Below are 60,948 nucleotides of genomic sequence, written 5' to 3' on the forward strand. Positions count from 1 at the left end.
TGTGCGTATGCAAGGACCATTTTTGGTCTCAAGACTCTCAACCGAGCCTTCACAAAATTGGTACGAGTAGTTTTTCGACGACATATCGTAAACCAATAAATGTTCAGTATCTCTATCGTGGTTTAGCGACATGAGATTTGGCCTAGGGGCCTTCACCACCCCCTTTCGGCACTCAGCGTCCTCGCTGAGGTTTGCCCCACCATCCCAAACTCACGCAGAGTTGCTATGATACCTAATGTCACAGCTCATCCCACTTGTAAAATTTTCTGCTCTGGCTCGAAGCCTCACGGCTTTAAATCGCGTCTCAAAGGGTTGCTACACGCTCATTTAAATGTTCAGTATCTCTCTCATGGTTTAGCGATTTGGGATTTCGTCTAAGGGCCTTCACCCCTACCCCCGTATTTCAGGACTCAGCGTCCTCGCTGAGGTTTGCCCCACCATCCCAAACTCACGCAGAGTCGCTCTGATACCAAATGTCACGGCCCAGCCTACTTGTAAAATTGTCCGTTTTGGCCCGAGGCTTCACGGCTTCAAAACTCGACACAAATGGTTGCTACACGCTCATTTAACTGTCCAGCATCTCTCCCGTGTTTTAGCGATATGAGATTTTGCCTAAGGGCCTTAACCCCCCCTTTCGAGACTCAGCGTCCTTGCTGAGATTTTCCCCACCATCCCAAACTCACGCAGAGTAGCTCTGATACCAAATGCCACGGCCCAGCCCACTTGTAAAATTGTTCGCTTTGTTCTGAGGCCTCAAGACTTTAAAACGCGTCACAAAGGGTTGCTACACGCTCATTTGAATATCAAGCATCTCTCTCGAAAGAGTGGGGTGAAGGCCTTTAGGCAAAATCTCACATTACTAAACCAACCATGGGAGAGATGCTAGGCATTCAAATGAGCGTGTAACAACCCTTTGTAACGCATTTTAAAGCAGTGAGGCATCGGGTCAAAGTGAACAATATCACAAATGGGCTGAGCCATGACATGATGACTGCAGCAAGGAGTTGATCAACGCTTGGAGACACTAGATGGTATGGTTGGCTTGGTTCTAAGCAGTAAAAATCGTATTTGACTTCATCAATGTCCTCATTTTAACTCCAAGATTCGGCATCACAGTTTACCCACAAAGAATTCACGAATTTTATGAAAAGTTACATACCTAAGAAGTGATTCTGTGTAGATTGCAGATATAACTTCGATTGGACGTAAAATGTTTGTGAATGATTTTAGAGGTAAATTTTGCAGATATAACTTCGATTCGGCATCACAGTCCCTTTTTAGATTTTGGTGTTTGTATGTGAATAAATGAGGTTTAGTCCGTTGGAACCCTTGTTTTAACATCTGGAATTTCGAATCAGCAGACCAAGCGCCATGTCTTAAGCATTGGGGCACCTCGGCTGCTGTCCAACGTTGTCTAATTCCTAATTTTTCAACATTTTGTCCAATACACTTCTACAATTCAATTTTATGCATCATTTTGACACTTTCCATTATAATCAATGTTATGTTATCTAATCTTCTTGTTTGTACTTTAATCTCGTTCCAAAAAAAACTTATCAAAACAATCTTTTCTAGGAATAACGAAGAGTAGGAGAAATTGCATCGCGAAAGAAGGTATGGGATTCAAAAACTTTATTTTTTCGTCAGTGAGCTGTGGTTTTGCAATTCCAATCGTCCCTACAAATGATATATATAGTCTTATTTTATTATGCCACTTAATGATTTTCCTAACTATGATAAGTGAATGGTTTATGTCGTTGTGAACTTGTTTACTATGATATTTGACATGATAGTTAGTAATAGCGATGAATTATAGAGTTTATATATATATATATATATATATATATATATATATATATATATATATATATATATATATATATATATTGTGTTGAATAGTGTTACAGAGTTCAATATTGTTTCATCTCTTACTTATCGGGCTTATACCAAAACATGCCCGAGAGCATAAGCACTTAGAAGAATCTAGATGGTGAGGAAGGGAGCATTAAACGTGAGGGAAAAGAAACGGTTATGCATTCAGTCATTTTCTTCGTCTTGTTCGGTTGGCTTGAGTGTAGAACTACTTTCAGTGGTCGGGATATGCATCAGGTCCTTTACGCAAAAATCTCATTGTGACGTCGAACATTAAGCGTCGTCACGCTAGCCGTCGCCGTTGGCATAATTATAAATATGTTAGCTGAGTTTGGTATGTTTTAGTTAATAACAATATTAGCATCTTTTTTCTTCATTCTATTTTCATAAAGCCAAATTTCATTTTTCTCAACATATTAATCAGTTTTAATCTAAATGTTATCGTCCTTCAAAAATATCATATAAAAGAATTTGTTATATTTTAAAATCTTTAAATTTCTCACCTACAATTTATTTTTCTCACAATATGATTCTCACGAAACTTATTTGCTCAACATAAACCAATGTAACAAATTCAGATATATGTACACATATTGTGCAATAGCATGTGGTTGTGAAATCATATTATAATACAAAATACCACGATATATTCAGAATATACTGTATCATCATCTGCAGGATGAGGCAAGAATTATGACTGTTGTAGAATCATTACACGAGAAGTTTAAACCAGGGGTACGGGGGTTAACTCATGTAGGGAAGAGTTTTTACATGATCATTGTTGAATGCTAAAGCAAGTGGCCTTGCAAAATGACCGTAGAAAATGAATCCTCGTGTATGATTATGAGAAAAATTATATTTATATATACAACATAAAGACCAATTAATATGTGTACTATTTTATGGTGCAACATTTTCAAGAATATGCCAATGAATTGAGTTCGAATTCAAATTCTTGTTCCCTGTTAATGTAGGGGAACTATATTTCGAAGAGCATAAGCATTGTAATGCTATATAGTTGGCCATTTTTAGCAATCTTGGGTTAATCTTAGAGATTTTAAATAATAAGGTAGAAATCATAAATAATTTTATAGACCTGCAAAATAATTATTGGCATGTCTCTGTAGTTTTAGCTAGCAAACAGAGCCTCAATATTTATTTAGGTTTTGAAAGTCAAAATAAGAATTGATAAAAATTATTGAAAAGAACCGACGAAGTATTTATATTTTCATTACTAAAAAATCATACAAAATGCTAGTGTTCCCCCCCAAAAATTCACCCCCATCAAAAAAAATTATCAAGCAAACTTGGTAAATTTTTGCACAAGTTTCGCGTGTTTTAAAATCCTAAAATTAACCGTTTTAAAAAATAATCCTAGAATTTAATAGATGAGTGAGTCTCATGTGAGACCGTCTCACGGATCATAATCTGTGAGACGGGTCAACCCTGCCTATATTCAGTATAAAAAGTAATACTCTTAGCATAAAAAGTGATACTTTTTCATGGGTGACCCAAATAAGAGATCCGTCTCACAAATAATACCCTTGAGACCGTCTCACACAAGTTTTTGCCTTAATAGAAATATGACTAATAAAAAATTGAAAAATCGTTTTCTTATAATAAAATGATTCAATTATTTTCAAATTAAAAGATAATTCATACATGTGAGGATTTTATTATCTTATGATGTCATTTCATTGAAATAGATGAGCCAGGTAAGGAGCTCCAACGGGTCAAATCAATAATTTATAGTGTTTGAGAATTTGAGTGAAGAATGATTGCGACAACACCTGCAAACAAGAAAGGAACTCGTGAATGGGCGTCGGAGGAGTGTCCGCCGTAGCCACTCCGATGTGAAAGTCAGCAGGTTTTCAGATGAACACAAGCAAATATTTGAGAGAAAATATGTCAATGCTTAAGAGTTCAAGGATTTCAGAATCTATAAATGACATTAATACCTACTATTTATAGGAGAAAATAGAGTAGGTACCTTGTTTGTAGCGCCATCTACTAAATATGGTAAGTCGGCTGCCCATATTATAGTTTTCTGATGACTTCTTTAACACTTCAAACCCATGTTGCTCTGACAGGTTAGACAGCTTGTACCAATCACACTCGAGTGTGGTACAATTTTCGAGGTGGCCCAAGTGGTAAGGTGCCCGGGTATGACAGTCTGGGCTCTTGAATGCCCGGGAAGAGAAAAGGTGACCGAGTAATTAGGCAAATACCCGACATATTGGCTCCGATTCAGGCGGTCCAATTAATATCCCGGGTCATTCATGACCCGGCTCCTATGGGGGTATCATCGTACAATAAACATAATTAAATCAAAAAATATAAAAATATATTTGGAATAAAACTAAATTATTTGATGCTAATTAATAACAATTTTAACAGTAAAATTACACTTCATCATTTAATTCTCAATTAAATAAAACTAAAATTTGTACATAATATAATCACTTGAAATTGCTGATCTCTTAATTCCATAGATCTTCTTATCAACACTTTCCAATAAAGTTAGATCGTGTTGTCTAACAAAATACTCAGTATCTACATGAGCATTGAGATCCACATGATCATGATAAACAAATTGTAGGATTTATATGATTGATTCCACAACACACACTTTAACTTGAGGAATGTTGTGAATAACAATCAATATAAATAACTTATGGATGAATGAACATCATAACAATCAATATTTTGAATTTGATTGATTCCACTAATCAAGTCATTCTCAAAAAAATTGTCATTATTTGATTCCACAAACATTAGATTTAAGGACCATATATGCCACTAATTATAGATGTTTTCTAACTAGAGATATTCGATATTTGAAAAATCATAATAATATCTATCCAGTTACGATAAATTAAATATCAAGATAATATTCTTGATTTATTTTTTAAAAAATGGTATTTATCTGAATAAATATGTTGACAGCAAATATAATTGGGATATATATGGTAACTAATTTGTTGTATCGGAACCATAAATATATTTTTTCGTAAGTTTATCCGAGAATTAATCATGTTAATTTAGGAGTCAACTTCTAGTGTCAGAGTTCAAGTAGAAATATGATATAAAATCAATAAATAGAGACCATTGTTGTAGAACAAAGAAGCATTTACTGTTCTTCAGAAATTCCGAAGTTTCGTATATTCTTCGCGATTCGTGTTAAATTTTACATATAACTTTATATTGTCAATAATCTAACATATATGGAGACGACCCATCGTCCATTCGATTTTCAGATGCATTTACCGAAGCCGAAAAATCGCCGATCAACCCAAGGGAGGAGAGAATGTGTCTGGAAAGAAACCGAGTTCCAAAAAGTTCAAGAATGGGAGAGCCGATGAGTATGAAGTGTTGGAAAATATCGGGGAGGGTTCTTTCGGCACGGTTTACGGAGCCCGGGAGAAGAAAACAGGTGAAATCGTGGTGATGAAGAAAGGCTTGAATGGATTTTGTAGATCATCATTGAGAGAAATCAATATTCTACAATTGCTTGCTGGTCTACCGTGGTTTGTTGAGTTTAAACAAGTTGCGCTTGATGAAGATGACGGCGTTGACGTGGTGATGGAGTACGTCGAAAATGACCTAGCTCGGGTCATGGATGGGATGACAAGGGGTTTCACAGATCGGGAAGCCAAGAGCGTGATGTGGCAGCTGTTAGAAGGCGTCGCGTTTCTAGAATGGAAATATAACAAGGTTTTCATAAAATTTTACAAAAAGAACATTATAAACCTCTCGCATCAAAAATAGTTACTCTAACTCCCTAAACTTTGTGGAACTAAAATGACTACCTAGGCCAAAATTTACTTGTAACATAAACAAAACCTCTAAATACACACATATTTTAGTAATCTACACCCACCCCTTTATTTAAAATCGAATAGAACTCGATCTCGAGCTCGACTTTTGTAGAGTGGATCCGGTATCATGGCGCGGATCCATGTATGGATTAGTACATACACCACCGTCACAGATGGTGGCTTTGGATCTTGATCGAGAAGACGTATCACCAGAATCAGTAACAGATTCCTTGGACTTATTCATCCTACGTGATTTCTTCGGGACATCTCGGAGAGTATGTGGGGCCGAATTTGTAGATTCTTTTGCATGTCGATTCGACGACTTGGTGTTGCTGCTGCTGCTATTGCTTTTGTTGTCCAACAGATCCTTGGATCGGTAGTTTCTTCTAGATTGTCTCGACTTGGTTGAGGAATATTTCTTCCTAGGAGAATCATTTGTGTTGTCTGTCGAGGAAATGTGCCTGGAGAATTTTGGCGAGTCAGGGGGATCCCTCGATTCAGAATTTGTGTCCCTTTTGCCGTTCCTTGAATATATTAAACAAATGAAATTGTTTCATACATATCCAATACAAGATTATCAATGTATAGGATATTTTAAATTATGTAACAACTCAAACATTATATCTCGAATAAGATAAATGTTCTGTCAATAATAAGATGACTGCAAGCAAGCACATGAACTCACAATATTTCATGCGAAAACGTTCATAAACAAATCTAGTAATTTGTTGCGTGCGTAAACAATGAATATAAGGATTTAACCTTGAGAAACCCATTTGATTTCAGAGTCCTCTCCTAGATCTTCCGGATGTCCTATGGATATACGGCACGAAATGTCACGACAGAAAAGTACTCACCGAATATCTGAGAAATATATTTGAAACTTTTCAAAAGACCTTTCATTTTCGTTGTCATCTATATATCTACTTTATAGATCAAGAAACATTACTTGAAACCAAAAAAAAAAAAATAACTGTGAAAAATAGGAAAATCGATGCTTATAATCCATCAACTTAAATTCGAAAGAAGAAAATGGATTCTTGAAGTTGAAGAAAGGAGGTTGAAATTAAACGAGATTCAAGAATCCAAAAGCAAGTTATGCAAGAGCAAACATTTAATGGATCCTAATTAATTGATGCATGTAAAATGAAATCTAAAAATAAAAAGACAAGAAGTAGCCCTTAACTAAGACCATCAAAAATTTAGGTTGGATCAACGTATTCCAGGAAAATTTAAAGAATAAAGGATATTTAGTAATGTGACATTAATTTAAGAAACAAAAACACACTTTTCAACAATTATTTTTGTCCATTTTCACGAATCCCCAGAATGGGGGATCGAATATCGGGTAAAATTCATAATACATCCCTCACATTTGAATTCAATTTCAAAATCATCTTGACTTTTCATGTTACTTCAATGCCATTTTGGCTTATTTGAATAATGTAAAAATTGCAATTATTTTTTACGATTCGATAAAAACATGATAATATCGATAAAATTAAATAATTATATAAATAAATTAATATAATAGTAATATTAATAGTATGATAAAATTTTAACTTAAATAATACAAAATCATCCATTACCTTTCAAATCACTTAAAATTCTAAGTTGGAAAAGGGATATTTGGAAGAATAACTTTGATCAAACTTCATTTTTTTTAAAAAATATCATCTCCAAATGTATTCGAGTGTTTTCAAATACATATGAGAATGTCATTTTTTTTTATAAATGTTCGATCAAGATTATTTTGCTAACCACCTCGCTCGAAAATAGGTTATTGCGAAAAAACTCACCACCCCTTGTAATCGAAAAAAACCTCCCACCATTGTGATTGTTTTTCAAACAACTTCCAACGAATTTTAAAAAGATACCAAAAAAATAAATTTCAAACTAATTTTTTTTCCAATTTATGATTATTATAAAAAAAATATGTAATTGCAATTATGTTTTATGGGACGCTATCATAACTAATAAAAAAAAATTATATTTTTAAAATACATAATTTATAATTTTATTGTAATAAAAAAAGTGTTGAGAAATAATTTTTTAGCAGCCATTTATTTATTTCCGTTTGATGAATTATTTTCCAATGGGAAACTTTTGGGCCACATCAGTAAAGGAGCCTTTATAAAAGCTAAAATTAATACCATCAGAAATGCTAGCCCAATACGGCCCAATAACAATCCAGCAATTTGACTTTGGGCCAGGTCAGGCCCACCTACAAAACCCTAGCGCTATAAACCTTCGATCTCAGCAGCTTGTGTCTTCTTCGGCAGCAGCATAATCGCAGCAGAGAATGGTGAGCTCCAGAAAATGTGTTTTGCTCTTTATCTTCTGATGATTTTACAAATTTGTAAGATTTTGTGGTTTCGGGATGATTTGATGTAGATTTTGTTTCATTTGTAGCCGTTCAAGAGGTACGTGCAGTGGAGATTGGAAGGGTGGCGCTTGTCAATTACGGAAAGGACTATGGAAACTGGTTGTCATTGTTGATGTCATCGACCAAAACCGGGTATGTTCGGTTCTGTTGCCTCCGGGACTTTGATTTTATGCCCATTGAGATTGTTCGTTTCCTCCTGGGTATTATGTTTGGTTTGTTAGTTTGTGGATTTCAGTTTTGCTTTATTGGCGTTGTAGAAGATTTTCTTTGTGCGTAATACTATTGGGGATTTTAAATTATATTTTTACTTAATTCGTGGCTTGTTCTTTTGTTCTTATTATGGGTTTATTTGTGTTGGTTGCTATCATTGTCGTTTGTAACTTCTCTGTATACGTGCAATGTTTAGTATTGAAAATAGTTGAAGTAGAAGTTTATTGAATCTGGTGTCTCTTTTCCTTGAATGGAATATTGGGTTTTAAATCTCTCGTTCCTCAGTATTCAGTAAACGCATTGATTAGCTGATATCTTAACAATTCACAGTTGCTAGTTTTGTCGTAATACACAAATTGTTTTATAGGATGTCTCACAGCGTGTGTTTTGGTTCAATGATCAAGGACCTGCAAGTGTTTTGAAATCTGTGATAACAAATCCATAGAAAGCCTAGATAAATACAAATTTAGTTATAATTTCTAATATTTTTGAGATATTGTTTAATCATTATGGACGAGTTTAAATCATGCATCAATCTATAATTGTCCTTTTTTCAACCAAATCTAAATAATTTGCCTAATGTAAGGCTCTTGTTGATGCTCCTGTCGAAGTTATATCTTCAATCTACACAGAATCACTTCCTAGGTATGTAACTTTTCATAAAATTCATGAATCTTTTGTGGGTAAACTGTGATTCCGAATCTTGGAGTTAAAGTGAGGATATTGATCGAGTCTAATACGGTTTTAACAGTTTAGAACCAAACCAAACATACAATCTATTGTCTCCAAGACTTGATCAACTCTTTGCTGATGTAGATAACACATTCATCAAGCTTGATGTTGTAGTAAATTGCGCTGTCATTCTTTCTGAACTCTCCTTTCCTCTTCTCCATCTATCGATACATGTTATTTCAAATCCATCAATTGTGTGTTTTAATATTTTTTCAAATTCAAGAGTTCTCGAATTACCTCACAATTGTTGATCATATCTTTATGGATGTTGAGCACACCATCATTGAGCATTTTCAGCTCTATTTTGATAATTTTTTCCTTACACATACCTTGGGTAAATCTTTAATTAAGTTACACATCTTCTCGTTTATGGTTTTTTTGTAGAAATACTTGATTCTTCAATAGTCTTTTTTGCGTCAACAACCTTTTTGGTAAAAAACAGACCAAACAACAACTTTGCAACATTCATAATAGCGAGAAAATCTTTGGTGGGTTCACGATATGTCGTCGAAGACTTCTTGTACCAAGTTTGTGAAGGCTCGGTCGAGACCAAAAATGGTCCTTGCATATGCATCTCTTTCTTTGTAAGGGGGCTGCAACATTTAGGTAGCATGCGCCTGTGTATAATGATATTATAGCATAAACATATAATTTTTTTAGTAATCGGAAAAAAACTCAGAATATTTAGAAAGCGACCTAACTCAGGTAGCCTGTGAAGACAGTTTGACCATAGGTTTTAAGGGTTGAAAAGATTAAGAGTAATATATCTTAAGAAGAATAACATTGCGAAGAATAAACAAGTGAGAAACCATAAAATATGAAAAAAATTTGAGAATGACAAACATTTGGATACACATAAAAAATCAACTAATGAAATTTAACATTCATCTTTCACCAAAAAAGAGATTTAGCTTGTACGCATCACTTGTGAGGGAAAAGAAACGGTAATGCTACCGAAGCATTGCTGCCTTCTTACAAAGAAAGAGATGCATATGCAAGGACCATTTTTGGTCTCCACTGAGCCTTCACAAACTTGGTACAAAAAGTTTTTGACTACATGTCATGAACCGACCAAAGATTTTCTCGCTACTATGAATGTGCAAAGTTGTTGTTTGGTTTGTTTTTTACCAAAAAAGTTTTTGACACAAAAAAGGCTATTGAAGAATCAAGTATTTTTACAAAAAGCCATAAACGAGAAGATGCATAACTTAATTAATGATTTACCCAATGGATGTGCAAGGATGAAAGAAATCAAAATAGAGCTGAAAAAGCTCAATGATGGCGTGCTCAACATCCATAAAGATATGATCAATAACTGTGACGTAATTGGAGAACTCTTGAATTTGAAAAGAAATTTAAACACACAATCGATGGATTTGAAATAACATGTGCCGATAAATGAAGGAGGGGAAAAAAGAGTTTAGAAAGAATGGCCATGCGGTCTACTGTATCCTCAAGTTTGATGACCGTGTTATCTTTATCAGCAATGAGTTGATTAAGGATTAGAGACACTAGATAGTATGTTTGGCTTAATTCTAAGCTGCAAATATCGTATTAGACTCCATCAATATCCTAATTTTAAAATGTGAGTAAAAAACCACTATATAAATCTTAGAAAATAAAAATATTTGGAAAAAATTAAATAATCCACATAAAACAAAGTATACTCTACTATTTCGTGTACGTTCCAACATGTTTTTTTCCTTCAAAACTCTCTTTATACCTATCATGCAAAATTCTTGAAAAATGATAATTATATACGTTAAGTTTTCAAATTAAATTTATTTTCCAAAGTAATTGAAATAAAATTTGTTTTATAATGCAGTATTTTTTCCCTTGATATAAGAAGACTTAAATTCTGCATTTCATTTTTAAATGTTTTATTTATTTTTAAATTTATTAGTTATTTAAGTAATTTATATAAAACATATAATACTTTCATAAATTTAATATTTATTTGCACAATTTATAATATAAAAAGAGTTTAAGGGTGTATTTGGAATTTAAAGTTATTTTTAAGAACTGACTTAATATAAAAGGGGTATTTTTTTTAAACCTAGTCAACAATTTTTTTTAAAAAATAACCTCATGTAGTACATTTTTCACTACATGGGACTTGGGTTAAATCCCCAAATATCCCCTAAATTTGATATGTTCAGGTCGAAGTAAGGTTTTTTGGAATTATACGCAGCTATAATCGTCTTTCGGGGTTCTCCAACTCTTTCTCCGGTCGCATCCAGTAATAGTCTTATTTTTTGAATCTCTGATTTTTGTGATGTTTTTCAGGGGTATTTTTCGTGGAGTTTTAACTCAGCGGAAACAAGAAGCGATAAAGGAAATTTCCGTGCCCCTCAAGTTCCACGGTAGTTATCTATTTGTGCCTATGACTTTTATAAGTGAAGAAAACGATTTTTCATATTGCGGTTTTCTGGTTGGTAGGTTATGGGTTTATTGATTCCATATCCCGTACTTGGAACACATTCATTTTGATGTCACAAGTGAAATTCCATTCTCTCTTCCTTTTCTTACATACATGGATTCTTATATTCAATTCCAGTTAATCTAGATAGAAGAGATTGGTATATTTAGGTCAGTGTTATGTCGATTTATGCTGAGTTGGTTACATTTTCTTGTACAACTTTTTACACCTAAAACTGGATTTTGTATTGTGAGAAGTTTAATATGAACTATGGTGTACTTGATAAAAGTCCCAGTTTTCACAAAATTTCGATGCTCGATGCCAGAAGTTTCAGAGAACAAAGAATAATGAATTCTAGCTAAATCTCTTTTTGGTGAAAGATGAATGTTAAATTTCCTTAGTTGATTTTTTATGTCTACCCAAATGTTTGTCATTCTCTTAAATTTTTCATATTATTAAGGATTCTCACTTGCTTTATTCTTCGCAATGTTTCTCTTCTTAAGATATGTTACTTTTAATCTTTTCAGCTTTTAAAACCCTTGGACAAACAGTCTTCAGAGGTTACCTTAGGTAGGTTCTTTCTAAATCTTCTGTTTGTTTTTTCCGATTACTAAAAAAAATTATACATTTATGCTATAATATCATGGTATACAGTCGAATGCTATCTAAGTATTTCAGCCCTCTCACAAAGAGAGAGATCCGTATGCAAGGACCATTTTTGGTCTCAACCGAGCCTTCAAAAACTAGGTACGAGAAGTTCGCGATGACATATCGTGAACCGACCAAAGATTTGCTCGCCATCACGAATGTTGTAAAGTTGCTTTTTGTTCTGGTTTTTTCCTTTAAGGCTGTTGAAGCCCAAGATGCTATTGAAGGATGAAGCATCTCTACAAGAGCAATAAACGAGAAGATGGGTAACTTAGTCAAAGAGTTACCCAATGTATACGCCAAGATGGAAAAGAGCACAGTAGAGCTGAAAAAGCTCAATGAGGGTGTGCTCAACATCCATAAAGAAATGATAAAAAACCGTGAGGTAATTCAATAACTCTTGAATTTGAAAAGAAATTAAAACACACAATTGATTGATTTAAAATATCATGTATCGATAGATGGAGGAGGGGAAAAAAAAGCTGAGAAAGAATGACCGACCGGTCTACTTCAAGTTTGATGACTCTGGTATCTACATCAGCAAGGAGTTGATCGAGTCTTTGAGACACTAGATGGTATGTTAGGCACTGGGCACCTCGGCTGCTGTCCAACGTTGTCTAATTCCTAATTTTTTCAACATTTTGTCCAATACACTTCTACAATTCAATTTTATGCATCATTTTAACACTTCCCATTATAATCAATGCTATGTTATCTCATCTTTTCCCGTTTCTTTTCCCTCACGTTTAATGCCCCCTTCCTCACCATCTAGGTTCTCCAAGTTCTCATGCTCTTGGGCATGTTTTGGTATAAGCCTGATATAGTAGGACATGTAACAATATTGGAGTCCGTAACACTATTCAACACAATATATAAACTCTATAACTCATCGCTATTGCTATCATGTCAAATATCATAGTAAACAAGTTCACAACGACATAAACCATTCACTTATCATAACTAGCAAAATCATTAAGTGGCATAATAAACTAAGACTATATATATATCATTTATAGGGACGATTGGCATTGCAAAACCACAACTCAGTGATTAAAAAATAATGTTTTTGAATCCCATACCTTCTTTCGCGATGCAATTTCTCCAACTCTTCGTTATTTCTAGAAAAAGTTGTTTTGATAGGTTTTTTTTTGGAACGAGATTAAAGTAAAATCAAGAAGATGAGATAACATAGCATTGATTATAATGAGAAGTGTTAAATGATGTATAAAATTGAATTGTAGAAGTGTATTGGACAAAATGTTGAAAAAATTAGGAATTAGACAACGTTGAACAGCAGCCGGGGTGCCCCAGTGCCTAACATACCATCTAGTGTCTCAAAGACTCGATCAACTCCTTGCTGATGTAGATACCAGAGTCATCAAGCTTGAAGTAGACCGGTCGGTCATTCTTTCTCAGCTTTTTTTCCCCCTCCTCCATCTATCGATACATGATATTTCAAATCAATCAATTGTGTGTTTTAATTTCTTTTCAAATTCAAGAGTTATCGAATTATTTCACAGTTTTTTATCATTTCTTTATGGATGTTGAGCACACCCTCATTGAGCTTTTTCAGCTCTACTGTGCTCTCTTCCATCTTGGCGTATACATTGGGTAACTCTTTGACTAAGTTACCCATCTTCTCGTTTATTGCTTCTGTAGAGATGCTTGATCCTTCAATAGCATCTTGGGATTCAGCAGCCATAAAGGAAAATACCAGACCAAACAGCAACTTTACAACATTCGTGATGACGAGCAAATCTTTGGTCGGTTCACGATATGTCGTCGCGAACTTCTCGTACCTAGTTTTTGAAGGCTCGGTTGAAACTAAAATTGGTCCTTGCATACGTATCTCTCTTTGTTAGAGGGCTGAAATACTTAGGTAGCATGCGACTGTATACAATGATATTATAGCATAAACGTATAATTTTTTTTAGTAATCGGAAAAAACAAACAGAAGATTTAGAAAGGACTTATCTAAGGTAACCTCTGAAGACAGTTTGTCCAAAGGTTTTAAGAGCTGAAAAGATTAAAAGTAACATATCTTAAGAAGAGAAACATTGCGAAGAATAAAGCAAGTGAGAAACCATAAAATATGAAAAATTTAAGAGAATGACAAACATTTGGGTAGACATAAAAAATCAACTAAGGAAATTTAACATTCATCTTTCACCAAAAAGAGATTTAGCTAGAATTCATCATTCTTTGTTCTCTGAAACTTCAGGCATCGAGCATCGAAATTTTGTGAAAACTGAGACTTTTACCAAGTACACCATAGTTCATATTAAACTTCTCACAATACAAAATCCAGTTTTAGGTGTAAAAGTTGTACAAGAAATGTAACCAACTCAGCATAAATCGACATAACACTGACCTAAATATACCAATCTCTTCTATCTAGATTAACTGGAATTGAATATAAGAATCCATGTATGTAAGAAAAAGAAGAGGGAATGGAATTTCACTTGTGACATCAAAATGAATGTGTTCCAAGTACGGGATATGGAATCAATAAACCCATAACCTACCAACCAGAAAACCGCAATATGAAAAATCGTTTTCTTCACTTATAAAGTCATAGGCACAAATAGATAACTACCGTGGAACTTGAGGGGCACGGAAATTTCCTTTCTCGCTTTTTGTTTCCGCTGAGTTAAAACTCCACGAAAAATACCCTTGAAAAACATCACAAAAATCAGAGATTCAAAAAATAAAACTATTACTGGATGCGACTGGAGAAAGAGTTGGAGAACCCCGAAAGACGATTATAGCTGCGTATACTAAAGATGGATTTTCCAAAAAACCCTACTTCGACCTGAACATATCAAATTTAGGGGATATTTGGGGATTTAACACAAGTCCCATGTAGTGAAAAATGTACTACATGAGGTTATTTTTTAAAAAAATTTGTTGACTAGGGTTAAAAAAATACCCCTTTTATATTAAGTCAGTTCTTAAAAATAACTTTAAATTCCAAATACACCCTTAAACTCTTTTTATATTATAAATTGTGCAAATAAATATTAAATTTATGAAAGTATTATATGTTTTATATAAATTAGGTAAATAACTAATAAATTTGAAAATAAATAAAACATGTAAAAAGGAAATGCAAAATTTATGTCTTCTTATATCAAGGGAAAGAATACTGCATAATTAAACAAATTTTATTTCAATTACTTTGGAAAATAAATTTAATTTGAAAACTTAACGTATATAATTATCATTTTTCAAGAATTTTGCATGATAGGTATAAAGAGAGTTTTGAAGGAAAAAAATATGTTGGAACGTATACGAAATAGTAGAGTATACTTTGTATTATGGCAGAATTATTGCATAAACAAGTTCTTTTCAAGGGGGTTCCGAGGCTGACTAGCTGCGGAGAATAACCGAGATGATCGGCAATCAAAAACGCTTTCTTTGGCCCCCATTGGAAAGGAAATTTGCCAATATTCTTTCTGGAAAGGGAATTGATCTGTTGAAAAAGCTTTTAACTTGCGATCCCAACGAAAGAATAACAGCGGACCAAACTCTCGATCATAAATGGTTCTCAGAAATCTGATTTCTCGAACCCTCAATCTTGATCCAATTGTGTATTTTACTTTTAATTTTTTCAGCTCTTAAAACCTATGGTCTAACTGTCTTCACAGGTTACCTCAGGTAGGTCGCTTTCTAAATCTTCTGTTAGTTTTTTCTGATTACTAAAAAAAATTATATGTTTATGCTATAATATCATTGTACACAGGCGCATGCTACCGAAGCATTGCAGCCCTCTACCAAAGAAAGAGATGCATGTGCAAGGACCATTTTTGGTCTAGACCGAGCTTTCACAAACTTGGTACAAAAATTTTTGGACGACATATCGTGAACCGACCAAGGATTTTCTTGCTCTTATGAATGTTCCAGAGTTGTTTTTTGGTCTGTTTTTTTTTACCAAGAAAGATGTTGACGCAAAAAAGGCTATTGAAAAACCAAATATTTTACAAAAAGCCATAAACGAGAAGACGAGTAACTTAGTTAAAGATTTACCCAATATATATACAAAGATGGAAGAGAGCTAAATAGAGCTGAAAAAGCCTAATGATATTGTGCTCGACATCCATAAAGATATGATCATTAACTGTGAGGCAATTCGAGAACTCTTGAATTCGAAAAAAAATTAAAACACACAATTGATGAATTTGAAATAACATGTATCGAAAAATGGAGGAGTGGAAAAAAGTTTAGAAAGAATGACCATGCGGTCTACTGCGTCCTCAAGTTTGACGACTGTGTTATCTTTATCAGCAATTAGTTGATCAATGTTTGGAGACACTAGATGGTATGTTTGTCTTAATTCTAAGCTGTAAAAATCGTATTAGATTCCATCAATATCCTAATTTTAACTTCAATATTCTGAATCACAGTTTACCTGCAAATGATTCATGAATTTTATAAAAAGTTATATACCTAGAAATTGATTCTGCGTAGATTGGAGAATTATTTTAGAGGTGAAATTTGAAGAACCCCAAGTCTTTTTTTAGATTTTGGTGTGTATGCGTGTATTTAAGTGAGGTTTAGTCGGTTGTATATTCGGGATATCCGGCATTATAATTGATCACGTGTGACTTTAAATGCCGAAACATGGATATTGTGATTTTAAATGGAATGTTTGGTCTTAAAATCACGATACACTCGTATGTGTTGAGGAGTTGAGAAGTGTGAATCTCTGGCAATATGGAGTTTGTACCGGATGAGATTATAACAATTCACTTAGTATTTATCGTATAACAAACATTGAAGCTGATATGAATTCTTGTGTGTGGTGTTGGTTTTGTATAGAACTTGAGAATGTAATGGGAAGTGTTAAAATGATGCATAAAATTGAATTGTAGAAGTGTATTGGACAAAATGTTGAAAAAAAATAGGAATTAGACAACGTTGGACAACAGCCGAAGTGCCCCATTGCCTATACAGGGCGCCCCGGTGCCTAGTCTGCTGATTCGATATTCCAATTGTTAAAACAAGGTTCCAACCGACTAAACCTCATTTATTCACACACATTCACACCAAAATCTAAAAAAGGAATAGGGCTTTTCAAATTTCACCTCAAAAATCATTCACAAACACTTTACGTCTAATCGAAGTTATATCTGCAATCTACACAGAAACACTTCTTAGGTATGTAACTTTTCATAAAATTCATGAATCTTTTGTGGGTAAACCGTGATTCCGAATCTTGGAGTTAAAATGAGGATATTGATCGAGTCTAATAAGATTTACAGCTTATCACTAAACCAAACATACCATCTATTGTCTCTAAGTCTTGATAAACTTCTTGCTGATGTTGATAACACAGTCATCAAGCTTGAGGATGTAGTAGACCGCACGGTCATTCTTTCTCAACTTTCTTTTCCCTCCTCCATGTACCGATACACGTTATTTCAAATGCATCAATTGTGTGTTTTATTTTTTTTTTCAAATTAAAAAGTTCTCGAATTGCCTCACAGTTGTTGATCATATCTTTATAGATGTTGAGCATACCATCATTGAGCTTTTCAGATATATTTTGATTTCTTCCATCGTTGCACATACATTGGGTAAATCTTTAATTAAGTTACCCATCTTCTCGTTTATTTGCGTCAACAACCTTTTTGGTAAAAAAGACAGACCAAACAGCAACTTTGCAATATTCATAATAGGGAGAAAATACTTGGTCGGTTCACGATATGTCGTCGAAACTTCTTGTACCAAGTTTGTGAAGGCTCGGTCGAGAGGGATGCATATGCATCTCTTTCTTTGTAAGAGGGATGCAACGTTTAGGTAGAATGCGCGTGTGTACAATGATATTATAGCATAAACATATTATTTTTTTTAGTAATCAAAAAAACTAACAGAATATTTAGAAAGCGACCTAACTCAGGTAACCTGTGAAGACAGTTTGGCCATAGATTTTAAGAGCTGAAAATATTAAAAGTAATATATTTTAAGAAGAGTAACGTTGCGAAGAATAAAGCAAGTGATAAACTATAAAATATGAAAAATTTAAGAGAATGACAAACTAAAGAAATTTTGCTTTCATCTTTCACCAAGAAGAGATTTAGCTTGAACGCATCACTTGTGAGGGAAAAGAAACGGTTATGTTTCAGTCATTGTCTTCATCTTTTTTGGCGAGAGCAATTTTTTTGCTTGTTCAGAGAATGATGACACTTTCAGTTTATTTCTATCAATATTATTTTTAGTTTCTTTGTTGTTTTGTCGTTCAATACCCAGCTACGTTACTGTAACTTTGTGGCCAAGGAATCAGCACTCTTAACAATTAGTACATGAGAATGACGGGATATTCAGCTCTCTAATCGTATACACTATACACCATTTCCTTTTTATTTTTAAATGTAGAATCTGTAACAAATTTTCTTGTGTATCACGGTTTCTTGCTGGGAAGGAATTATTGTTTTGACGTGTGGATGAATGAACTTCAGGTTTTATTTGTTGAATTGGGTTTTGTGTACAGTCCCTTGGAGGATTTAGCTGTTAGACATTGGTGTGATGGTGGCTATCTCGAAATGGTGTGTGAAATTGATACACTTCCAGTAATTATCAGGTGCTTACATATGGTTTTGTTGATAAGAAGTTTCATTATTTTTATTTAAAACAAGAAAACTGCTTTGGGAAATCAGATATTTTGTGTTCGAGGTCCTCTCATGTTTGAGATAATTAATGGGAGTGCCCAGCTGCTGTTGACTCTATTTTTCATGTGTATTCAAATGCTTTTTCTATTTTAATTGTCTGAAGAAAATAAGCCACATGCTAAAAATCGAAATATGTGAAGTGATTCTGTTTTATTCTGCTCAAAGTTCATTTCACTGAAGCATGCTAACAGTTTTGTTTGTGTTCTTTTTTAGACTGGAGATAGTATCGTTTGTTTAGCTTACCATCAGTCTACCGTGCTTTCAATATTCGAAGAATCGCCTTGTTCTTTGTGAGCTTGATCAGTTTTGGGAATCTCAAGTTCTTGTTAACTGATTTTGCTGTGATGAAACAGTTCAATTCAATAATTTATTATTTTGAATTTGGTGTAGAATTGTGGGAATTTCCATTTGTGAAATAACGGACAGTTAATATATCTTTATTCACTAGTGATCTAATTGAAACTAAAGAAATGAAATTCTGGATGAGATTTTTTCTTTAATCGGTAGTGTAGCATCATAATTTAACTTTCAAAGAAAACTAAGCACTAAAGGATTGCATTTGACAGTGTTGAAGAGGTTGGCTTCAGCTTCAATGGAGGAAAGGATTCTACTGCAAGTTGTTTTACACTCTTGTGCCATTTCTGCCGATCTGATTGTTAAATCCTTCTGCTTACTTAATACTAGTAATAAACACATCATATTTATGTTTGTAGGTTTTTTGCACCTTCTAAGGGGAGGCTATTTATTGCAAAAGGCTGGAAAGAATATGTCCACTGGAGACAGCGGAGATGCTGAAATCACATTTCCAATGCGGACAATTTATTTTGAAAGCCCATCTGATTTTCATGGAATAAACTCAGTCACCTATGACACTGCGCTAGCGAATGTGATTATTTCCTTTTTTAATATAATCAGTTTTATCTTATTTTTCTTTTCTGGTTGATCCCTATCTCTCCTTTATGGTGATATCTATGTTACGCTGAATTTATCATATGAATTACATATCGTTGGATTCGTCGATACATGATGGATCTTTATTTGTTACATGTGGGACCAATCAGTCCAATGTCTATTCTCAGCCGGTATAGCATAAACATGACCCTCCTGTGATTATATGAAGTGAAACAAAACGGCACGTTCTTGGAATGGAAGCAGTATTATTGTTTCATCTAGATTCTGTGGAGAACTAATGTTTGATGATTTTGGTTCTATTTTGGCAGTTACAATTTGCAAATGGACATAATTCTTCATGACTTCAAGTCCGGTTTAGAGGTTCTTTTAAAAGCTAAGCCTATTAGAGCTATTTTTCTTGGTGTCCGAATTGGTGATCCTATATAAAACTTTTTTATTATTAGATTCCAAAATCTAAACACTAACAAGTTAAAGGTACGGTTAGAGAGATTATACTTTGTCTTTTTATAATTTTCAGATAGCAAGATCAGTTCTCCCTTAGCTCGCCTGGATGGCCCCCTTTCATGACAGTGAATCCCATCTTAGATTGGTCATACAGGTCTGTTTCCTATATTGAAGTTGTATATGTACTTTTGTGATCACTGTGCATCTGTATTTTCTTTTTTTTTTTTTTTGATAGAAAACTATTTTATTAGATTAATATGTCTTTTGTTACAATAGAACGAGGATAAGCAATCCTCTAAAAAAACTGCATAGCTAACTTAACCTATATTAAATGACACCACATTACAGTTCCGGCAATAAAATTTTCCAATCTCGAACCAAATCATTAATAGACAGATGGCTGAATTCTCTCAAACTTGTCGTCCAGCTTGCCAATCTGAATTTGATTTTTTCCCATACTTGCTCTGCCGAGTCTGATTGTTCTTCAAAAATTCTCCTATTCCTCTCGAGCCATAATGACCAAAAAACGCAATGAACAATCATTGACCAGAAAACATTTAGTGTAGGTGCCATTGGGCATTCAAAGTCATCTCTTAACAGCTCTTTAGCAGAGTTCGGAATTGCCCACTGGATGCCCATCTCCCTCTGAACTTTCATCCAAATGCCTCGTGCAAATGAGCATTGTAGGAGAATATGATCTTGGCTCTCTGCATCTTGCCGACATAGGCAGCACCAATGAGGTAATAGAGCGCAATTCTTCCATCTTTTCTGCACACTGTCACAAGTCGGCAACTTCCCCAAAGCGATGATCCACGAGAAAATCTTAATCTTCTGTGGTACATTTACTTTCCAAATGTTTTTGAAACAACCGAAAGTTCGAAAATGAGAGTCTGGGAAGAAAGAATTATAGAAAGATTTGACAGAGAAGAACCCCGAGGAATCCCCCAACCATACTCTACTATCTCCCGACCCCAACCTCAAACTGACCCCCTCTAAGACACCTAACATAAAGGTGAACTCTTGAACCTCATCGTCATACAAATCTCTCCTAAATCTCACATCCCAAATATAAGAAGACAACACCCCATTGTTCACGGTTTGAAGCATCTGTATTTTCTCAATACAAGTCACAAGAGTTTTTAAAGTGGTGTTTCATTCCTGTTGAATTCAGTGATCTTACCTTTCACTGTTTATATGACAGAGATGTTTGGGCTTTTCTCTTGCTGCACAGCCTGTATGATAAAGGGTAAATGATGCCAAATCCCTTTCCGGAAGTTTGTTATGAAATGTGTAATTCTTGCAATATTTTCTATAAAACATTCTCTAAGTTTTACCTGTGTTCTTTGCATAATTCTTGGCTCTTCTCTGTAATTTACTTTTATCTTCACATATTGTGTCATATGGTGTTCGATGTCTATATAGCTGGTGACATGGTGTATTGTCATGAAATGCTGCAGCTACACTTCAATTGGTAGCATTCTTGACACTATTCCTAATGCACAGTTGTGCCATGGAAAGTCGAGCAATAGTGAAGAAAGATTCAAACCTGCCTATCTGCTCCAGGACGGAAGATTGGAAAGAGCGCGGAAAGTTAAAAAAATTTCTTGTCGGCCATCATCTGCTGGTAGCAATGGCTTAAACTGTGAGAATTCACATGGGAAAATCATGTTCACAGCCTCAGTTATTGCCGTAGGAGATGAAATTCTGTACGTTATTGCTGATAATATTTTTTTTCATTTTTCGAAACCACATATTATGATCTTTGCGAGTGGTCCAGAAGATCGTCATTGGGTAGGCTTTGTAATAGTTGTTGAGAGTCAAGTAGTTTGAATCCACACTTGCTTTTTCCTACTTGTCTGCTCATTGCTCATTTTCTCTCATTGCTATTGTTTGATGATATTTTATTCTCAACAAGTAAATGACACGTGTTTTTGTCTTTAAGGTTATTTTTCCCTTCCATCACTTATTTTTTAGAAAACCCAACTGTCACTTTGGATCCTATCAATTGCATTCAGTGCTCAAACAAACTATTGATCGGCAACCTTATCACTTGCCATTTTAAAGAAATACATATAAAAAACAAGTGCTACAATTTCCTCTTTCGGTTCTCTGCTTACTGAGTCTCCTCGTAGATTCTTTTTGCTTCATGATTGGACTCTTATGATACATGTTCTACTGGTAAAACTTGCGTGTTTGGTCTAGTGGTCCTCTTGATGTGACAATTTTTATTTAAAAAGTGAGCTTATTTTGCATTCATATTGGAAAATATGTTTTAACTGAATAAATTTTCTAGATTTACGTTGACTGCCAATTTGATTACTGTCATTTTGTAAATAATATTTTCTGTTGGCTCCAAAGCTCAGGTTTGGCTTTGTTGAGGATTGTTTGGGATCAGTATTATGTTGAAAGCTTCATTCCATAGTTGGGCTGTTTCACATGTCGCAGTCACCCAAAATGATGTAAATTCTTGTTAGTTTCAACATTTATTATTGATCAGGGATGTAAACGATCCAAACCAAGCCAAACAGTACCAGGCTTGAGCTTGGTTCGTTTAAGATTCTTTGAGGCTCGAGCTCGGCTCGAGCTCGATTCGAGCTTTTATTATCAGGCTCGAGCTTGGTTTGTATTGAAATTACTGAGCTCGAGAAAAGCTCGAGCTCGGCTCGTTAAAAGCTTGTTTATCATGTTAATCAAGCCGGCTCGAGCTTGATTCATTAATAGCTCGTTTAGCATGTTTAACAAGCCTGGCTTGAGCTCGGCTCGTTTTCGCAATTGAGCTCGAGTTTGAGTTTGAGTTTGAGTTTGATCTGAGCTTGTTAAAAATTAAATATATCTATAAACTAAAATTAGATCAGAAATAAAAATATAAATCCATTCATAAATAACCAAAACGACACAAATAAGAGCTAAAAAAGCATAAATCAGTATATTATCGAACATTCCAAAACCATACATCTAGAATATTCATCATACACTGATATCACCATATAAATAACAATGAAATAATTTCACCCCTTTAATATTTCAACTAAGTCTGATGAGAAAGTAAGGAGGACGTTAGAGAATCCATCTAAATCAGGAATTACAAAATCATCTCCAATAACAACTAGTCAAGTAGTCAACTACCCTGCAAAGTCCATAATAACAATTTTTTAATAAAAATGAGTTATCAATTTAATCAAGAAGAAAACAATATATTTAAATTTAAAAAATAAATAAACTTTACCAACTTAACGGCAAAAAACTTCATAAGAGCTCTTGATAGTTGATTCCAAGTATTTTAAGTCAAATGAATCTCTTTAAGCTCCAAATTTCCCTTTTACAGTTTTACATACACATACAAAAATTCAATATGTTAGACATAAATAACCAAATTTGATGAAACACAATAAATTAGATATATAACACATAATTAATAAATACATAATTAAATTAGAAATCAATTTACTTACTTTTGCTTTTCTCTTGATTTGGTAACGAGCACGTAACCAATCTTCTGCACAAAGCAACATTTGAGCTGTCTCTACTCCCAAATTGGCGCGATATGGATCAATAACTCTACCACCTGCACTGAAAGCTGATTCAGAAGCCACAGAAGTTATTGGAATTGATAGTACATCACACGCCATCTTTGACAAAATCCTAAACTTTAAGTTGTTCATCTTCCACCATGACAATGCATCAAATCCTTGATCATCTTCACAAAAAACAACTCCTTCCTCAAAGTATACTTCAAGCTCAGACTTCACTTGCTCTACACTATCAACATTCTTAATGTAGTTGGCAAATTGTGCCCTTACTTTACCTTTTGTTTTTCCACTAACAATACTACTTGTACAATTAGAGCTTTCTTTTTGACTCTCACTTTGAACATCCTTTTCGCCAATATTTTTTTTGTGAGCCTCAACATATTCATTATACAAGTCACGCAAGGTCTCACGAACTGTAATGATATGCTCAACTGCATCAACTTCAGAATATATCACTGGAAAGCACCATTCAATCAACTTCATCTTATTCCTTGGATCTAATACTGCAGCTATAGAAATTAACAAGTTACAATCACCCCAATATTTATCAAATTTTTTCTTCATCTTCTTAATCATATCTGCCATGAAACTATCTTCACCCACATTTGTATTCTTCAATAACTTTTTTATGTTATAGAGTTCAGGAAGAAACAAATTCGAAGTCGGATATTCTGAACCTGAAACAAGGTAAGTAATATATTAGATTATCAAAAAATAAACAATATATGAAGAACCCCTATATCCAGAAAATCATACAAACTTTCATATTCTTTCTGAACCTTACTGTTTATTGAGTATGCCTAAACACATATATTAATAATTCTATTTTTAAAGAAATAGAGTTTTGATGGAACCTACTAATTTAGGCAATAATTCCGTTTATAATCATTATCAACAAGAAATTAAATAGACACTATGCATGCAGTACATAAAAATCAGTAAAAATATATATTTAACATGATATTTTTCGAAATAAAAAAAATAAAAATTGTGTTCACAGTTGTGGGCTTTAGTTTCAAAGGAAGAGAGTGACACTGGACACAAGCATTTGCCAATACAAGCAAGTTCTATAGCATGACACTGGACACATCTTTGTGTCTCTCATTTTGACAGGAACCCAATTGCAATGAAGTAGCTAGCTAGAATAGGAACACAATGCAATATAGTAAGGAACAAGTTTAAAGTTGGATATTCATTCATTACCTGAAATGATGTGGGTGACTTCATTAAATTCTTCAAGAAATGAACAAACTACAATAACCTTCTCCCAATCCTCGTCACTTGGCAAATAGTTATAAGTAGGATCCCTTTGTTGATATCTTGGAAAAACATCTTTGAACTCCAAAGCAGTAGACAACATGAAATATGTCGAATTCCACCTAGTGCAACAATCCAATATAAGTTTCTTTGAAGATAATTGCAATTGTTTTGCTATTTCACTGAAAATTTTTATACGGTGCTCTGATGCAGATATGTGTTTCACAGTATCACGCACATTGGAAATTATATTTTGGATCTCTGAAAGACCATCTTGTACCAAAATATTCAAGATATGAGCACAACATCTCACATGGAACAATTTCCCGCTAAGAGGAAGGCTGTTTTTGTAAGAAAGATTCTCCTTTAAACTTCGAATAGCTACATCATTGTATGCTGCATTATCAACTGTGACTGTCCACACCTTGTTTTCAATTCCCCATTCCACCAAACATTTATTCAACACATCACAAACAACGATACCTGTATGTGGTGGTGGGACTTCACAAAAATTCAAATTTCGTTTTTGCAAATTCCAACTAGAGTCCACGTAATGACAAGTGACAACCATATATGAAACTTTTTGATCAGACCTCCATAAATCAGTAGTCACGCTGACCCTATTCACTTGCTTCAATTCTGCCATTAATTTTCTCTTCTCTATTTCATAAGAAGTAATACAATCTTTCTTTGTCGTGGCACGACTGATTTTTTCATAATGTGGTGTAGCATTCTTCATCAATAAGTTGAACATTTCATACTCTGCAAAGACGAATGGTAGTTCATGAACAACAATCATGTGAGAGAGAATCTCTCTGATCTTTGCTTGATCATATTTGAAGTTATGCACTGTACTGACTGTTTCTGATTCTGAATTGGTTGGGATTACACTTAGATTTTTTTGCCCAATCTCATTCACCTTCTTCCTTACACAGCCTTTGCTATGCCTAATCAAATGTGATGTAACACCCGAATTTGTATTATATGCCAACCGATGGTTACAATGAATACATTCAGCCTTCGTCAACCCATCTGCAAGAGTAATTACTTTAAAATCCATCCATACCTTAGATGTGCGTTTCCTTTTCTTCGGACCATATGGATTAGTATCATCATCTTCAATATTAGCAACTTCAACAGCATTCTTGCTTTGAGAAGCTTCATTTTCGTCATTTGTACTTAGTTGAACTCCTCCCATAACTGGAGTTGTGCTCGATTCTTGAGCAGATAATGTGTTTGGAGTTGACATGTTTGGATTAGATGAACACGTACCAGTAACTGCATCATTAGTACAAAAACAATACTTTATCAAAATTTTCCAAAAGAAACTTCAGTAACTGCATCATTAGTACAAAACAATACTTTATCAAAATTTTCCAAAAGAAACTTCAGTAACTGCATCATATCCATAGTTACATATATACGAAGAAGAAAAACTTCAACATAGATAGACTCAAGATTTCACCACCGCACATATTCCTACCTTTTTCTATTCACGATTACAAAAAGATGCTGAGATTAAACAAAAGATTAAATACTGATATTTTTGTCCATATAATCTCGTATCATCCATGGATGTTCCGAGCTTCATAACGAATTCGAGAAAAACGATAAAAAAAAAGAAAAAGAGAGAAGTGGAAACCTCACCTTCTCTTGGAGTTGGTGCTTTGTTTGTTTATCTTCGCCAAATTTTTTCGTTCTTCACAGGAGAAGCCGAGCAGATGGCGGCGGCGTAAGAGATTAACTGATTAAGTGCGTCTGAAGCATGTGTTTTGAATTTTTGATTAGGGTTTAGTGTAGCAACGTGTCAGCCCACGAGTCTCACGAGTTTTTTGGTTTACATTAATTATATGTCATGTGAATGTAGTATTATTTTTTTAATGAACACGTTGCTACTTGTTCAAAGTGACTATAACACTGTAATTAAATAAGATAATAAAGATAACAAATATATATTTTGTATATAATATTCCTAATTTTTTTATATAACGTGTCAAGCCACTCGGAAATGTGTATTAATATTCATAAATATTTATATAAATAATGTAATTAAAAAAGATAATAAAGATTATAACACATATATAGATGATATAAAAACATAAAAATAAATATAATAATAGCTATATATTATGTTATATAAGGGTATTTTTAAGATACTATAAAATACACAATTCTAATTTGGTGAAATTCAAATAAGATCTTAAAAAATAAGCGTGGAACACAAGTTAAACACATGCATCTTACATGATACATGCTCATTGATACAATTTTGTGTTATTTTGTTGTGTGGTGAAATTTTATGAGTGTGGAACAAATTTGAGCTAGAAAAGTGAGTTTATCACATTTGAAGTTATCAATATGAAGCTTTAAAATAATCTCCCGTTTCCAATGGATTCAACCGTACTCACCATTACACTCTTTATATTTTGGAAGTAGACAGGGACGGATCCAGGAATAAAAATTGGGGGGGGGGGGGGGCTTGAACTCAATATGATAAGTTATATATTATTAAAAAAAAATTACATTATATCGAACAACGAAGTTGTGCCCTACGAGATTTTAAAACATAAAATTCATCAATAATAGAATTTACATCAATATGTTTAGCTAAATCTCGTTCAATATAGAGTGTCAAACAATCGGCAAGAAAGTCATCCTCTATTTTATTGCGAAGTGTCGTCTTCACATGCTTCATTGCTGAAAAAGCACGCTCAGTAGTGGCAGTAGACAAAGTAATGTCAAACAAGATGAATCAATCTAGTCAACATAACATAAACACTTGACCGTCCACTCTCGGTCAATTGCTGACACAACTCAACAAGTGTAGAAACCTTTAAATTTTGCATCACATCAAGTTTATAATGTATTAATTCATACTCCAAAGCAACAATTTCTTAATCTGTGAAATCTCTAGGATAAAATTTCTTCGCAAGCTTGCAAATATCATCACTGTTAAATGAGTCAAATGAATTTTTAGGATTGAGGTGGGGCAGATCAGAGGATATGGATGAATTTGGTCGTAAATGGATAGAACTTGATTGGACTAAGACATACGACGGTTTTTGAAACAACCGTCGCTATTAGCAACGGTGTTTCAAAAAACCGTCGCTAATATTTGCGACGGTTTTATTAAAACCGTCGCCGATCCACATCAGCGACGGTTTTAATCAAACCGTCGCATATATTAGCGACGGTTGTTAAAAACCCGTCGCTAATTATAAAAAAAGTAGCCTACAATAACTCCGTCTCTGGAAGTAGAGATTTAAATATAACATATCCACGACAGCACATCGTTATGAAATAAATTCGACATAATTAACCTAAATTATTGATTAATATCAAATTACATATCAATTTAACGTGTAAAATTTTTAATTAACCTTCATAGACTAATAGTAAATGATCCAAACAAAGTTAATTTAATAAAATATTTTTGTATAATAATTTTTAAAGTTACTCAATTTGTATATGACTTCTTTATGTAAATTTTTAGAGAAAAAGAATAAGTTATGTATTTCTGTTAATTTATTTTATTTATTATATTTTAGAAAACATTTTAGTATAATGATATGCAAATAAGATTAAAAGTGTAATGGTGGCTAAATGGTGTGAATTCATCAATTTTTCAAACATGTCTTGTGTTCAAATCCTTCCATTGACATTAGTACTAATATTTTTATTTGTCAACTCAACAAATGAGCCAAACTCAAGCTTACGAGCCACCTAAACGAGCCGAGCTCGAGTTCGAGCTTACGAGCCACTTAAACGAGCCGAGCTCGAGCCCGAGCTGACGAGCCAGTTAAACGAGCCGAGCTCGAGCTCGAGCTTACAAGTCACTTAAACGAGCCGAGCTCGAGCTCGAACTCGCGAGCCTCTTATCAAACATGTTTGCGAGCCCACAAGCCGAATATCCTTAAGCTTGAGCTTGGTTTGATTAGATTTTCGAGCTCAAAATCGAGCTTGAGCTTGGTTTGATTTCATTAACAAACAAACTCAAACGAGCTTTTTATCGAGCCGAGCTTCGAATAGCTCGCGAACGGTTTGGTTCATTTACATCCCTATTATTGATGCATGATGAGCTTTGAATTCTTCTGTTTGACATTTTCATTCATATTGCTAGAATAGACTGTAGACATTTGATATGGAACAGAATTCTCTGTTTGATTTTTATTACTATTAAGACGAATGACAAACTCTTGCCATAGGCTATTTGACTTGGCTGACTGGCAAGGACACATAAACTTAACAATGATGAACAAAGTAATTGTCCCAATTAAATTGAAAAATGTAGAGAATCATTCTTGATGTGCTGTTATTGTCTTGAATTCTATTTTCACGGCTATGCCCTCGTTTTTATGTTAGACCACTTAAGCGATACTGAAAATTTATTGGTGATGTGCTGTATCTCTATTTTTTAACAGAAACGTAATTCATTTTCTAAATATAGAAAGTACAATTGAAGTATAAAACATCCTTTTGACCAATCTTTTGAAATATAGATTGATAACTAAATTTACATACCTAATCTCAACACCAACTAATTACGTTGTGATATTCTGCATCCTATTACTCTTCCCTTCACGGTTCAAAAAAAAATATTGAGATCTAGAGAAATGTGAAGATTCCCTTATGTTGACCTCATGCTCCGTTGTTTTGACTTGTTGCCACTGTTCTAGATTGATTCTGTTGCCGATAAAGTTGAGAGATGGAAGTCTACTAATGATATGGTAAGCATTTTGCATTACAGTTGTCTGTGCCTTTGGCTTGCACTTAGGTGGGGTAGCATGCAGGGGTGGTTCTAGAATGGGGACGAGGAAGGGGTGATCGTCCTCCAAAATTGATTTTTTTTTCTAAAATTATTTCATGTATCTAAGTTTCATGCCTATCCACACCCTGGTGTAAAATCCTTGATTTGCCATCGGTAATGTGTCGTGTGGAAGCATTCAAATTTGATTCAACTTTCAATGTCATGAAGCTGGACACCGTCGCTGCAGGTTTTCATATATGGAGGGTTTGGTCCATTGCTTTCAGATGTCACTGTCACTGGCATTGCTAAAGCATTTAGTGTCCGAATGGTACATGTTTTCCACTGCCAAGCTTTATAACTTGTCAGTTTTATGCGTGAAGTTTTATATATTTTTCTCACCTTTACTTGCATCGTCATTTCTTGAAGGCCCCCGATGAAGAATTTGAAGAATTATTTAAGGCTTCTAATAGGTGAAAGCTGTACTGGAGTCTGGAGATAAAAATGAGGTAATCCAGTTTAAAGTTTGAGTGCTGTTGAGTTCACCAAACCTGATATAGTATGGAGCTCCATGAAACTTTGTGAGAAGTGATGGGCACGTTCTTTTCTTGTCCATCTTCACTATTAACCTTGTCTGTTTTCTTATTTCAGATGGCTCAGTTGCCTGAAGGCATCACCAAGTTGGCGCATCACGAGAGATTGAAAGTGCCATTGGTACGTTGAATCTTTGTTCCTTGAATAAGTACCGTAACTCTCATTACTAGATTGTTTTTAGTATCATGTAGATTCACATTAGTGTACTCTATTTATTTTATCTAGGGAAATATCTTGTTTTCACTACTTTTATCTGGTTAATAGTTCTCTATGTAAATTTTTTTTAACATATATACTCTTTCCAAATTCAATTGCTTGTTTCTTTAGGTAAAGTGCCAAAACGTGATGTGATTATTCTTACTGCGACCAATGTGGTAAAGCTGGACCGTGAATGGGATGGTTTGATTGAATTGGCGACATCTAACGGACTTTCAATCACGGAAAAGTTTTTGTCAAAGAAACTGGCAACATCTCTTTCTGGCGTGAGCATCTTTTTTCTCGTTTTGAAGGAGGATCGAGCTGATTCCTCGACCTCTAACTCGAAGCTATGATCAGTGAAGTATAACGTACAGGTTACATCACATAGATGAATGAAATCAAATTATGTACTTATAAAGTATCAATCTTTTTTTTGGATCAGCCTTTTATTGATAAGCACAAAAGAGCATCATCTTTACGGTGAACCTTTTTTTTTTTTTAAACGGTGAACTTCATACACAGCGATTTGTTTCTTGGTACAAGAGTTGGTGTCATTTGTTGTGTGATAACAAATATCCTGTACGACATGGCTGTTTATGAAGCACAGTGATCGAAATACGACATCCTAGATTTGAATAATTGAGCTGCTTTTGTTTCTATGAATTTTCACCTTTTGGTACAACGACGCGCACTGGCTCACAATATTTTCTTGATGCAATGACATTCTAGTTACGATAGCCTGACTGTCAAATCATCTGTGTCTGATGTAGGTGGAAATTTCTCAACCGCTTTCCAGAATGGTTATGGTATTTCCCGATCTATACATCGGTAAGCAACCAATCACATAGTCAAAAAAACAAAGAATCAACAAATCACTCTTCTCGACGCGACCTCTGCGATTTCATGTGGCTGATATCTTTCCGGTTTCTTGGGACATGTGAATCAAGAGCAGGCCCTCTGATCATCACCTTTGAAGGAAGGCAAGGATTTCACTTTTGTGGTTAACGTACCAAATCCTTTCAAGAAACAGATACCATAAATGATATATTCAGAATATATCGTATCATCATCTGCAGGATGATGCAAGAATCATGACTGCTGTAGAAACATTACACGAGAAGTTTAAACCAGGGTTGCTGTCTGCAATTGACCAAGTAATAGACTGATTTTTATTGGGGTTGTAAACCATGCAAGCTTCGAGATGAACCTGCATGTTATAGCAGAGAAGTAAATACGAGTTAACTCATGTAGGGAAGAGTTTTACATGATCACTGTTGAATGCTAAAGCAAGTGCCTTGCAAAATGACTGGAAAAAATGGATCCTCGTGTCTGATTATGAGGAAAATTATAGTTATATATACACAACATAAAGACCCATTAATATGTGTACTATTTTATGGTGCAACATTTTCAAGAATATGTCAATGAATTGAGTTCGAATTCAAATTCTTGATCCCTGTTTATGTAGGGGAACTAGAGCAGAAGCATTGTGATGTCTCTGTAGTTTTAGTTAGCAAACAGAGCCTCTATATTTATTTAGGTTTTGAAAGTCAGAATAAGAATTAATAAAAAAATATTGAAAAGAACCGACGAAGTATTTATATTTTCATTACTAAAAAATCATACAAAATACTAGTTTTTCCCAAAAAAATTCACCCCCATCAAAAAAATTTATCAAGCAGACTTGGTAAATTTTTGCACAAGTTTTCCTTGTTTTAAAATCCTATAAGGTACTGTTTTCTAAAAAAAAATCTAAAAAAAAAAATTCTAGAAATTACTAGAAATATGACTAATAAAAAATTGACAATAATAAAATGATTCAATTATTTTCAAATTAAAAGATAATTCATACATGTAAGGATGTTATTATCTTAAAATAAACATAATTAAATCAAAAAATATAAAAATATATTTGGAATAAAACTAAATTATTTGATGCTAATTAATAACAATTTTAACAGTAAAATAACACTTCATCATTTAATTCTCAATTAAATAAAACTAAAAAAATCAAAAAATATAAAAATATATTTGGAATAAAACTAAATTATTTGATGCTAATTAATAACAATTTTAACAGTAAAATAACACTTCATCATTTAATTCTCAATTCAATAAAACTAAAATTTGTGTTTGCGCGCACACACACACACACACATATATATATAAATATATCTATCAAAATGTTAAAATTATAACTAGATATCAAAGATAATATAATGGTTTATTTGACCGAGAGGCAAGAAACTAATTACAAGAGTACTTTACATATTCTAATTTATCTTTATCAGAGTTTGAGTTAATCTTCCTACAACTTATCTTTATGCATCAAATGTTAGAAATTTAATATATTGACTTCTTATATTTGATTTACATATGCACAAGTATAACATGTGAAAATCGATACGTGTAAATATAAACAGAACGAATTCTAACATATAAACATTGATATTAAAATTGATAAAGGAATCGACAAGATACCATGAACACTAAAAAAAATCTTCTAAAACTTTATGCAATTCATGAGATGATGTATTTCTGAATAACCGCATATATTTAGGGACCATGTATACTGCTATTTATAGATGTTCTCTAACCATCATAGAGAGACTAAAGATTTGGTAAAGCTTGATAATATATATCCAGATATGATAAATCAAATGTCAAATATTTATCATCTTAACTCAGATAATATTCTTGATTTATCTTATTTTAAATATGATATATCTCTCATATCTATTTTAATAAAATAAGTTGATCACAACTATAAATTATTTTATTGACTAAATTAAAATAATCTGAAATTCTGTCACTTGGTCTCCACATTTCAAATTTTCCTAATAATCAAGAAATCATCCATCATCCAAAATTAAAAAAACAAATATATGAATCATGAAGACATGCCCTCTTATAATGAGTATTATCTTTCATATATCACATATCATATTCTCTAATAGAACTTAAAAGATGAAGCCAATATTTTTTTCCAAGTCCAAGTCACTAGATATTTTCTCAAGAATGAATATGTACATAATTGGATATGAGAAATATCATAACTGAATGAATATCATAAATCAAGGACAATATATATATATACCATAAAATATTTTAAGAACCAAGTCCAACATTAATTACCATATTATTCTTAAACATAGTAGTTTGAATGTCTTTATGTCAAAGGATTATCAATTCAGTGATAAGCTGATCAATCACCACTTTATTTTGCTTAACTTGTTCTCCAATGACTAAAATATTTTATGTCAACATACTTAATTCGGCTACTACTTTAGTAACAAAGACTACAACTGATTTGTCGAATATCATCTTAATGGTTTAGACATAAAAACTCACAATTCTAAAGCCAAAATGAAACTCCTTAACATACATCATATAATATTGTTTCAAAAAATTGTCAACTCATCTATAAATAAGCATGAAATCTTAAGTATCATGAAGGTATTTGATAACTGGTATTTTGCAGTTTTCTAGTGGTCTAGACCTACGTAGCCCTGATAATTTTCCTACAAACTTGGCTCTCATTAAACCTCTGGTATACATAATGACCCATAATGTTCTCAACAAAATTTAATGAAAAGATAACATTGTGATACCTTAAATATCATTAATGTGGGGCTTGTTTCAATTTATATAGATTTCTCAATCTTGTAATATTAGATACTCACACCACTAAAGAAGTATTCTTAATGTTATCTCATGTAACATTAATGCTCTAGATCACCGTTGAGAAAAATTATTTTTCACATCCATCTAATGCAAATATAAATTGAATGAGCTATAAATTGCTGTTTGGTCTGTTTTTTTTTTCTCAAGAAGGCTGTTGACGCAAAAAAAGCTATTGAAGAATCAAGTATATCTGCAAAAGTCATAAACGAGAAGATGAGTAACTTGGTCAAAGATTTGCCCAATGTATGTGCAAAGATGGAAGAGAGCAAAATAGAGCTGAAAAAGCTCAATGATGGTGTGCTCAACATCCATAAAGATATGATAAAAAATTGTGAGGTAATTCGATAACTCTTGAATTGGAAAAGAAATTATAACACACAATTCATTCATTTGAAATAACTTGTATCAATAGATGTAGGAGGGGAAAAAAGAGCTGAGAAATAATGACCGTGCGGTCTACTACATCCTCAAGCTTGATGTGTCACAGCTTAGTCCACTTGTAATATTGTCGGCATTGGCCTGAGGCCTCACGGTTTTAAAATGCGTCACAAAGGGTTGTTACACGCTCATTTAAATGCCCAGAATCTCTCCCGTCACGGTCCAGCCCACTTATTATATTGACCTATTTGGCCCGAGGCCTTACGGCTTTAAAAAGTGTCACAAAAAGTTGCTACACGCTCATTTAAATATGAACTATGGTGTACTTGGTAAAACTCCCTGTTTCCACAAAGTTTCGATGCTCGATGCCAGAAGTTTAAGAGAACAAGGAATGATGCATCCAAGCTAAATCTTTTTTTGGTGAAAGATGAATGTTAAATTTCACGAGTTGATTCTTTATGTCTAAACAAATATTTGTCATTCTCGTAAATTTTTCATATTTTATTATTTTTCTCTTGTTTTATTTTTCAGCAATGTTTCTCTTCTTAATATATGTTAATTTTAATCTTTTCAACTCCTAAAACCTATGGCCAAAATATCTTCATAGGTTATCTTAGGTAGGTCCTTTCTAAATCTTCTGTTTTTTTTTCCAATTACTAAAAAAATTATACGTTTATGTTATAATATCATTGTATACAAGCGCATGCTACCGAAGCGTTGCAGGCCTCTAACAAAGAAAGAGATGCGTATGCAAGGATCATTTTTTGTCTCAACCGAGCCTTCACAAAATTGGTACGAGAAGTTTTCGACGACATATTGTGAACCAACCAAAGATTTTCTCACTCTTATGAATGTTGCAAAGTTGCTGTTTGGTCTGTTTTTCTGCCAAGAAGGCTGTTGAAACAAAAGAAGCTATTGAAGAATTAAGTATATCTACAAAAGTCATAAACGAGAAAATGGGTAACTTAGTCAAAGGTTTGCCCAATGTATGTGCAAAGATGGAAGAGAGGAAAAAAGAGCTGATAAAACTCAATGATGGTGTGCTCAACATCCATAAAGATATGATAAAAAATTGTGAGGTAATTCGATAACTCTTGAATTGGAAAAGAAATTAAAACACATGATTCATTGATTTGAAATAACATGTATCAATAGATGGAGGAGGGAGAAAAAAGAGCTGAGAAATAATGACCGTGCGATCTACTACATCCTCAAGCTTGATGTGTCACGGCTTAGTCCACTTGTAATATTGTCGGCATTGGCCTGAGGCCTCACGGTTTAAAAATGCGTCACAAAGGGTTGTTACACGCTCATTTAAATGCTCAGTATCTCTCCCGTCACCGTCCAACTCACTTGTGATATTGACCTATTTGGCCCGAGGCCTTACGGCTTTAAAACGTGTCATAAAAAGTTGCTACACGCTCATTTAAATATGAATTATGGTGTACTTGGTAAAACTCCCTGTTTCCACAAAGTTTCGATGCTCGATGCCAGAAGTTAAGAGAACAAGGAATGATGCATTCAAGCTAAATCTTTTTTTGGTGAAAGATGAATGTTAAATTTCACTAGTTGATTCTTTATGTCTAACCAAATATTTGTCATTCTCTTAAATTTTTCATATTTTATGGTTTTTCTCTTGTTTTATTTTTCGCAATGTTTCTCTTCTTAATATATGTTACTTTTAATCTTTTCAACTCTTAAAACCTATGACCAAACTATCTTCATAGGTTATCTTAGGTAGGTCCTTTCTAAATCTTCTGTATTTTTTTATAATTACTAAAAAAAAATTATACGTTTATGTTATAATATTATTGTATACAAGCGCATGTTATCGAAGCGTTGCAGGCCTCTAACAAAGAAAGAGATGCGTATGCAAGGACCATTTTTTGTCTCAACCGAGCCTTCACAAAATTGGTACGAGAAGTTTTCGACGACATATCGTGAACCAACCAAATATTTTCTCACTCTTATGAATGTTGCAAAGTTGCTGTTTGGTCTGTTTTTTTCCAAGAAGGCTGTTGAAGCAAAAGAAGCTATTGAAAAATCAAGTATATCTACAAAAATCATAAACGAGAAAAAGGGTAACTTAGTCAGAGATTTGTCCAATGTATGTGCAAAGATGGAAGAGAGCAAAATAGAGCTGAAAAAGCTCAATGATGGTGTGCTCAACATCCATAAAGATATGATAAAAAATTGTGAGGTAATTCGATAACTCTTGAATTGGAAAAGAAATTAAAACACACAATTCATTCATTTGAAATAACTTGTATCAATAGATGGAGGAGGGGAAAAAAGATCTGAGAAATAATGACCGTGCGGTCTACTACATCCTCAAGCTTGATGTGTCACGGCTTAGTCCACTTGTAATATTGTCCGCATTGGCCTGAGGCCTCACGGTTTTAAAATGCGTCACAATGGGTTGTTACACGCTCATTTAAATGCCCAGAATCTCTCCCGTCAAGGTTCAGCCCACTTATAATATTGACCTATTTGGCCCGAGACCTTACGGCTTTAAAACGTGTCACAAAAAGTTGCTACACGCTCATTTAAATATGAACTATGGTGTACTTGGTAAAACTCCCAGTTTCCACAAAGTTTTGATGCTCGATGCCAGAAGTTTCAGAGAACAAGGAATGATGCATCCAAGCTAAATATTTTTTTGGTGAAAGATGAATGTTAAATTTCACGAGTTGATTCTTTATGTCTAATCAAATATTTGTCATTCTCTTAAATTTTTCATATTTTATGGTTTTTCTCTTGTTTTATTCTTCGCAATGTTTCTCTTCTTAATATATGTTACTTTTAATCTTTTCAACTCTTAAAACCTAAGGCCAAACTATCTTCATAGGTTACCTTAGGTAGGTCCTTTCTAAATCTTCTGTTTTTTTTTCCAATTACTAAAAAAATTATACGTTTATGTTATAATATCATTGTATACAAGCGCATGCTACCGAAGCGTTGCAGGCCTCTAACAAAGAAAGAGATGCGTATGCAAGGACCATTTTTGGTCTCAACCGAACCTTCACAAAATTGGTACGAGAAGTTTTCGACGACATATCGTGAACCAACCAAAGATTTTCACACTCTTATGAATCTTGCAAAGTTGCTCTTTGGTCTATTTTTTGCCAAGAAGGCTGTTGACGCAAAAAAAAACTATTGAAAAATCACGTATATCTACAAAAGTCATAAACGAGAAGATTGGTAACTTAGTCAAAGATTGCCCAATGTATGTGCAAAGATGGAAGAGAGGAAAATAGAGCTGAAAAAGCTCAATGATGGTGTGTTCAAAATCCATAAAGATATGATAAAAAATTGTGAGATAATTCGATAACTCTTGAATTTGAAAAGAAATTAAAACACACAATTCATTGATTTGAAATAACATGTATCAATAGATGGAGGAGTGGAAAACAGAGCTGAGAAATAATGACCGTGCGGTCTACTACATCCTCAAGTTTGATGTGTCACGGCTTAGTCCACTTGTAATATTGTCGGCATTGGCCTGAGGCCTCACGGTTTTAAATTGCGTCACAAAGGGTTGTTACACGCTCATTTAAATGCCCAGCATCTCTCCCGTCACGGTCCAGCCCACTTGTGATATTGACCTATTTGGCCCGAGGCCTTATGGCTTTAAAATGTGTCACAAAAAGTTGCTACATGCTCATTTAAATATGAACTATGATGTACTTGGTAAAACTCCCAGTTTTCACAAAGTTTCGATGCTCGATGCTAGAAGTTTCAGAGAACAAGGAATGATGCATCCAAGCTAAATATTTTTTTGGTGAAAGATGAATGTTAAATTTCAAGAGTTGATTCTTTATGTCTAACCAAATATTTGTCATTCTCTTAAATTTTTCATATTTTATTCTTTTTCTCTTGTTTTATTTTTCACAATGTTTCTCTTCTTAATATATGTTAATTTTAATCTTTTCAACTCCTAAAACCTTTGGCCAAAATATCTTCATAGGTTACCTTAGGTAGGTCCTTTCTAAATCTTCTGTTTTTTTTTTCCAATTACTAAAAAAAATTATACGTTTATGTTATAATATCATTGTATACAAGCGCATGCTACCGAAGCGTTGCAGGCCTCTAACAAAGAAAGAGGTGCGTATGCAAGGACCATTTTTTGTCTCAACCGAGCTTTCACAAAATTGGTACGAGCAGTTTTCGACGACATATCGTGAACCAAACAAAGATTTTCTCACTCTTATGAATGTTGCAAAGTTGCTGTTTGGTCTGTTTTTTTCCAAGAAGGCTGTAGAAACAAAAGAAGCTATTGAAGAATCAAGTATATCTACAAAAGTCATAAACGAGAAAATGGGTAACTTAGTCAGAGATTTGTCCAATGTATGTGAAAGATGGAAGAGCAAATAGAGCTGAAAAAGCTCAATGATGGTGTGTTCAACATCCATAAAGATATGATAAAAAATTGTGAGGTAATTCGATAACTCTTGAATTGGAAAAGAAATTAAAACACACAATTCATTGATTTGAAATAACTTGTATCAATAGATGGAGGAGGGGAAAAAAGAGCTGAGAAATAATGACCGTGCGGTCTACTACATCCTCAAGCTTGATGTGTCACGGCTTAGTCCACTTGTAATATTGTCGGCATTGGCCTGAGGCCTCACGGTTTTAAAATGCTTCACAAAGGGTTGTTAAACTCTCATTTAAATGCCGAGAATCTCTCCCGTCACGGTCCAGCCCACTTACGATATTGACCTATTTGGCCCGAGGCCTTACGGCTTTAAAACGTGTCACAAAAAGTTGCTACACGCTCATTTAAATATGAACTATGGTATACTTGGTAAAACTCCCAGTTTCCACAAAGTTTCGATGCTCGATGCCAGAAGTTTCAGAGAACAAGGAATGATGCATCCAAACTAAATCTTTTTTTGGTGAAAGATGAATGTTAAATTTCACAAGTTGATTCTTTATGTCTAAGCAAATATTTGTATTTCTCTTAATTTTTCATATTTTATGGTTTTTCTCTTGTTTTATTATTCGCAATGTTTCTCTTCTTAATATATGTTACTTTTAATCTTTTCAACTCTTAAAACCTAAGGCCAAACTATCTTCATAGGTTACCTTAGGTAGGTCCTTTCTAAATCTTCTGTTTTTTTTTTTCCAATTACTAAAAAAATTATACGTTTATGTTATAATATCATTGTATACAAGCGCATGCTACCGAAGCGTTGCAGGCCTCTAACAAAGAAAGAGATGCGTATGCAAGGACCATTTTTTGTCTCAACCGAGCCTTCACAAAATTGGTACGAGAAGTTTTCGACGACATATCGTGAACCAACCAAAGATTTTCTCACTCTTATGAATGTTGCAAAGTTGCCGTTTGGTCTGTTTTTTGCCAAGAAGGCTGTTGAAGCAAAAGAAGCTATTGAAAAATCAAGTATATCTACAAAAGTCATAAACGAGAAAATGGGTAACTTAGTCAGAGATTTGTCCAATGTATGTGCAAAGATGGAAGAGATCAAAATAAAGCTGAAAAAGCTCAATGATGGTGTGCTCAAAATCCATAAAGATATGATAAAAAATTGTGAGGTAATTCGATAACTCTTGAATTGGAAAATAAATTAAAACACGCAATTCATTGATTTGAAATAACATGTATCAATAGATGGAGGAGGGGAAAAAAAAGCTGAGAAATAATGACCGTGCGGTCTACTACATCCTCAAGCTTGATGTGTCACGGCTTAGTCCACTTGTAATATTGTCGGCATTGGCCTGAGGCCTCACGGTTTTAAAATGCTTCACAAAGGGTTGTTACACGCTCATTTAAATGCTCAGTATCTCTCCCGTCACCGTCCAACCCACTTGTGATATTGACCTATTTGGTCCGAGGCCTTACGGCTTTAAAACGTGTCATAAAAAGTTGCTACACGCTCATTTAAATATGAACTGTGGTGTACTTGGTAAAACTCCCAGTTTCCACAAAGTTTCGATGCTCGATGCCAGAAGTTTAAGAGAACAAGGAATGATGCATTCAAGCTAAATCTTTTTTTGGTGAAAGATGAATGTTAAATTTCACTAGTTGATTTTTTATGTCTATCCAAATATTTGTCATTCTCTTAAATTTTTCATATTTTATGGTTTTTCTCTTGTTTTATTTTTCGCAATGTTTCTCTTCTTAATATATGTTACTTTTAATCTTTTCAACTCTTAAAACCTATGACCAAACTATCTTCATAGGTTATCTTAGGTAGGTCCTTTCTAAATCTTCTGTATTTTTTTTTAATTACTAAAAAAAATTATACGTTTATGTTAGAATATCATTGTATACAAGCGCATGTTACCGAAGCGTTGCAGGCCTCTAACAAAGAAAGAGATGCGTATGCAAGGACCATTTTTTGTCTCAACCGAGCCTTCACAAAATTGGTACGAGAAGTTTTCGACGACATATCGTGAACCAACCAAAGATTTTCTCACTCCTATGAATGTTGCAAAGTTGCCGTTTGGTCTGTTTTTTGCCAAGAAGGCTGTTGACGCAAAAAAAGCTATTGAAGAATCAAGTATATCTACAAAAGTCATAAACGAGAAAATGGGTAACTTAGTCAGAGATTTTTCCAATGTATGTGCAAAGATGGAAGAGAGCAAAAAAGAGCTGAAAAAGCTCAATGATGGTGTGCTCAACATCCATAAAGATATGATAAAAAATTGTGAGGTAATTCGATAACTCTTGAATTGGAAAAGAAATTAAAACAGACAATTCATTATTTGAAATAACATGTATCAATAGATGGAGGAGGGGAAAAAAGAGCTGAGAAATAATGACCGTGCGGTCTACTACATCCTCAAGCTTGATGTGTCACGGCTTAGTCCACTTGTAATATTGTCGGCATTGGCCTGAGACCTCACGGTTTTAAAATGCGTCACAAAGGGTTGTTAAATGCTCAGTATCTCTCCCGTCACCGTCCAGCCCACTTGTGATATTGACCTATTTGGCCCGAGGCCTTACGGCTTTAAAACGTGTCACAAAAAGTTGCTACACGCTCATTTAAATATGAAAAGTTACATACCTAAGAAGTGATTTTGTGAAGATTGCGGATATAACTTCGATTAGACGTAAAATGTTTGTGAATGATTTTAGAGGTAAAATTTGAAGAGCCCTATCCTTTTTTAGATTTTGGTGTTTATGTATGTGAATAAATGAGGTTTAGTCGGTTGGAACCCTTGTTTTAACATCTGGAATTACGAATCAGCAGACCAAGCGACTTGTCTTAAGCATTGGGGCACCCCGGCTGCTGTCCAACGTTGTCTAATTCCTAATTTTTTCAACATTTTGTCCAATACACTTCTACAATTCAATTTTATGCATCATTTTAACACTTGTATGTTATCTAATCTTCTTGTTTGTACTTTAATCTCGTTCCAAAAAAAAACTTATCAAAACAATCTTTTCTAGGAATAACGAAGAGTAGGAGAAATTGCATCGCGAAAGAAGGTATGGGATTCAAAAACTTTATTTTTTCATCAGTGAGCTGTGGTTTTGCAATGCCAATCGTCCTTACAAATGATATATATATAGTCTTATTTTATTATGCCACTTAATGATTTTGCTAGCTATGATAAGTGAATGGTTTATGTCGTTGTGAACTTGTTACACGCTCATTTAAATGCCTATCATCTCTCCCGTGGTTTAGCGATGTGGGATTTCACCTAAGGGCCTTCAAAATATCACGGCCCAGCCCACTTGTAAAATTGTCCGCTTTGGCCCGAGGTCTCACGGCTTTAAAACGCGTCACAAAGGGTTGCTACACGCTCATTTAAATTTCCAGCATCTCTCCCGTGGTTTAGCGATGTGGGATTTCGCCTAAGGGCCTTCACCCCTCCCCTTTCGGGACTCAGCATCCTCGCTGAGGTTTGCCCCTCCATCCTAAAGTCACGCGGAGTCGCTCTGATACCAAATGTCACGGCTCATCCCACTTGTAAAATTGTCCGCTTTGGCTCGATGCCTCACGGCTTTAAAACACGTCACAAAGGGTTGCTACACGCTCATTTGAATGTCCTGCATCTCTCACGTGGTTTAGCGATGTTGGATTTCGTCTAAAGACCTTCACCCCTCTTTCGGGACTCAGCGTCCTCGCTGAGGTTTGTCCCACCATCCCAAACTCACGCGGATTCGCGCTGATACCAATTGACATGGCCCAGCTCACTTATAAAATTGTCCGCTTTGGCCCGAGGCCTCACAGCTTTAAAAAGCATCACAAAAGATTGTTGCACGCTCATTTAAATTCCCAGCATCTCTCATGTGGTTTAAGGATGTGGGGTTTCGCCTAAAGACCTTCAAAATTCTTTTTCGGGACTCAGCGTCATCGCTGAAGTTTGCCCCACCATCCCAAACTCACGCGAAGTCGCTCTGATACCAAATGTCACGGCCCAGCCTACTTGCAAAATTGTCTGCTTTAGCCCGAGGCCTCACGGCTTCAAAACACGTCACAAAGGGTTGCTACACGCTCATTTAACTGTCCAGCATCTCTCCCGTGGTTTAGCGATATGAGATTTTGCCTAAGGGCCTTCACCCCCCCTTTCGAGACTCAGCGTCCTTGCTGATATTTGCTCCACCATCCCAAACTCACGCAGAGTTGCTCTGATACCAAATGTAACGGCCCAGCCCACTTGTAAAATTGTCCGCTTTGGTACGCGTCACAAAGGGTTGCTACACGCTCATTTGAATGCCCAGCATCTTTCTCAAAAGAGGGGGTGAAGGCCTTTAGGCGAAATCCCACATCGCTAAACAACAGGGTGAAGGCCTTTAGGCGAAATCCCACATCGCTAAACAAACCACGGGAGAGATGCTGGGCATTCAAATGAGCGTGTAGCAACCCTTTGTGACGTATTTTAAAACCGTGAGGCCTCCTGTCAAAGTGGACCATATCACAAATGGGCTGAGCCGTGACATGATGACTGCGGCAAGTAGTTGATCAACGCTTGGAGACACTAGATGGTATGTTTGGCTTGGTTCTAAACAGTAAAAATCGTATTTGACTTCATCAATATTCTCATTTTAACTTCAAGATTCGGCATCACAGTTTACCCACAAAGCATTCATGAATTTTATGAAAAGTTACATACCTAAGAAGTGATTTTGTGTAGATTGCGGATATAACTTCGATTAGACGTAAAATGTTTGTGAATGATTTTAGAGGTAAAATTTGAAGAGCCCTAGTCCCTTTTTAGATTTTGGTGTTTATGTATGTGAATAAATGAGGTTTAGTCGGTTGGAACCCTTGTTTTAACATCTGGAATTTCGAATCAGCAGACCAAGCGCCTTGTCTTAAGCATTGGGGCACCCCGGCTGCTGTCCAACGTTGTCTAATTCCTAATTTTTTCAACATTTTGTTCAATACACTTCTACAATTCAATTTTATGCATCATTTTAACACATCCCATTATAATCAATGTTATATTATCTAATCTTCTTGTTTGTACTTTAATCTCATTCCAAAAAAAACTTATCAAAACAATCTTTTCTAGGAATAACGAAGAGTAGGAGAAATTGAATCGCGAAAGAAGGTATGAGATTCAAAAACTTTATTTTTTCATCAGTGAGCTGTGGTTTTGCAATGCCAGTCGTCCCTACAAATGATATATATAGTCTTATTTTATTATGCCACTTAATGATTTTGCTAGCTATGATAAATGAATGGTTTATGTCGTTGTGAACTTGTTTACTATGATATTTGACATGATAGCTTGCAATAGCGATGATTTATAGAGTTTATATATATTGTGTTGAATAGTGTTACGGACTCCAATATTGTTTCTTGTCCTACTATATCGGGCTTATACCAAAACATGCCCAAGAGCATAAGCACTTAGAAGAATCTAGATGGTGATGAAGGGGGCATTAAACGTGAGAGAAAAGAAAGGGTTATGCATTCAGTCATTTTCTTCGTCTTGTTTGGTTGGATTGAGTGTAGAACTAATTTCAGTGGTCGGGATATGCATCAGGTCCTTTACGCCAAAATCTCATTGTGACATCGAACATTAAGCATCGTCACGCTAGCCGCCGCCGTTGGCATAATTATAAACATGTTAGCTGAGTTTGGTGTGTTTTAGATAATAACAATACCAGCATCTTTTTTCTTCATTCTATTTTAATAAAGCCAAATTTCATTTTCCTCAACATATTAATCAGTTTTAATCTAAATGTTATTGTCCTTCAAAAATATCATATAAAAGAATTTGTTATATTGTAAAATCTTTTAAATTTCTCACCTAAAATTTATTTTTCTCACAATATGATTCTCACGAAACTTATTTGCTCAACATAAACCCGATCGAACAAATTCAGATATATGTACACATATTGTGCAATAGCATGTGGTTGTGAAATCACATTATAATACAAAATATCACGATATATTTAGAATATACTGTATCATCATCTGCAGGATGAGGCAAGTTTAAACCAGGGGTGCGGGGGTTAACTCATGTAGGGAAGAGTTTTTATATGATCATTGTTGAATGCTAAAGCAAGTGGCCTTGCAAAATGACTGGAGAAAATGAATCCTCGTGTATGATTATGAGGAAAATTATATTTATATATACAACATAAAGAACAAATAATATGTGTACTATTTTATGGTAAAACATTTTCAAGAATATACCAACTAATTGAGTTCGAATTCAAATTCTTGATCCCTGTTAATATAGGGGAACTAGATTTCAAAGAGCAAAAGCATTGTGATGCTATATAGTTGGCCATTTTTAGAAATCTTGGGTTTTTCTTAGAGATTTTAAATAAGAAGGTAGAAACCATAAATAATTTTATAGACCTGCAAAATAATTATTGGCATGTCTCTGTAGTTTTAGTTAGCAAACAGAGCCTCAATATTTATTTAGGTTTTGAAAGTCAAAATAAGAATTGATAAAAATTATTGAAAAGAACCGACGAAGTATTTATATTTTCATTACTAAAAAGTCGTACAAAATACTAGTTTTTCCCCCAAAAAATTCACCCCCATCAAAAAATTTATCAAGCAAACTTGGTAAATATTTGCACAAGTTTCTCGTGTTTTAAAATCCTAAAATTAACTGTTTTCAAAAATAATCCTAGAATTTAATAGAAATATGACTAATAAAAAATTGACAAATCGTTTTCTTATAATAAATGATTCAATTATTTTCAAATTAAAAGATAATTCATACATGTACGGATTTTATTATCTTATGATGTGATCTCGTTGAAATAGATGAGCCGGGTAAGGAGTTTCATCGGGTTAAATCAATAATTTATAGTGTTTGGAAATTTGAGTGAACAATGATTGAGACAACACCTGCAAACAAGAAAATAACTCGTGAATGGGCGCCGGAGGAGTGTCCGCCGTAGCCACTCTGATGCTAATGTCAGCAGGTTTTCAGATGAACACAAGCAAATATTTGAGAGAAAATATGCCGATGCTTAAGAGTTCAAGGATTTCAGAATCTGTAAATGACATTAATACTTACTATTTATATGAGAAAATAAAGTAGGTACCTCGTTTGTAGCGCCATCTACTAAATATGGTAAGTCGGCTGCCCATATTATAGCTTCTGATGACTTCTTTAACACTTCAAACCCATGTTGCTCTGACAGATTAGACAGCATGTACCAATCACACTCGAGTGTGGTACAATTTTCGAGGTGGCCCAAGTGGTAAGCCCGGGAAGAGAAAAGGTGCCCGGGTAATTAGGCAAATACCTGGCATATTGGCTCCGATTCAGGCGGTCCAATTAATATCCCGAGTCATTCATGACCCGGCTCTTTATGGGGGGTATCATCTTAAAATAAACATAATTAAATCAAAAAATATAAAAATATATTTGGAATAAAACTAAATTATTTGATGCTAATTAATAACAATTTTAACAGTAAAATTACACTTCATCATTTAATTCTGCATTAAATAAAACTAAAATTTGTACATAATATAATCATTTGAAATTGTTGATCTCTTAATTCCATAGATCTTTTTATCAACACTTTCCAATAAAGTTAGATCGTGTTGTCTAACAAAATGCTCAGTATCTTGATGAGCATTGAGATCCACATGATCATGATAAACAAATTGTAGGATTTATATGATTGATTCCACAACACACACTTTAACTTGATGAATGTTGTGAATAACAATCAATATAAATAACTTGTGGATGAATGAACATCATAACGATCCATATTCTGAATTTGATCGATTCCACTAATCAAGTCATATATTCTCAAGAAATTTGTCATTATTTGATTCCACAAACATTAGATTTAGGGACTATATATGTCACTAATTATAGATGTTTTCTAACTAGAGATACTCGATATTGGAAAATCGTAATAATATCTATCCAGTTAAGATAAATTAAATATCAAGATAATATTCTTGATTTAATTTTTTTTTTAAAAATATGATATTTATCTGAATAAATATGTGGACTACAAATATAATTATGATATATATAGTAACTAATTTGTTGTATCGGAACGATAAATATATTTTTTTCGTAAGTTTATCCTAGAACTAATCGTGTTAATTTAGGAGTCAACTTCTAGTGTCAGAGTCCAAGTAGAAATATGATATAAAATCAATAAATAGAGACCATCGTTGTAGAACAAAGAAGCAACTACCGTTCTTCAGAAATTCCGAAGTTTCATATATTCTGCGCGATTCGTGTTAAATTTGATATACACTTTATATTGTCAATAGTCTAACATATATGGAGACAAAATCGCCGATCAACCCAAGGGAGGAGAGAATGTGTCTGGAAAGAAACCGAGTTCCAAAAGGTTCAAGAATGGGAGAGCCGATGAGTATGAAGTGTTGGAAAAGATCGGGGAGGATTCTTTCGGCACGGTTTACGGATCCCGGGAGAAGAAAACAGGTGAAATCGTGGCGATGAAGAAAGGGTTGAATGGATTTTGTAGATCATCATTGAGAGAAATCGATATTCTACAATCGCTTGCTGGTCTACCGTGGTTTGTTGAGTTTAAACAAGTTGTGCTTGATGAAGATGGCGGCGTTGACGTGGTGATGGAGTACGTCGAATACGACCTAGCTCGGGTCATGGATGGGATGACAAGGGGTTTCACAGAGTGGGAAGCCAAGAACGTGATGTGGCAGCTGCTAGAGGGCGTCGCGTTTCTACACGAGAACGGGATCATGCATAGAGATTTGAAACCCTCCAACCTCCTTTTGAAGAACAATGGCAGGCTGAAAATATGCGATTTTGGGTTTTCGAAAGGGTTTGAAAGAAGATTTGATTGCCATTCTCATAAGGTGGGGGTCTCGATGGTATAGAGCCCCGGAGCTGCTTATGGGAGAGGACACATATTCGTGCGCCATAGATATGTGGTCGGTAGGCTGTATTCCGAGGCTGACCAGTTGCGAGGAATAGCCGAGATGATCGGCAGCCAAAAACGCTTTCTTTGGCCTCCATTGGAAAGGAAATTTGCCAATATTCTCTATGGAAAGGGAATTGATCTGTTGAAAAAACTTTTAACTTGCGATCCCAACGGAAGAATAACAGCGGATCAAGCTCTCGATCATAAATGGTTCTCAGAAATCTGATTTCTCGAACCCTCAACTGATGTATTTTTTATTTTTTTTTTAAATCTGATTAGTTTAGATTGCAAATTAATGCCATAAAATTTAGCAATGAAACTATTTGTTTTTTTTAAAAAATTTAAAAAACAAATTCATGGATTTCATGGATAGCCAAGATCTAATTTTGATAAAGATGATGTTAAAAATTCATTTTTTAAAAATATATTTAATTAAAGTATTAAGCCTCAAGACTAAAAAAATTCATGTGTTGTTAAAAATAAAAACAAGAGAAAACTACAGATAAAATTAATATATTTTATAAAATGAATCAAATAGCATCAACCACTAAGGAACATCATACGGAAATTTTTTGAAAGCAAATGCGTTATTTGGAAATCAAACAACCAATAAGTAATTTTGTTAAATTCTATCGCTACTTTTCCATTGAATGAATTTCAATATTTATATTTAAATAAAATTGTAGTTAAAATAAAATGTAAAACTGAAAAATTAGCGGAGAAGTGACGAGATAACGAAATTTTATTAAAATTTAAAGCAATAGCTAAAGATGTTTATGGATTAAAGATATTTTTAAGTAATAGTTGAAAATGATTAGTAAAATGTGATGCGTAAATAAAATTATTTTATTATTATATTTTAATCATATATGTAAGTATCGATGATGTAACATTCTCTTATTGGATGTTCAATTTTTCTATATCTCATCATATTCAATAAGTGGGCGTCATATCATCGGTGTTCACATAAATATGCACGATAGACGTGAAACATATTAAAACTATGTGTGTGTGTGAGGTTTTAGTTGTGTCAAATGCGAACATAACAAACATAGCACTTACGTATTTTGCTATGTGCCCTTCATTTTAATAGAAAACAAGATTGAATAAAAATATGTTTATGGATTGTTATTTATTATTATTATAATTATTACCTAAACAATAAAACATTGTTATGCAGCCTCTTTATTATCATGGATTTAGATCATCTTCCAACAGTTTATCTTTATCAGAGTTTTATGTCTTTCTGCAGTTTATCTTTAAGCATTCATTCGTGCACAAATATTGCTGTGACACTAGATTTGAAATCTATGAATTTCCAATAGTTTATAGTCAAACTTGAAGTGTTTGAGTTAGAGTAGAGATATAAATTGCAAATCCATGTAATATATAGTTTAGCTATGAAAAACATTGTTCGACTTGAGCTATATGTCCAATAATCTTGAGTATTCATTGATGAACAATAGTAAATGCCCAATTGTAAGCTATTTCGAAGGCCATATTTTGGATTCTCATTCAAGTTTACAAGTCTCAATCTTATACCATGTGGATGATGTAAAGCTTTCTGAAATTAATTTTTGTAATACTTCTACGTATAACGTGTTACACTCGATTTCACGAGATGTTTTGGGTTCCATGGTGTGAAGTGTGAACTTCGAGATTTCAAGCTGCTATTGTGTTCAAAGTGAACATTTATTGTTAGATTATTGGTCGACCACTTTAGTGGGACAAATATCTTAGTCGATCGAGAAGCAGAATGGGTATGCATACGTGATTTACTTCCATTATATATATTCATCAATCAACTTTTACTATGAACGTACGAGTATATAACTTTTCTTAAAAAATTTGAAACAGACGTAGGAGTATTTTGAGGTACACAGGAACATACAACTTTCAAAGACAACAATCGAAGAAACAACAAAACAGAAAAGCAAAAACAACACATATATCAGCCTTTTCTCATGGTTTCACTATCGCTCCGCTTAAACACAAAAAATAAGAGTAATCCCACGAATACTACGAAAAAGAAAAATATGGTCACTATATCCTTCCAATCATGTTTATTTATCTGCAAACTGTATGGTTGTGGCAAGAAACGAATTTGCAGAATTGTCATTAAGCTGCAGCAAGTGATCTCAAGCCTTAGGCTTCAGAATCTTGACAGTTTCCCAGGTGAAGTCCGGATCCTCACGACCAAAATGACCATAAGCAGCACTTTTCTGGTATCTGAAGTTGCCACCTCTCTTCAAGTCAAGGTTAATGGCAATCATTCCGGGCCTGAAGTCGAAGTTCTCCTTAATAAGGACGAGTATATCCTTGTCTGGAATCTTCCCTGTCTTGTAGGTGTCAACGAACACCGAAAGTGGTTCTGCTACACCCATTGCATAGGAAACTTGCACGATGCAACGGCGAGCAAGTCCTGAAGCCACCACACTCTTTGCTGCCTGCCTAACGACATAGGCACCACTCCTGTCCACCTTGGTTGGATCCTTTCCGGAGAAAGCACCACCACCAATGATCACCCCACACAAATTCTCTTATATAAAAAAAGAAAAATGGAATGGGTGGGCTGAACCCATAGTTGGATCTATAATAATTAAAAAAAAAAGAAAAATTGATTGGGTGGGCTGAACCCATTTCTATATAGGATTTATTATAGACGGTAGGGCATTTCAGAATGAGGCGTATTTGGGGGGAAAATTTGCCTTTACCGCAGCTATGTTTTCCGTCAGGTTTGATTCCGATTCTACTCTGCTAATTTTCGTTAAATTATCCATCACAACCATTTCGTTTTTTTAGGACTTTTATTCGTGGATTTTTAACTCGGCAGAAACAAGAAGTGAGAAATGAAATTCTTCGTGCCCCTCGAGTTCGACGGTATTTATCGATTTCTGCCTATAACTTTTTTAAGGGAAGGAAACCATTTTTCGTATTGCCATTTATTGATCGGTGGGTCGTCTGTTTATAGATTTCCTCTTATCCGTTCTTTCTTGGCAGACATTCCAAATCACGACGAAAGTAAGTAAAATTCCGTTCCCTCGTCCTTTTCTTACTTGCTTATATGGATTGTATCCACAATTACGGTCAATTCAATTTTGATTTGGATTTGGATAAGGGTTAGAACAAGGTAGGTATAATTAGGTCTAAGTTCTGTTTATTTATGCTGAGTTTGGTACCTTCTTTTGTACAACTATTTAGAACTAAAAAAACTTGATTTTGTATTGTGAGAGTTTTAATATGCCCTATGCTGTACTCGGAAAACCCCCAGTATCCACAAAGTTACAACGTTTAACCCAACAAGTTTCCTCAAACCTAGATGAATTTAATTAATTTTTTTTATGTCTATCCAGATGTCTGCCATTTTCTTAACTGTTTTCATATATGATGGTTTTCAGTTATTTTTCTTCTTTGCAATGTTACTCTTCTTAATATACTTTACTTTGACTCATTTCAGCTATTAAAAACTGTTGCCTCACTGCCTTCATAGGTTACCTTGTGTATGATTTGTCATGGTAGGTCGATTTCTAAATCTTCTTTTTTTTTATCTGATTACTACCAAAAATATATATATATGGTATTATATGGTTGCTGCATAAGAATCACTTGATGAAATCTAACTTATGAAGCTCTTTTTTGTACCAGTGATCTTAGGAAAGACGCACTCAAGAGGTTCGTGTCATTGTCTGCGCTATTGGATTTGTTACTTTTAACCTTTTACATTTTGTCACTGCAATATCATCATACTTACTGCCTTATAACCTTATCAATTACTAATGGAATTATAATCTACGGGCACTCTAATTGTTTGGGCTCCTATAATGAATGGTACATTCAGTTTGGTAATAGACGGTGATGATTTTTTGAATGATTTGTGATAAAGTATGCTAATGTTTTTGTTGAAGTTACTATTATTTACTCTCCATCAATGTTATGCTATCTCGTCTTCTTGTTTTTGCTTTAATCTCGTTCCAAAAAAAACTTATCAAAACAATCTTTTCTAGGAAGAACGAAGAGTACAAGAAATTGCATCGCGAAGGTATGAGATTCAGAAACTTTATTTTTTCATCAGTGAGCTGTGGTTTTGCGAAGCCAATCGTCCCTACAAATGATATATATAGTCATATTTTATTATGTCACTTAATGATTTTGCTAGCAATGATAAGTGAATGGTTTTTGTCGTTATCCACTTGTTTACTATGATATTTGATATGATAGCGATAGCGATGAGTTATAACAATCCACTTAATGAGTTTGTACCGGATGAGATTATAACAATTCATTTAGTATTTATCGTATAACAAACATCGAAGCTGATACGAATTCTTGTTTATGGTGTTGGTTATGTATAGAACTTGAGACTATAATTGTAAGTGTTAAAATGATATATAAGATTGAATTGTAGAAGTGTATTGGACAAAATGTTGAAAAAAATAGGAATCAGACAATGTTGGACAGCAGCCGGGGTGTCCCAGTGCCTAAAAGAGCGCGCCCCAGCGCCTATAGAAGAAACTGAAGAGTGCTGGACAGCACCATGGGGGCCCCAGCGCCTGGTCTGCTGATTCAAAATTCCAGATGTTAAAACAAGGCTTCCAACCGACTAAACCTCATTCACACACATACACACCAAAATCTAAAAGAAGACTAGGGCTCTTCAAATTTCACATCTAAAATCGTTGTAACTTTTTATAAAATTCATGAATCCTTTGTGGGCAAATCGTGATTCCGAATCTTGGAGTTAAATTGAGGATATTGGAAGTCTAATACGATTTTTACAGCTTAGAACCAAGCCAAACATACCATCTTGTGTCTCCAAGCCTTGATAATAAGTTTCGGTTTTATTTCTTGCTGCCTCACATGGGTGTAGTGTGTTTTCATCGGAAATTGAAACAAAATTTTGTTCAATATTACTATATATGTAGCTATGATATATGTTTTCTTTATGATTTTCAGGTCTCATTGAATTTGGTCTTTATAAAATCATTTGGTGCATATTATTTAATAGCAATGGAAACTGAACAAGTTTTATCGATACTGTGTAGCCAAATGATGATACTAAGGATTCTTTATTCTATCATCTATGTAAGGCATAATAAGCAAAACGACTACTGTGACTACGAAAGGGTAGTTAATTCCTGAAAGATGGAAACGCCACTCGGTATATGATATAGGCCAAATATTGATTGCAAATATTGAATGCGTACGTGATCACATATGATTTGCTTATGAATGTCATATAACGTGATTATTGTTTACAACATGTTTTAAGCTATATTGTATGCATCGCGAAATTGGTAACTATGTTTGTTCTATCTTCTATGCATATTTATGTAATAAGCCCAACTTGCTGAGTTTTAAATACTAATATAAAATCCATGTGTTGCAGGATTTGGTAATAAGAACGTGTAGGGCGCCAGTTCAGCACTGGATGCTGCTTGATTGTCTTCCCTAACAAGAACCTGGATATGGCTTCCGCTTATCTATGTTTATATTATGCTGGAAAGGCTATCTTTGTGGATTGAAACTGATGTTATAACCAAAAACTTTCGGTATTTTATGGTCTATATTGTATCGAATATATAACTAGATGCTAAGATATGATTATGTTACCATTGTGCTTTTATTTTTACTGCGAAATCAAAGCCTTGAAGCGTTCTTGTGTTTAGAAATCTCTATTTTAATTACATAATTTATATTTATAGAAATTATGTGTAACCTCTATGTGTTCGGACTAATTTATTTCGATAAAAAAAAAAGTCTATTAACCTAAAATTCATGTTCTCTAGCCAACCCAAAACTCCATTTCTCAAGTTCCTGGGTTTGGTCCACCTCACATGTTCATTTTCAGGAAATTACCCAATATTTACATGTTCAGAATTTTTATTATTATTTGTATTTTGTTGTTTAGGAATTTTCGAAGAGATAACAAGATGAATAGGAGGTCATAAGAAAATGAGTAGAAGATATATAATACATTTAAACATTTCAAATTAGCAACTAAATTATGTAAGCATGTTGGGACAGTGTTCACCGTTGTTAATCAATCATTGATAATTAGTATTAATTATAAATTAGCAATGTTTGATGTGAAATATAAGACATTAATTAACTATTATAGATATTTTATCTTACACTTGCTCAAATTCTACAAATGATTAAATCATAAATCATTATATTCAATCTCAGGTGTCATGTCGTCACTAAATACATATTTTATTCATTACGACCGAGATTACATGGATAAATGGCACTAGGGACTAGACACTGCTATATCTATTACTATTTATTGGGTTTCTTCTGAGCCAAAAGACACATGTGATCTCAATCACGTTTTCCTTGGGGTAATCAAAAGCTAAAGATTCTCTGACTAAAGAAAGTAGACACATGATTTTCCTATTATCAAAAGACTTGAACTCAAAATACACTTATAAATAAATAGTAAATGCGAACAAGAAAAATACACAAGACTTAAAACGAAGTTTGAAACCAAATAAAAATGTATTCTACATATTTTAAAGTTTCCAAAAGACGGATTAAGGTGATAATAAAGCAGCTGGTATTTTCAAAGATCTCTACAAACAATTAAAAGAAGCAGGAAATGAAATCTCAGCTGATATGATCCGGACACATATCTACTGGTTATGCTAGGAGATAAAAATGGAAGAACAAGTTGTTCTAGATTAATGATTTTAGAAAAAGACAATTCAAGAAAAGATGGGGGACCATTCAACCACCCACTCAAGACATAGTGCCAAACACAGCTGGATGACAATAAAGAAAAGCTATAGCAAGAGTTTGAAGTCCGGAAATCAAATCCACAAGAGACTTCTATAAATAACAAGGAAAAAGGAAGATGGAGAGATAACTCAACCTCTTCATTTTCTTTCAAAATAAGTTGTAATATTTTTCTCTTTCAAGTTTATGTGTGTTGTAACTTCGGCTACTATAATTAGCTAAGCAAGTTCCTCCTCCTCTACAGGAGGTTATTATGTAATAATATTTCGTATGTTTGAATAAAAGAACCAAGGCTTTTTCCCCTCTCATGCATTAATTTCAAATTGAACTACTTGACTGTACCTTGAGGTAGGAAACGAAACAGGATTGTGCCAAGTGTTGTTGAATGAATCTGCGTCAGTAACCATCTATTGTGATTGCGTAGTTGGACTATGAAGAGCAGCCTATAAAACTCGGTGCATATAACATGATGGATTGTATGTCAGGGGCCCCAGTTAGGTGCTTTAAACACAATGAATCAATGAGTTGCAATAGCTCGTGTTCTAAGAGCGAATACACCGATGAAATAGATCGAATTTGGTAAGAAATCAAGCGGAAAACATTCAAAATAATCATTCGTTAAGGAAACTGATAGATTTTATATCATGTGCAACTGAATAACTGAAAATGTAAGGGAGATCAGTTCTGGCTTCTATCAGTTCAGTTATGGACGAAACTGAACTGATATCAGCTGAACGGATCAAATTAGTTAAGAACAAAAGCAAGAAGTTAAACAGTAAGTAACACAATATATGTTTATGGATGTTCGGAGACTTCAACTACTCCTACGTCACCCTTTCTACCACCTCGGGTAGGATCCAATAGAATACTTTGATTTGTACAACTGCTTGTACAAACCCACTCAACTTAGGACTTACTCGACTGCCTAACTGAACTCCTAGCTTAGATTGAAGGCAGCACCTTCCAGCCAATACTTGTTTAACGTTTGTGTCAAAGACTATATACACAAGTTTAATATCTTTGTGCAAGACTCCCTCAGCTTTTCTTTTTCGCTCAACTAACTGTTTATGTGAGTGATTATGTGTGTGAGTGTGTGAGAACTGAACAATTGATACAACACGAAAGTGTTCTCACACACTGAGTGAAATGTGCTTCTAATCTAAGCTGATAACACTGTGAAGTGTTCCCTCTCAAATCTGGGTTGTTGGCTTGTAATAAGCTGATATATCTTTTCAATGTGCCATCTTGTTTTCCACACACTACTTTTCTTCCAATCTCTTCAACTAATGGTTTTGATGTTGTATTTATAGAGGCATTTTATCCGTATATCAAGACACATCAAATATGTCTGTTGCAATGTATTTGTTCCTCGAAATATGTGTCTGTCCTTTTCTGGAACGTTTTCTACAACGATTGTACTGTGACCGTACAGTTGTTTTGACTTTAGTGCACAGCTGGATTCCACTTGGATAAGCTTGTCTTGATCTGCAACTGATTGTTCTTAACTGATGTTCTAAACTGGTCAGTTGAACTGGTCTTGTTCTGTTGTTCTGAACCGGTTCTTCAAACTGATCAGCAACTGGTCTTCGAACTGATCTAGTGAAATCAGTTGACTCGTCAGCTGAACTGATTTCACTGATTCAGTTTACCTGGTCAGCTAGGATTTTCATCAGTTGAACTCTTCATCAGCTAACCGGGTTTCTGAAGGTTTTCTTCTGAACTACCTATCAGCTAGACATTCAGTTGAGCTGGTTGCGATGCATCAGTTGAACTGGTTCAGTTCGTTCGATTAGTTGGTTCTTTCAGTTAGCATCTCTGATAGCTTCAGTTTCGGTTCGTAAAATGATCATTTCGGTTTCAACTATCTGCGCACTAAGATAGATTATTAGAAACAAAATAACAAGTTATGTTAACATCAAAATCAAGCAAAGATTGCGAACATGAAACGTTCCAACATAACCCGAGACATTCTGGTCAAAAAACTAAATTGTTCAATTTATTATACAGAAGCATGATGAGCCAATAAAAAAATCGATCATCTGAACATGATATATATACTGTAAACCTTGCGTAGCTGTATGTATTTAGGCTACATGCTTTTAAGAACATGCTTGATAAGTAAAATAATGTCACGTGCCATAAAAGATAAGGACATTATTGGTAATTTTAAAAAATGGGGATTAAAAAAAAGATTTGAAAGGAAAGAGCGTAAAGAGAAAGATAAGAATGGTTTAGGGATTTTTTACAAAGTTGCCCTTTCTATTCAAGTCTTTTTGTTGCTTTTTTTTGAATCTATAATTTGAAGATGCAAATGTTCGGACTTTCGAGAGTCGGATGTTATTGAGTCTCTTTGCCATGGCTTGGAATGGCATACTTTGATTTTCTGTTCTAGTATGGTTTTTTTTAATGAATCGGAATTCGGAAAATTAAAAAAAAATTAGACTCGAATGTTCTTGAGTCTCTTTGCCAGGGCTTGGAAAGACGAATATGTTATTTTTTGATTTGATTGTTCTTGGAATGTTAGCTAAGAGAGCCGAATATATATTTTCTGTGAATGTTTACAAGTTGATTTTTGTGATGTTTTTTAGGGGCATTTTTCGTGGAGTTTTAACTCAGCAGAAACAAGAAGTGAGAAAGGAAATTTATGTGCCCCTCAAGTTCCACGGTAGTTATCTATTTGTGCCTATAATTTTTATAAGTGAAAGAAACGATTTTTCATGATGCGATTTTCTGATTGGTGGGTTATGTGTTTATTGATTCCGTATCCCTTACTTGGAACACATTAATTTTGATGTCACAAGTAAAATTCAATTCCCTCTTCATTTTCTAACATATATGGATTCTTATATTAAATTCCTGTCAATCTAGATAGAATGAGGTTGGAATATTTAGGTCAGTGTTATGTTGATTTATTTTTGACTTGGTTACATTTTCTTGTACAACTCTTTAGACCTAAAACTGGATTTTGTATTGTGAGAACTTTAATATGAACTATGGTGTACTTGGTAAAACTCCCAGTTTCCACAAAGTTTCGATGCTCGATGCCAGAAGTTTCGGAGAACAAGGAATGATGCATTCAAGCTAAATCTTTTCTTGGTGAAAGATGAATGTTAAATTTCACGAGTCGATTCTTTATGTCTAACCAAATATTTGTCATTCCCTTAAATTTTTCATATTTTATGGTTTTTCTCTTGTTTTATTCTTCGCAATGTTTCTCTTCTTAATATATGTTACTTTTAATCTTTTCAACTCTTAAAACCTATGGCCAAACTATCTTCATAGGTTACCTTAGGTAGGTCCTTCCTAAATCTTCTGTTTTTTTTTTCTAATTACTAAAAAAAATTTTACGTTTATGTTATAATATCATTGTATACAAGCGCATGCTACCGAAGCGTTGCATGCCTCTAACAAAGAAAGAGATGCGTATGCAAGGACCATTTTTGGTCTCAACCGAGCCTTCACAAAATTGGTACGAGAAGTTTTCGACGACATATCGTGAACCAACCAAAGATTTTCTCACTCTTATGAATGTTGCAAAGTTGCTGTTTGGTCTGTTTTTTGCCAAGAAGGCTGTTGACGCAAAAAAAGCTATTGAAGAATCATGTATATCTACAAAAGTCATAAACGAGAAGATGGGTAACTTAGTCAAAGATTTGCCCAATGTATGTGCAAAGATGGAAGAGAGCAAAATAGAGCTGAAAAAGCTCAATGATGGTGTGCTCAACATCCATAAAGATATGATAAAAAATTGTGAGGTAATTCGATAGCTCTTGAATTTGAAAAGAAATTAAAACACACAATTCATTGATTTGAAATAACATGTATCCATAGATGGAGGAGGGGAAAAAAGAGCTGAGAAATAATGACCGTGCGGTCTACTACATCCTCAAGCTTGATGAGTCACGGCTTAATCAACTTGTAGTATTGTCGGCATTGGCCTGAGGTCTCACGGTTTTAAAATGCGTCACAAAGGGTTGTTACACGCTTATTTAAATGCCCAGCATCTCTCCTGTCACGGTCCAGCCCACTTGTGATATTGACCTATTTGGCCCGAGGCCTTACGGCTTTAAAACGTGTCACAAAAAGTTGCTACACGCTCAATTAAATATGAACTATGGTGTGTGTAAGGACCGTGTATCGTATTATCGTAAATCCTGTGGTGATTATCGATAATTTATGAAATTGTCATATTGATTATGTATTTGATGTATATTATGACAATGGAATTGAGAAATGAATATTGTATATGAATTGATGTTGTATGAATTTGATTTGAGAGGCCGGACGCCAATATAGTACAAAAAACTAAAATATTGGACAGAACATGTGGCGCCCGAGCGGTAGAAGATTACCGCCCGAGCGCCAGTGGAGAATGGGTGAGTACTCGGGCAGAACCCTCCGCGCCCGAGCGGTAGATTATGACCGCTTGAGCGCGGTGCAAGTGACACTCGGGGGCAGAACTTCTCGCGCTCGGGCGCGAGAAATCTACCGCCCGAGCGCGAGAGCGGTGAGGATAAGAATCCTTTCTTTTCTCTTTCCTTCGCCATTTCTTATACGATAACTTCGAGGGAAAGTTAGAGAATTCGATTTCTTTCGTCCGATTCGACTTTGAAACGCCGTCTAAACGCGAAACAAATTATATATTTGTTATCTGCGCATCGAGGGCTTCTGACTGAGGTAATTTTCTTCTCGTTTCAGCAGCTTTAAATATCAAGGTGCTGGAATATCATGTATTTGAAGTTGAATTTCTGATATGTAGTAGAATATCCGACAATAAACTCGTATTCAAAGTCGGAATTGAATTATGATATGATTTGAATTTGATATGAATTATTGAAGTTTCAAATGATATTTGAAACTCATATTAATGATTTTGGAATATGTTATTGATTGGAATGAATATGTTATTGATGTAGATAGAGTGTTATATCAATATCTTCAGGCTACATCAACTGGAACGAAGAATTGAGGTATGTTGCGACCGGGTAACATACGACAGGTATCTGTATTATATGATATATGATTAGATTGATTGGATTGGATTGGAATACGTGTCTATGTGCCTATTTGTTGATTTGATGTGGCATACATGACATTGAGATTGGAGTGTCGATGTATAAAATAAAAGTTTTGTTAACACACATCATTTTATGCATACATCGATACATGACATGCACGTTGAGCTATGATCCTTGGATACCCTGATATGATTTGATTGGATTCCGGGGTTTGTGAACACAATGCTATGTTTGGTATTACATGACCCTTAAAACATAGACATTTGTGGCCCCATATGATTGGATATGAGATGTGGGATTGATGGCGCTTCGTCGACGCTATCATACGTGTATTCCCATATCGGCCGGTGTGCCAGCTCGAGCATTGATTTGATTTGATAGCGATTCGATTGATTCTGACATGTGCTCAGTGGATGGGCATTTGACCCTATACCTCCACGACATACATGCATTGCATACCATATATCATTGTTTAGATATCTGTGGTATATATGATTGGTTGTTCCATACGGAGCTTTGCTCACCCCCAAGGGGGGCTGTTGTTGTCTTTGTGTGTGGACAATGGCAGGTACTCCAGGATATCAGGAGGCCAGAGAGGGTACTTCTGGTGGGAGCCACAGCTTGGGCTGAGGTTTATGTTTATGTCTTGTTCCCAGTATATATGTATATGTATCTATATACCGGGGCATGTCCCGAGGATATGAGATGTTTGTATGTGATTGGTTTTGATTACGTGTGGGCGTGTATTATGATTTGAATTTAGATACTATTTTTAGTATTTAAAAATCAAAAGAGATATTTTGGGCTCGTCGTAAAAGAAAGTTTAAACTCGTTTTCCGCTGTAATTACTTAACCCTAATCAAATGCATTGTAATAACGATTAGGAGCTAAGGGCCCCACAGTGTGCGTATGCAAGGACCATTTTTGGTCTCAACCGAGCCTTCACAAAATTGGCACGAGAAGTTTTCGACGACATATCGTGAACCAACCAAAGATTTTCTCACTCTTATGAATGTTGCAAAGTTGCTGTTTGGTCTGTTTTTTGCCAAGAAGGCTGTTGACGCAAAAAAAAAGCTATTGAAGAATCATGTATATCTACAAAAGTCATAAACGAGAAGATGGGTAACTTAGTCAAAGATTTGCCCAATGTATGTGCAAAGATGGAAGAGAGCAAAATAGAGCTGAAAAAGCTCAATGATGGTGTGCTCAACATCCATAAAGATATGATAAAAAATTGTGAGGTAATTCGATAACTCTTGAATTTGAAAAGAAATTAAAACACACAATTCATTGATTTGAAATAACATGTATCAATAGATGGAGGGGGGGAAAAAGAGCTAAGAAATAATGACCGTGCGGTCTACTACATCC

The 60,948-nt window shown here is 34.4% G+C and overlaps 3 protein-coding genes and 1 pseudogene across 8 annotated transcripts; 2 read left to right on the forward strand and 2 right to left on the reverse strand.

The window, feature by feature from the left end:
- Window positions 1–19,779: 19,779 nt before the first annotated feature.
- On the forward strand, window positions 19,780–31,892 carry LOC140839279 (uncharacterized; annotated as a pseudogene).
- LOC140839807 (zinc finger BED domain-containing protein RICESLEEPER 2-like) lies at window positions 23,017–26,199 on the reverse strand. Of its 6 annotated transcripts, none has more exons than XM_073206761.1 (5): window positions 24,843–26,199; window positions 23,915–24,316; window positions 23,562–23,674; window positions 23,336–23,425; window positions 23,017–23,236 (listed from the first exon to the last, which is right to left on the reverse strand). In XM_073206761.1, exons 1-4 carry the CDS (start codon window positions 26,143–26,145, stop codon window positions 23,390–23,392), a joined length of 1,854 nt encoding a protein of 617 aa, XP_073062862.1. In that variant the 5' UTR covers window positions 26,146–26,199; the 3' UTR covers window positions 23,017–23,236; window positions 23,336–23,389. The 6 variants fall into 6 exon arrangements, with proteins under 6 accessions (XP_073062862.1, XP_073062863.1, XP_073062866.1 ...); XM_073206762.1 differs by having other exon boundaries at window positions 23,562–24,316; window positions 24,843–25,018; window positions 25,490–26,198; XM_073206765.1 differs by having other exon boundaries at window positions 23,562–24,316; window positions 24,843–25,018; window positions 25,963–26,195.
- A 13,921-nt stretch (window positions 31,893–45,813) lies between the features above and the next one.
- Window positions 45,814–48,050, forward strand: LOC140839280 (cyclin-dependent kinase G-1-like). The gene is made up of 4 exons (XM_073205919.1): window positions 45,814–45,939; window positions 46,088–46,147; window positions 47,190–47,725; window positions 47,828–48,050. The coding sequence occupies exons 1-4, from the start codon at window positions 45,814–45,816 to the stop codon at window positions 48,048–48,050; spliced, it is 945 nt and encodes a 314-aa protein (XP_073062020.1).
- A 1,912-nt stretch (window positions 48,051–49,962) lies between these two features.
- Window positions 49,963–50,464, reverse strand: LOC140839281 (S-adenosylmethionine synthase 2-like). The gene is made up of 2 exons (XM_073205920.1): window positions 50,461–50,464; window positions 49,963–50,363 (listed from the first exon to the last, which is right to left on the reverse strand). The coding sequence occupies exons 1-2, from the start codon at window positions 50,462–50,464 to the stop codon at window positions 49,963–49,965; spliced, it is 405 nt and encodes a 134-aa protein (XP_073062021.1).
- Between the last annotated feature and the right edge of the window lie 10,484 nt (window positions 50,465–60,948).

This window comes from Primulina eburnea, chromosome 8 (assembly GCF_022965805.1).
Source record: "Primulina eburnea isolate SZY01 chromosome 8, ASM2296580v1, whole genome shotgun sequence".
Lineage (NCBI taxonomy): Eukaryota > Viridiplantae > Streptophyta > Magnoliopsida > Lamiales > Gesneriaceae > Primulina > Primulina eburnea.

Excerpts from the sequence above, each read along its gene's own strand:
- LOC140839807 (XM_073206760.1), bottom strand. The coding sequence starts at position 26,145 with ATGTCAACTCCAAACACATTATCTGCTCAAGAATCGAGCACAACTCCA. Across the intron at positions 24,317-24,842 it reads AGTCACCCACATCATTTCAG|GTTCAGAATATCCGACTTCG; the intron begins GTAATGAATGAA and ends ACCTTGTTTCAG. Across the intron at positions 23,426-23,561 it reads AAATCAAGAGAAAAGCAAAA|GGAAATTTGGAGCTTAAAGA; the intron begins GTAAGTAAATTG and ends AAACTGTAAAAG.
- LOC140839280 (XM_073205919.1), top strand. The coding sequence starts at position 45,814 with ATGGGCGCCGGAGGAGTGTCCGCCGTAGCCACTCTGATGCTAATGTCA. Across the intron at positions 45,940-46,087 it reads GTTCAAGGATTTCAGAATCT|ATTAGACAGCATGTACCAAT; the intron begins GTAAATGACATT and ends TTGCTCTGACAG. Across the intron at positions 46,148-47,189 it reads TTTTCGAGGTGGCCCAAGTG|TCTAACATATATGGAGACAA; the intron begins GTAAGCCCGGGA and ends TATTGTCAATAG.